Source organism: Phyllobates terribilis, unplaced genomic scaffold (genome assembly GCF_046119375.1).
Source record: "Phyllobates terribilis strain yellow unplaced genomic scaffold, ASM4611937v1 Scaffold_12__6_contigs__length_324123572, whole genome shotgun sequence".
NCBI lineage: Eukaryota > Metazoa > Chordata > Amphibia > Anura > Dendrobatidae > Phyllobates > Phyllobates terribilis.
Window position 1 is genome coordinate 107,530,172 of NW_027362772.1, and position 65,699 is coordinate 107,595,870.

Consider the following 65,699-nt stretch of genomic DNA (forward strand, 5'->3'; position numbering starts at 1 on the left):
TGTGTGCGATTGTGTGCGAGTGTGAGTGAGCTTGTAGGACTGTATGTGCGAGTGTTTGCGAGTGTGTGCGAGTATGTTTGAGTGTGTGTGAGTGTGTGTGAGTGTGTGTGCGAGTGTGTGTGAGTGTGTGTGCGAGAGTGTGCGAGTGTGTGCAAATGTGCGCGAGTGTGCACGAGTGAGTGGGTGTGAGTGTGTGCGAGTGTGTGCGTGCGTGTTTGTGCGAGTGTGTGTGCGAGTGTGTACGAGTGTGTATGAGTGTGTGTGCGTGTGTGTGCAAGTGTGTGCGAGTGCGTGCGAGTGAGTGTGAGTGTGTGCAAATGTGTGCGAGCGTGTGCGAGTGTGTGCGAGTGTGTGTGAGTGTGCACGAGTGTGAGTGAGTGTGTGTGAGTCTGTGTGAGTGTGTGCTTGCGAGTGTGTGCTAGTGTGCGTGAGTGTGTGAGTGTGTGTGAGTGTGCGCGAGTGTGTGCGTGTGAGTAAGTGAGTGTGTGTGTGAGTGTGTGCGAGTGTGTGTGTGAGTGTGTACGACTCTGTGTGCGAGTGTGTGCGTGTGTGTGCGAGTGTATATGAGTGTATGTGCGAGTGTGTGTGCGAGTGTGTGTGCGAGTGTGTTTGAGTGTGTGCAAGTGTGTGCGAGTATGTGTGTGAGTGCGTACGAGTGTGTGCGAGTGTGTGTGCGTGTGTGTGCGAGTGTGTGCGAGTGTGTGTGCGAGAGTGTGCGAGTGTGTGCGAGTGTGTGCAAATGTGCGCGAGTGTGCACGAGTGAGTGGGTGTGAGTGTGTGTGAGTGTGTGTGCGAGTGTGTGCGTGTGAGTGTGTGCGAGCATGTGCGAGTGTGTGTGAGTGTGTGTGAGTGTGTGTGCGAGTGTGTGCGAGTGTGTGTGCGAGTGTGTTTGAGTGTGTGCAAGTGTGTGCGAGTGTGTGTGCGTGTGTGTGCGAATGTGTGTGATTGTGTGTGAGTGTGAGTGAGCTTGTAGGACTGTATGTGCGAGTGTATGCGAGTGTGTGCGAGTATGTTCGAGTGTGTGAGTGTGTGTGAGTGTGTGCGAGTGTGTGTGCGAGTGTGTGCGAGTGTGTGTGCGAGAGTGTGCGAGTTTGTGCGAGTGTGTGCAAATGTGCGCGAGTGTGCACGAGTGAGTGGGTGTGAGTTTGTGCGAGTGTGTGTGCGAGAGTGTGCGAGTGTGTGCGAGTGTGTGCAAGTGTGTGCGAGTGTGTTTGCGAGTGTGTGTGCGAGTGTGTTTGAGTGTGTGCGAGTGTCTGTGCGTGTGTGTGCGAGTGTGTGCGAGTGTGTGTGCGAGAGTGTGCGAGTGTGTGCGAGTGTGTGTACGAGTGTGTGTGTGCGATTGTGTATAAGTGTGTGCGAGTGTGTGTGTGAGTGTGTGTGCGAGTGTGTGTGAATGTGTGCGATTGTGTGTAGGGCTGTATGTGCGAGTGTGTGCGAGGGTGCATGAGTGTGTGTGCGAGTGTGTGTGCGAGTGTGTGTGCGAGTGTGTTTGAGTGTGTGCAAGTGTGTGCGAGTGCGTATGAGTGTGTGCGAGTGTGTGTGCATGTGTGTGCGAGTGTGTGTGATTGTGTGCGAGTGTGAGTGAGTGTGTGTGCGAGAGTGTGCGAGTGTGTGCGAGTGTGTGCAAATGTGCGCGAGTGTGCACGAGTGAGTGGGTGTGAGTGTGTGCGAGTGTGTGCGTGCGTGTTTGTGCGAGTGTGTGTGCGAGTGTGTACGAGTGTGTATGAGTGTGTGTGCGTGTGTGTGCAAGTGTGTGCGAGTGCGTGCGAGTGAGTGTGAGTGTGTGCAAATGTGTGCGAGCGTGTGCGAGTGTGTGCGAGTGTGTGTGAGTGTGCACGAGTGTGAGTGAGTGTGTGTGAGTCTGTGTGAGTGTGTGCTTGCGAGTGTGTGCTAGTGTGCGTGAGTGTGTGAGTGTGTGTGAGTGTGCGCGAGTGTGTGCGTGTGAGTAAGTGAGTGTGTGTGTGAGTGTGTGCAAGTGTGTGTGTGAGTGTGTACGACTCTGTGTGCGAGTGTGTGCGTGTGTGTGCGAGTGTATATGAGTGTATGTGCGAGTGTGTGTGCGAGTGTGTGTGCGAGTGTGTTTGAGTGTGTGCAAGTGTGTGCGAGTATGTGTGTGAGTGCGTACGAGTGTGTGCGAGTGTGTGTGCGTGTGTGTGCGAGTGTGTGCGAGTGTGTGTGCGAGAGTGTGCGAGTGTGTGCGAGTGTGTGCAAAAGTGCGCGAGTGTGCACGAGTGAGTAGGTGTGAGTGTGTGTGAGTGTGTGTGCGTGTGAGTGTGTGCGAGCATGTGCGAGTGTGTGTGAGTGTGTGCGAGTGTGTGTGCGAGTGTGTGCGAGTGTGTGTGCGAGTGTGTTTGAGTGTGTGCAAGTGTGTGCGAGTGTGTGTGCGAGTGCGTATGAGTGTGTGCGAGTGTGTGTGCGTGTGTGTGCGAGTGTGTGTGATTGTGTGTGAGTGTGAGTGAGCTTGTAGGACTGTATGTGCGAGTGTATGCGAGTGTGTGCGAGTATGTTCGAGTGTGTGAGTGTGTGTGAGTGTGTGCGAGTGTGTGTGCGAGTGTGTGCGAGTGTGTGTGCGAGAGTGTGCGAGTGTGTGCGAGTGTGTGCAAATGTGCGCGAGTGTGCACGAGTGAGTGGGTGTGAGTTTGTGCGAGTGTGTGTGCGAGAGTGTGCGAGTGTGTGCGAGTGTGTGCAAGTGTGTGCGAGTGTGTGTGAGTGTGTTTGAGTGTGTGAGTATGTGCGAGTGTGTGTGCGAGTGTGTGCGAGTGTGTGTGAGTGTGTTTGAGTGTGTGAGTGTGTGTGAGTATGTGCGAGTGTGTGTGCGAGTGTGTGCGAGTGTGTGTGCGAGTGTGAGCGAGTGTGTGCAAATGTGCGCGAGTGTGCACGAGTGAGTGGGTGTGTGTGTATGAGTGTGTGTGTGCGATTGTGTATAAGTGGGTGCGAGTGTGTGTGTGAGTGTGTGTGCGAGTGTGTGTGAATGTGTGCGATTGTGTGTAGGGCTGTATGTGCGAGTGTGTGCGAGGGTGTATGAGTGTGTGTGCGAGTGTGTGTGCGAGTGTGTTTGAGTGTGTGCAAGTGTGTGCGAGTGTGTGTGCGAGTGCGTATGAGTGTGTGCGAGTGATTGTGCGTGTGTGTGCGAGTGTATGTGATTGTGTGCGAGTGTGAGTGAGCTTGTAGGACTGTATGTTCGAGTGTTTGCGAGTGTGTGCGAGTATGTTTGAGTGTGTGAGTGTGTGTGAGTGTGTGCGAGTGTGTGTCCGAGTGTGTGCGAGTGTGTGTGAGTGAGTGGGTACGAGTGTGTGTGAATGCGTGCAATTGTGTGTAGGGCTGTATGTGCGAGTGTGTATGAGTGTGTGTGCGAGTGTGTGCAAGTGTGTGCGAGTGTGTGTGCTAGTGTGTGCCAGTGTGTGCATACGAGTGTGTGCAAGTGAGTGCGAGTGTGTGCGTGTGAGTGTGTGCGAGTGTGTGCAAGTGTGTGTGAGTGTGTGCGAGTGTGTGTGCGCGAGTGTGTGTGAGTGTGTGCGAGTGTGTGCGAGTGTGTGTACGAGTGTGTGTGTGCGATTGTGTATAAGTGTGTGCGAGTGTGTGTGCGAGTGTGTGTGCGAGTGTGTGTGCAAGTGTGTGCGAGTATGTGTGTGAGTGCGTACGAGTGTGTGCGAGTGTGTGTGCGTGTGTGTGCGAGTGTGTGTGCGTGTGAATGTGTGCGAGTGTGTGCGAGTGTGTGTGTGCGAGTGTGTGTGAGTGTGTGCGAGTGTGTTCGAGTGTGTGCGAGTGTGTGTACGAGTGTGTGTGTGCGATTGTGTATAAGTGTGTGCGATTGTGTGTGTGAGTGTGTTTGAGTGTGTGCAAGTGTGTGCGAGTATGTGTGTGAGTGCGTACGAGTGTATGCGAGTGTGTGTGCGAGTGTGAGTGAGCTTGTAGGACTGTATGTGCGATTGTTTGTGAGTGTGTGCGAGTGTGTTCGAGTGTGTGAGTGTGTGTGAGTGTGTGTGAGTGTGTGTGCGAGTGTGTGCGAGTGTGTGTGCGAGAGTGTGTGAGTGTGTGCGAGTGTGTGCAAATGTGCGCGAGTGTGCACGAGTGAGTGGGTGTGTGTGTGTGTGAGTGTGTGTGCGAGTGTGTGCGTTTGAGTGTGTGCGAGTGTGTGTGAGTGTATGTGTGTGTGCGTGTGAATGTGTTCGAGTGTGTGCGAGTGTGTGCGAGTGTGTGTGCAAGTGTGTTTGAGTGTGTGCAAGTGTGTGCAAGTGTGTGTGCGAGTGCGTATGAGTGTGTGCGAGTGTGTGCGAGTGTGTGTGCGTGTGTGTGCGAGTGTGTGTGATTGTGTGCGAGTGTGAGTGAGCTTGTAGGACTGTATGTGCGAGTGTTTGCGAGTGTGTGCGAGTATGTTCGAGTGTGTGTGAGTGTGTGCGAGTGTGTGTGCGAGTGTGTGCGAGTGTGTGTGCGAGAGTGTGCGAGTGTGTGCGAGTGTGTGCAAATGTGCGCGAGTGTGCACGAGTGAGTGGGTGTGAGTGTGTGCGAGTGTGTGTGCGAGTGTGTGCGTGTGAGTGTGTGCGAGCGTGTGTGAGTGTGTGTGCAAGTGTGTTTGCGTGTGAATGTGTGCGAGTGTGTGCAAGTGTGTGTGAGTGTGTGCGAGTGTGTGTGTGCGAGCGTGTGTGAGTGTGTGCGAGTGTGTGTACGAGTGTGTGTGTGCGATTGTGTATAAGTGTGTGCGAGTGTGTGTGTGAGTGTGTGTGCGAGTGTGTGTGAATGTGTGCGATTGTGTGTAGGGCTGTATGTGCGAGTGTGTGCGAGGGTGCATGAGTGTGTGTGTGCGAGTGTGTGTGCGAGTGTGTGTGTGAGTGTGTTTGAGTGTGTGCAAGTGTGTGCGAGTGCGTATGAGTGTGTGCGAGTGTGTGTGCGTGTGTGTGCGAGTGTGTGTGATTGTGTGCGAGTGTGAGTGAGCTTGTAGGACTGTATGTGCGAGTGTTTGCGAGTGTGTGCGAGTATGTTTGAGTGTGTGTGAGTGTGTGTGAGTGTGTGTGCGAGTGTGTGAGTGTGTGTGCGAGAGTGTGCGAGTGTGTGCGAGTGTGTGCAAATGTGCGCGAGTGTGCACGAGTGAGTGGGTGTGAGTGTGTGCGAGTGTGTGCGTGCGTGTTTGTGCGAGTGTGTGTGCGAGTGTGTACGAGTGTGTATGAGTGTGTGTGCGTGTGTGTGCAAGTGTGTGCGAGTGCGTGCGAGTGAGTGTGAGTGTGTGCAAATGTGTGCGAGCGTGTGCGAGTGTGTGCGAGTGTGTGTGAGTGTGCACGAGTGTGAGTGAGTGTGTGTGAGTCTGTGTGAGTGTGTGCTTGCGAGTGTGTGCTAGTGTGCGTGAGTGTGTGAGTGTGTGTGAGTGTGCGCGAGTGTGTGCGTGTGAGTAAGTGAGTGTGTGTGTGAGTGTGTGCGAGTGTGTGTGTGAGTGTGTACGACTCTGTGTGCGAGTGTGTGCGTCTGTGTGCGAGTGTATATGAGTGTATGTGCGAGTGTGTGTGCGAGTGTGTGTGCGAGTGTGTTTGAGTGTGTGCAAGTGTGTGCGAGTATGTGTGTGAGTGCGTACGAGTGTGTGCGAGTGTGTGTGCGTGTGTGTGCGAGTGTGTGCGAGTGTGTGTGCGAGAGTGTGCGAGTGTGTGCGAGTGTGTGCAAATGTGCGCGAGTGTGCACGAGTGAGTGGGTGTGAGTGTGTGTGAGTGTGTGTGCGAGTGTGTGCGTGTGAGTGTGTGCGAGCATGTGCGAGTGTGTGTGAGTGTGTGCGAGTGTGTGTGCGAGTGTGTGCGAGTGTGTGTGCGAGTGTGTTTGAGTGTGTGCAAGTGTGTGCGAGTGTGTGTGCGAGTGCGTATGAGTGTGTGCGAGTGTGTGTGCGTGTGTGTGCGAATGTGTGTGATTGTGTGTGAGTGTGAGTGAGCTTGTAGGACTGTATGTGCGAGTGTATGCGAGTGTGTGCGAGTATGTTCGAGTGTGTGAGTGTGTGTGAGTGTGTGCGAGTGTGTGTGCGAGTGTGTGCGAGTGTGTGTGCGAGAGTGTGCGAGTGTGTGCGAGTGTGTGCAAATGTGCGCGAGTGTGCACGAGTGAGTGGGTGTGAGTTTGTGCGAGTGTGTGTGCGAGAGTGTGCGAGTGTGTGCGAGTGTGTGCAAGTGTGTGCGAGTGTGTTTGCGAGTGTGTGTGCGAGTGTGTTTGAGTGTGTGCGAGTGTCTGTGCGAGTGTGTGCGAGTGTGTGTGCGAGAGTGTGCGAGTGTGTGCGAGTGTGTGTACGAGTGTGTGTGTGCGATTGTGTATAAGTGTGTGCGAGTGTGTGTGTGAGTGTGTGTGCGAGTGTTTGTGAATGTGTGCGATTGTGTGTAGGGCTGTATGTGCGAGTGTGTGCGAGGGTGCATGAGTGTGTGTGCGAGTGTGTGTGTGAGTGTGTGTGCGAGTGTGTTTGAGTGTGTGCAAGTGTGTGCGAGTGCGTATGAGTGTGTGCGAGTGTGTGCATGTGTGTGCGAGTGTGTGTGATTGTGTGCGAGTGTGAGTGAGTGTGTGTGCGAGAGTGTGCGAGTGTGTGCGAGTGTGTGCAAATGTGCGCGAGTGTGCACGAGTGAGTGGGTGTGAGTGTGTGCGAGTGTGTGCGTGTTTGTGCGAGTGTGTGTGCGAGTGTGTACGAGTGTGTATGAGTGTGTGTGCGTGTGTGTGCAAGTGTGTGCGAGTGCGTGCGAGTGAGTGTGAGTGTGTGCAAATGTGTGCGAGCGTGTGCGAGTGTGTGCGAGTGTGTGTGAGTGTGCACGAGTGTGAGTGAGTGTGTGTGAGTCTGTGTGAGTGTGTGCTTGCGAGTGTGTGCTAGTGTGCGTGAGTGTGTGAGTGTGTGTGAGTGTGCGCGAGTGTGTGCGTGTGAGTAAGTGAGTGTGTGTGTGAGTGTGTGCAAGTGTGTGTGTGAGTGTGTACGACTCTGTGTGCGAGTGTGTGCGTGTGTGTGCGATTGTATATGAGTGTATGTGCGAGTGTGTGTGCGAGTGTGTGTGCGAGTGTGTTTGAGTGTGTGCAAGTGTGTGCGAGTATGTGTGTGAGTGCGTACGAGTGTGTGCGAGTGTGTGTGCGTGTGTGTGCGAGTGTGTGCGAGTGTGTGTGCGAGAGTGTGCGAGTGTGTGCGAGTGTGTGCAAAAGTGCGCGAGTGTGCACGAGTGAGTAGGTGTGAGTGTGTGTGAGTGTGTGTGCGTGTGAGTGTGTGCGAGCATGTGCGAGTGTGTGTGAGTGTGTGCGAGTGTGTGTGCGAGTGTGTGCGAGTGTGTGTGCGAGTGTGTTTGAGTGTGTGCAAGTGTGTGCGAGTGTGTGTGCGAGTGCGTATGAGTGTGTGCGAGTGTGTGTGCGAGTGTGTGCAAGTGTGTGCGAGTATGTGTGTGAGTGCGTACGAGTGTGTGCGAGTTTGTGTGCGAGTGTGTTTGAGTGTGTGCAAGTGTGTGCGAGTGCGTATGAGTGTGTGCGAGTGTGTGTGCGTGTGTGTGCGAGTGTGTGCGATTGTGTGCGAGTGTGAGTGAGCTTGTAGGACTGTATGTGCGAGTGTTTGCGAGTGTGTGCGAGTATGTTTGAGTGTGTGTGAGTGTGTGTGAGTGTGTGTGCGAGTGTGTGTGAGTGTGTGTGCGAGAGTGTGCGAGTGTGTGCAAATGTGCGCGAGTGTGCACGAGTGAGTGGGTGTGAGTGTGTGCGAGTGTGTGCGTGCGTGTTTGTGCGAGTGTGTGTGCGAGTGTGTACGAGTGTGTATGAGTGTGTGTGCGTGTGTGTGCAAGTGTGTGCGAGTGCGTGCGAGTGAGTGTGAGTGTGTGCAAATGTGTGCGAGCGTGTGCGAGTGTGTGCGAGTGTGTGTGAGTGTGCACGAGTGTGAGTGAGTGTGTGTGAGTCTGTGTGAGTGTGTGCTTGCGAGTGTGTGCTAGTGTGCGTGAGTGTGTGAGTGTGTGTGAGTGTGCGCGAGTGTGTGCGTGTGAGTAAGTGAGTGTGTGTGTGAGTGTGTGCGAGTGTGTGTGTGAGTGTGTACGACTCTGTGTGCGAGTGTGTGCGTGTGTGTGCGAGTGTATATGAGTGTATGTGCGAGTGTGTGTGCGAGTGTGTGTGCGAGTGTGTTTGAGTGTGTGCAAGTGTGTGCGAGTATGTGTGTGAGTGCGTACGAGTGTGTGCGAGTGTGTGTGCGTGTGTGTGCGAGTGTGTGCGAGTGTGTGTGCGAGAGTGTGCGAGTGTGTGCGAGTGTGTGCAAATGTGCGCGAGTGTGCACGAGTGAGTGGGTGTGAGTGTGTGTGAGTGTGTGTGCGAGTGTGTGCGTGTGAGTGTGTGCGAGCATGTGCGAGTGTGTGTGAGTGTGTGTGAGTGTGTGTGCGAGTGTGTGCGAGTGTGTGTGCGAGTGTGTTTGAGTGTGTGCAAGTGTGTGCGAGTGTGTGTGCGTGTGTGTGCGAATGTGTGTGATTGTGTGTGAGTGTGAGTGAGCTTGTAGGACTGTATGTGCGAGTGTATGTGAGTGTGTGCGAGTATGTTCGAGTGTGTGAGTGTGTGTGAGTGTGTGCGAGTGTGTGTGCGAGTGTGTGCGAGTGTGTGTGCGAGAGTGTGCGAGTTTGTGCGAGTGTGTGCAAATGTGCGCGAGTGTGCACGAGTGAGTGGGTGTGAGTTTGTGCGAGTGTGTGTGCGAGAGTGTGCGAGTGTGTGCGAGTGTGTGCAAGTGTGTGCGAGTGTGTTTGCGAGTGTGTGTGCGAGTGTGTTTGAGTGTGTGCGAGTGTCTGTGCGTGTGTGTGCGAGTGTGTGCGAGTGTGTGTGCGAGAGTGTGCGAGTGTGTGCGAGTGTGTGTACGAGTGTGTGTGTGCGATTGTGTATAAGTGTGTGCGAGTGTGTGTGTGAGTGTGTGTGCGAGTGTGTGTGAATGTGTGCGATTGTGTGTAGGGCTGTATGTGCGAGTGTGTGCGAGGGTGCATGAGTGTGTGTGCGAGTGTGTGTGCGAGTGTGTGTGCGAGTGTGTTTGAGTGTGTGCAAGTGTGTGCGAGTGCGTATGAGTGTGTGCGAGTGTGTGTGCATGTGTGTGCGAGTGTGTGTGATTGTGTGCGAGTGTGAGTGAGTGTGTGTGCGAGAGTGTGCGAGTGTGTGCGAGTGTGTGCAAATGTGCGCGAGTGTGCACGAGTGAGTGGGTGTGAGTGTGTGCGAGTGTGTGCGTGCGTGTTTGTGCGAGTGTGTGTGCGAGTGTGTACGAGTGTGTATGAGTGTGTGTGCGTGTGTGTGCAAGTGTGTGCGAGTGCGTGCGAGTGAGTGTGAGTGTGTGCAAATGTGTGCGAGCGTGTGCGAGTGTGTGCGAGTGTGTGTGAGTGTGCACGAGTGTGAGTGAGTGTGTGTGAGTCTGTGTGAGTGTGTGCTTGCGAGTGTGTGCTAGTGTGCGTGAGTGTGTGAGTGTGTGTGAGTGTGCGCGAGTGTGTGCGTGTGAGTAAGTGAGTGTGTGTGTGAGTGTGTGCAAGTGTGTGTGTGAGTGTGTACGACTCTGTGTGCGAGTGTGTGCGTGTGTGTGCGAGTGTATATGAGTGTATGTGCGAGTGTGTGTGCGAGTGTGTGTGCGAGTGTGTTTGAGTGTGTGCAAGTGTGTGCGAGTATGTGTGTGAGTGCGTACGAGTGTGTGCGAGTGTGTGTGCGTGTGTGTGCGAGTGTGTGCGAGTGTGTGTGCGAGAGTGTGCGAGTGTGTGCGAGTGTGTGCAAAAGTGCGCGAGTGTGCACGAGTGAGTAGGTGTGAGTGTGTGTGAGTGTGTGTGCGTGTGAGTGTGTGCGAGCATGTGCGAGTGTGTGTGAGTGTGTGCGAGTGTGTGTGCGAGTGTGTGCGAGTGTGTGTGCGAGTGTGTTTGAGTGTGTGCAAGTGTGTGCGAGTGTGTGTGCGAGTGCGTATGAGTGTGTGCGAGTGTGTGTGCGTGTGTGTGCGAGTGTGTGTGATTGTGTGTGAGTGTGAGTGAGCTTGTAGGACTGTATGTGCGAGTGTATGCGAGTGTGTGCGAGTATGTTCGAGTGTGTGAGTGTGTGTGAGTGTGTGCGAGTGTGTGTGCGAGTGTGTGCGAGTGTGTGTGCGAGAGTGTGCGAGTGTGTGCGAGTGTGTGCAAATGTGCGCGAGTGTGCACGAGTGAGTGGGTGTGAGTTTGTGCGAGTGTGTGTGCGAGAGTGTGCGAGTGTGTGCGAGTGTGTGCAAGTGTGTGCGAGTGTGTGTGAGTGTGTTTGAGTGTGTGAGTATGTGCGAGTGTGTGTGCGAGTGTGTGCGAGTGTGTGTGAGTGTGTTTGAGTGTGTGAGTGTGTGTGAGTATGTGCGAGTGTGTGTGCGAGTGTGTGCGAGTGTGTGTGCGAGTGTGAGCGAGTGTGTGCAAATGTGCGCGAGTGTGCACGAGTGAGTGGGTGTGTGTGTATGAGTGTGTGTGTGCGATTGTGTATAAGTGGGTGCGAGTGTGTGTGTGAGTGTGTGTGCGAGTGTGTGTGAATGTGTGCGATTGTGTGTAGGGCTGTATGTGCGAGTGTGTGCGAGGGTGTATGAGTGTGTGTGCGAGTGTGTGTGCGAGTGTGTTTGAGTGTGTGCAAGTGTGTGCGAGTGTGTGTGCGAGTGCGTATGAGTGTGTGCGAGTGATTGTGCGTGTGTGTGCGAGTGTATGTGATTGTGTGCGAGTGTGAGTGAGCTTGTAGGACTGTATGTTCGAGTGTTTGCGAGTGTGTGCGAGTATGTTTGAGTGTGTGAGTGTGTGTGAGTGTGTGCGAGTGTGTGTCCGAGTGTGTGCGAGTGTGTGTGAGTGAGTGGGTACGAGTGTGTGTGAATGCGTGCAATTGTGTGTAGGGCTGTATGTGCGAGTGTGTATGAGTGTGTGTGCGAGTGTGTGCAAGTGTGTGCGAGTGTGTGTGCTAGTGTGTGCCAGTGTGTGCATACGAGTGTGTGCAAGTGAGTGCGAGTGTGTGCGTGTGAGTGTGTGCGAGTGTGTGCAAGTGTGTGTGAGTGTGTGCGAGTGTGTGTGCGCGAGTGTGTGTGAGTGTGTGCGAGTGTGTGCGAGTGTGTGTACGAGTGTGTGTGTGCGATTGTGTATAAGTGTGTGCGAGTGTGTGTGCGAGTGTGTGTGCGAGTGTGTGTGCAAGTGTGTGCGAGTATGTGTGTGAGTGCGTACGAGTGTGTGCGAGTGTGTGTGCGTGTGTGTGCGAGTGTGTGTGCGTGTGAATGTGTGCGAGTGTGTGCGAGTGTGTGTGTGCGAGTGTGTGTGAGTGTGTGCGAGTGTGTTCGAGTGTGTGCGAGTGTGTGTACGAGTGTGTGTGTGCGATTGTGTATAAGTGTGTGCGATTGTGTGTGTGAGTGTGTTTGAGTGTGTGCAAGTGTGTGCGAGTATGTGTGTGAGTGCGTACGAGTGTATGCGAGTGTGTGTGCGAGTGTGAGTGAGCTTGTAGGACTGTATGTGCGATTGTTTGTGAGTGTGTGCGAGTGTGTTCGAGTGTGTGAGTGTGTGTGAGTGTGTGTGAGTGTGTGTGCGAGTGTGTGCGAGTGTGTGTGCGAGAGTGTGTGAGTGTGTGCGAGTGTGTGCAAATGTGCGCGAGTGTGCACGAGTGAGTGGGTGTGTGTGTGTGTGAGTGTGTGTGCGAGTGTGTGCGTTTGAGTGTGTGCGAGTGTGTGTGAGTGTATGTGTGTGTGCGTGTGAATGTGTTCGAGTGTGTGCGAGTGTGTGCGAGTGTGTGTGCAAGTGTGTTTGAGTGTGTGCAAGTGTGTGCAAGTGTGTGTGCGAGTGCGTATGAGTGTGTGCGAGTGTGTGCGAGTGTGTGTGCGTGTGTGTGCGAGTGTGTGTGATTGTGTGCGAGTGTGAGTGAGCTTGTAGGACTGTATGTGCGAGTGTTTGCGAGTGTGTGCGAGTATGTTCGAGTGTGTGTGAGTGTGTGCGAGTGTGTGTGCGAGTGTGTGCGAGTGTGTGTGCGAGAGTGTGCGAGTGTGTGCGAGTGTGTGCAAATGTGCGCGAGTGTGCACGAGTGAGTGGGTGTGAGTGTGTGCGAGTGTGTGTGCGAGTGTGTGCGTGTGAGTGTGTGCGAGCGTGTGTGAGTGTGTGTGCAAGTGTGTTTGCGTGTGAATGTGTGCGAGTGTGTGCAAGTGTGTGTGAGTGTGTGCGAGTGTGTGTGTGCGAGCGTGTGTGAGTGTGTGCGAGTGTGTGTACGAGTGTGTGTGTGCGATTGTGTATAAGTGTGTGCGAGTGTGTGTGTGAGTGTGTGTGCGAGTGTGTGTGAATGTGTGCGATTGTGTGTAGGGCTGTATGTGCGAGTGTGTGCGAGGGTGCATGAGTGTGTGTGTGCGAGTGTGTGTGCGAGTGTGTGTGTGAGTGTGTTTGAGTGTGTGCAAGTGTGTGCGAGTGCGTATGAGTGTGTGCGAGTGTGTGTGCGTGTGTGTGCGAGTGTGTGTGATTGTGTGCGAGTGTGAGTGAGCTTGTAGGACTGTATGTGCGAGTGTTTGCGAGTGTGTGCGAGTATGTTTGAGTGTGTGTGAGTGTGTGTGAGTGTGTGTGCGAGTGTGTGAGTGTGTGTGCGAGAGTGTGCGAGTGTGTGCGAGTGTGTGCAAATGTGCGCGAGTGTGCACGAGTGAGTGGGTGTGAGTGTGTGCGAGTGTGTGCGTGCGTGTTTGTGCGAGTGTGTGTGCGAGTGTGTACGAGTGTGTATGAGTGTGTGTGCGTGTGTGTGCAAGTGTGTGCGAGTGCGTGCGAGTGAGTGTGAGTGTGTGCAAATGTGTGCGAGCGTGTGCGAGTGTGTGCGAGTGTGTGTGAGTGTGCACGAGTGTGAGTGAGTGTGTGTGAGTCTGTGTGAGTGTGTGCTTGCGAGTGTGTGCTAGTGTGCGTGAGTGTGTGAGTGTGTGTGAGTGTGCGCGAGTGTGTGCGTGTGAGTAAGTGAGTGTGTGTGTGAGTGTGTGCGAGTGTGTGTGTGAGTGTGTACGACTCTGTGTGCGAGTGTGTGCGTCTGTGTGCGAGTGTATATGAGTGTATGTGCGAGTGTGTGTGCGAGTGTGTGTGCGAGTGTGTTTGAGTGTGTGCAAGTGTGTGCGAGTATGTGTGTGAGTGCGTACGAGTGTGTGCGAGTGTGTGTGCGTGTGTGTGCGAGTGTGTGCGAGTGTGTGTGCGAGAGTGTGCGAGTGTGTGCGAGTGTGTGCAAATGTGCGCGAGTGTGCACGAGTGAGTGGGTGTGAGTGTGTGTGAGTGTGTGTGCGAGTGTGTGCGTGTGAGTGTGTGCGAGCATGTGCGAGTGTGTGTGAGTGTGTGCGAGTGTGTGTGCGAGTGTGTGCGAGTGTGTGTGCGAGTGTGTTTGAGTGTGTGCAAGTGTGTGCGAGTGTGTGTGCGAGTGCGTATGAGTGTGTGCGAGTGTGTGTGCGTGTGTGTGCGAATGTGTGTGATTGTGTGTGAGTGTGAGTGAGCTTGTAGGACTGTATGTGCGAGTGTATGCGAGTGTGTGCGAGTATGTTCGAGTGTGTGAGTGTGTGTGAGTGTGTGCGAGTGTGTGTGCGAGTGTGTGCGAGTGTGTGTGCGAGAGTGTGCGAGTGTGTGCGAGTGTGTGCAAATGTGCGCGAGTGTGCACGAGTGAGTGGGTGTGAGTTTGTGCGAGTGTGTGTGCGAGAGTGTGCGAGTGTGTGCGAGTGTGTGCAAGTGTGTGCGAGTGTGTTTGCGAGTGTGTGTGCGAGTGTGTTTGAGTGTGTGCGAGTGTCTGTGCGAGTGTGTGCGAGTGTGTGTGCGAGAGTGTGCGAGTGTGTGCGAGTGTGTGTACGAGTGTGTGTGTGCGATTGTGTATAAGTGTGTGCGAGTGTGTGTGTGAGTGTGTGTGCGAGTGTTTGTGAATGTGTGCGATTGTGTGTAGGGCTGTATGTGCGAGTGTGTGCGAGGGTGCATGAGTGTGTGTGCGAGTGTGTGTGTGAGTGTGTGTGCGAGTGTGTTTGAGTGTGTGCAAGTGTGTGCGAGTGCGTATGAGTGTGTGCGAGTGTGTGCATGTGTGTGCGAGTGTGTGTGATTGTGTGCGAGTGTGAGTGAGTGTGTGTGCGAGAGTGTGCGAGTGTGTGCGAGTGTGTGCAAATGTGCGCGAGTGTGCACGAGTGAGTGGGTGTGAGTGTGTGCGAGTGTGTGCGTGTTTGTGCGAGTGTGTGTGCGAGTGTGTACGAGTGTGTATGAGTGTGTGTGCGTGTGTGTGCAAGTGTGTGCGAGTGCGTGCGAGTGAGTGTGAGTGTGTGCAAATGTGTGCGAGCGTGTGCGAGTGTGTGCGAGTGTGTGTGAGTGTGCACGAGTGTGAGTGAGTGTGTGTGAGTCTGTGTGAGTGTGTGCTTGCGAGTGTGTGCTAGTGTGCGTGAGTGTGTGAGTGTGTGTGAGTGTGCGCGAGTGTGTGCGTGTGAGTAAGTGAGTGTGTGTGTGAGTGTGTGCAAGTGTGTGTGTGAGTGTGTACGACTCTGTGTGCGAGTGTGTGCGTGTGTGTGCGATTGTATATGAGTGTATGTGCGAGTGTGTGTGCGAGTGTGTGTGCGAGTGTGTTTGAGTGTGTGCAAGTGTGTGCGAGTATGTGTGTGAGTGCGTACGAGTGTGTGCGAGTGTGTGTGCGTGTGTGTGCGAGTGTGTGCGAGTGTGTGTGCGAGAGTGTGCGAGTGTGTGCGAGTGTGTGCAAAAGTGCGCGAGTGTGCACGAGTGAGTAGGTGTGAGTGTGTGTGAGTGTGTGTGCGTGTGAGTGTGTGCGAGCATGTGCGAGTGTGTGTGAGTGTGTGCGAGTGTGTGTGCGAGTGTGTGCGAGTGTGTGTGCGAGTGTGTTTGAGTGTGTGCAAGTGTGTGCGAGTGTGTGTGCGAGTGCGTATGAGTGTGTGCGAGTGTGTGTGCGTGTGTGTGCGAGTGTGTGTGATTGTGTGTGAGTGTGAGTGAGCTTGTAGGACTGTATGTGCGAGTGTATGCGAGTGTGTGCGAGTATGTTCGAGTGTGTGTGCGAGTGTGTGCGAGTGTGTGTGCGAGAGTGTGCGAGTGTGTGCGAGTGTGTGCAAATGTGCGCGAGTGTGCACGAGTGAGTGGGTGTGAGTTTGTGCGAGTGTGTGTGCGAGAGTGTGCGAGTGTGTGCGAGTGTGTGCAAGTGTGTGCGAGTGTGTGTGAGTGTGTTTGAGTGTGTGAGTATGTGCGAGTGTGTGTGCGAGTGTGTGCGAGTGTGTGTGAGTGTGTTTGAGTGTGTGAGTGTGTGTGAGTATGTGCGAGTGTGTGTGCGAGTGTGTGCGAGTGTGTGTGCGAGTGTGAGCAAGTGTGTGCAAATGTGCCCGAGTGTGAGTGAGTGTGCACGAGTGAGTGGGTGTGAGTGTGTGCGAGTGTGTGCGTGTGAGTGTGTGCGAGCGTGTGCTTGTGTGTGTGAGTGTGTGCGAGTGTGTGTGCGAGTGTGTGCGAGTGTGTGCGCAAGTGTGTGTGCAAGTGTGTTTGAGTGTGTGCAAGTGTGTGCGAGTGTGTGTGCGAGTGCGTATGAGTGTGTGCGAGTGTGTGTGCATGTGTGTGCGAGTGTGTGTGATTGTGTGCGAGTGTGAGTGAGCTTGTAGGACTGTATGTGCGAGTGTTTGTGAGTGTGTGCGAGTGTGTGCAAGTGTGTGTGAGTGTGTGCGAGTGTGTGTGCGCGAGTGTGTGTGAGTGTGTGCGAGTGTGTGCGAGTGTGTGCGAGTGTGTGTACGAGTGTGTGTGTGCGATTGTGTATAAGTGTGTGCGAGTGTGTGTGTGAGTATGTGTGTGAGTGTGTGTGTGCGAGTTTGCTCGATTGTGTGTGAGTGTGTGTGAGTGAGTGGGTACGAGTGTGTGTGAATGCGTGCAATTGTGTGTAGGGCTGTATGTGCGAGTGTGTATGAGTGTGTGTGCGAGTGTGTGCAAGTGTGTGCGAGTGTGTGTGCTAGTGTGTGCCAGTGTGTGCATACGAGTGTGTGCAAGTGAGTGCGAGTGTGTGCGTGTGAGTGTGTGCGAGTGTGTGCAAGTGTGTGTGAGTGTGTGCGAGTGTGTGTGCGCGAGTGTGTGTGAGTGTGTGCGAGTGTGTGTACGAGTGTGTGTGTGCGATTGTGTATAAGTGTGTGCGAGTGTGTGTGCGAGTGTGTGTGCGAGTGTGTGTGCAAGTGTGTGCGAGTATGTGTGTGAGTGCGTACGAGTGTGTGCGAGTGTGTGTGCGTGTGTGTGCGAGTGTGTGTGCGTGTGAATGTGTGCGAGTGTGTGCGAGTGTGTGTGTGCGAGTGTGTGTGAGTGTGTGCGAGTGTGTTCGAGTGTGTGCGAGTGTGTGTACGAGTGTGTGTGTGCGATTGTGTATAAGTGTGTGCGATTGTGTGTGTGAGTGTGTTTGAGTGTGTGCAAGTGTGTGCGAGTATGTGTGTGAGTGCGTACGAGTGTGTGCGAGTGTGTGTGCATGTGTGCGAGTGTGTGTGATTGTGTGCGAGTGTGAGTGAGCTTGTAGGACTGTATGTGCGATTGTTTGTGAGTGTGTGCGAGTATGTTCGAGTGTGTGAGTGTGTGTGAGTGTGTGCGAGTGTGTGTGCGAGTGTGTGCGAGTGTGTGTGCGAGAGTGTGTGAGTGTGTGCGAGTGTGTGCAAATGTGCGCGAGTGTGCACGAGTGAGTGGGTGTGTGTGTGTGAGTGTGTGTGCGAGTGTGTGCGTTTGAGTGTGTGCGAGTGTGTGTGAGTGTATGTGCGAGTGTGTGTGCGTGTGAATGTGTGCGAGTGTGTGCGAGTGTGTGCGAGTGTGTGAGAGTGTGTGTGCAAGTGTGTTTGAGTGTGTGCAAGTGTGTGCGAGTGTGTGTGCGAGTGCGTATGAGTGTGTGCGAGTGTGTGCGAGTATGTGTGCGTGTGTGTGCGAGTGTGTGTGATTGTGTGCGAGTGTGAGTGAGCTTGTAGGACTGTATGTGCGAGTGTTTGCGAGTGTGTGCGAGTATGTTCGAGTGTGTGTGAGTGTGTGCGAGTGTGTGTGCGAGTGTGTGCGAGTGTGTGTGCGAGAGTGTTCGAGTGTGTGCGAGTGTGTGCAAATGTGCGCGAGTGTGCACGAGTGAGTGGGTGTGAGTGTGTGCGAGTGTGTGTGCGAGTGTGTGCGTGTGAATGTGTGCGAGTGTGTGCAAGTGTGTGTGAGTGTGTGCGAGTGTGTGTGTGCGAGTGTGTGTGAGTGTGTGCGAGTGTGTGTACGAGTGTGTGTGTGCGATTGTGTATAAGTGTGTGCGAGTGTGTGTGTGAGTGTGTGTGCGAGTGTGTGTGAATGTGTGCGATTGTGTGTAGGGCTGTATGTGCGAGTGTGTGCGAGGGTGCATGAGTGTGTGTGCGAGTGTGTGTGCGAGTGTGTGTGCGATTGTGTTTGAGTGTGTGCAAGTGTGTGCGAGTGCGTATGAGTGTGTGCGAGTGTGTGTGCGTGTGTGTGCGAGTGTGTGCGAGTGTGAGTGAGCTTGTAGGACTGTATGTGCGAGTGTTTGCGAGTGTGTGCGAGTATGTTTGAGTGTGTGTGAGTGCGTGTGAGTGTGTGTGCGAGTGTGTGTGAGTGTGTGTGCGAGAGTGTGCGAGTGTGTGCGAGTGTGTGCAAATGTGTGCGAGTGTGCACGAGTGAGTGGGTGTGAGTGTGTGCGAGTGTGTGCGTGCGTGTTTGTGCGAGTGTGTACGAGTGTGTATGAGTGTGTGTGCGTGTGTGTGCAATAGTGTGCGAGTGCGTGCGAGTGAGTGTGTGTGTGTGCAAATGTGTGTGAGCGTGTGCGAGTGTGTGCGAGTGTGTGTGAGTGTGCACGAGTGTGAGTGAGTGTGTGTGAGTCTGTGTGAGTGTGTGCTTGCGAGTGTGTGCTAGTGTGCGTGAGTGTGTGAGTGTGTGTGAGTGTGCGCGAGTGTGTGCGTGTGAGTAAGTGAGTGTGTGTGTCAGTGTGTGCGAGTGTGTGTGTGAGTGTGTACGACTCTGTGTGCGAGTGTGTGCGTGTGTGTGCGAGTGTATATGAGTGTATGTGCGAGTGTGTGTGCGAGTGTGTGTGCGAGTGTGTTTGAGTGTGTGCAAGTGTGTGCGAGTATGTGTGTGAGTGCGTACGAGTGTGTGCGAGTGTGTGTGCGTGTGTGTGCGTGTGAGTGTGTGCGAGCATGTGCGAGTGTGTGTGAGTGTGTGCGAGTTTGTGTGCGAGTGTGTGCGAGTGTGTGTGCGAGTGTGTTTGAGTGTGTGCAAGTGTGTGCGAGTGTGTGTGCGAGTGCGTATGAGTGTGTGCGAGTGTGTGTGAGTGTGTGTGCGAGTGTGTGTGATTGTGTGTGAGTGTGAGTGAGCTTGTAGGACTGTATGTGCGAGTGTATGCGAGTGTGTGCGAGTATATTCGAGTGTGTGAGTGTGTGTGAGTGTGTGCGAGTGTGTGTGCGAGTGTGTGCGAGTGTGTGTGCGCGAGTGTGTGTGAGTGTGTGCGAGTGTGTGCGAGTGTGTGCGAGTGTGTGTACGAGTGTGTGTGTGCGATTGTGTATAAGTGTGTGCGAGTGTGTGTGTGAGTATGTGTGTGAGTGTGTGTGTGCGAGTTTGCTCGATTGTGTGTGAGTGTGTGTGAGTGAGTGGGTACGAGTGTGTGTGAATGCGTGCAATTGTGTGTAGGGCTGTATGTGCGAGTGTGTATGAGTGTGTGTGCGAGTGTGTGCAAGTGTGTGCGAGTGTGTGTGCTAGTGTGTGCCAGTGTGTGCATACGAGTGTGTGCAAGTGAGTGCGAGTGTGTGCGTGTGAGTGTGTGCGAGTGTGTGCAAGTGTGTGTGAGTGTGTGCGAGTGTGTGTGCGCGAGTGTGTGTGAGTGTGTGCGAGTGTGTGTACGAGTGTGTGTGTGCGATTGTGTATAAGTGTGTGCGAGTGTGTGTGCGAGTGTGTGTGCGAGTGTGTGTGCAAGTGTGTGCGAGTATGTGTGTGAGTGCGTACGAGTGTGTGCGAGTGTGTGTGCGTGTGTGTGCGAGTGTGTGTGCGTGTGAATGTGTGCGAGTGTGTGCGAGTGTGTGTGTGCGAGTGTGTGTGAGTGTGTGCGAGTGTGTTCGAGTGTGTGCGAGTGTGTGTACGAGTGTGTGTGTGCGATTGTGTATAAGTGTGTGCGATTGTGTGTGTGAGTGTGTTTGAGTGTGTGCAAGTGTGTGCGAGTATGTGTGTGAGTGCGTACGAGTGTGTGCGAGTGTGTGTGCATGTGTGCGAGTGTGTGTGATTGTGTGCGAGTGTGAGTGAGCTTGTAGGACTGTATGTGCGATTGTTTGTGAGTGTGTGCGAGTATGTTCGAGTGTGTGAGTGTGTGTGAGTGTGTGCGAGTGTGTGTGCGAGTGTGTGCGAGTGTGTGTGCGAGAGTGTGTGAGTGTGTGCGAGTGTGTGCAAATGTGCGCGAGTGTGCACGAGTGAGTGGGTGTGTGTGTGTGAGTGTGTGTGCGAGTGTGTGCGTTTGAGTGTGTGCGAGTGTGTGTGAGTGTATGTGCGAGTGTGTGTGCGTGTGAATGTGTGCGAGTGTGTGCGAGTGTGTGCGAGTGTGTGAGAGTGTGTGTGCAAGTGTGTTTGAGTGTGTGCAAGTGTGTGCGAGTGTGTGTGCGAGTGCGTATGAGTGTGTGCGAGTGTGTGCGAGTATGTGTGCGTGTGTGTGCGAGTGTGTGTGATTGTGTGCGAGTGTGAGTGAGCTTGTAGGACTGTATGTGCGAGTGTTTGCGAGTGTGTGCGAGTATGTTCGAGTGTGTGTGAGTGTGTGCGAGTGTGTGTGCGAGTGTGTGCGAGTGTGTGTGCGAGAGTGTTCGAGTGTGTGCGAGTGTGTGCAAATGTGCGCGAGTGTGCACGAGTGAGTGGGTGTGAGTGTGTGCGAGTGTGTGTGCGAGTGTGTGCGTGTGAATGTGTGCGAGTGTGTGCAAGTGTGTGTGAGTGTGTGCGAGTGTGTGTGTGCGAGTGTGTGTGAGTGTGTGCGAGTGTGTGTACGAGTGTGTGTGTGCGATTGTGTATAAGTGTGTGCGAGTGTGTGTGTGAGTGTGTGTGCGAGTGTGTGTGAATGTGTGCGATTGTGTGTAGGGCTGTATGTGCGAGTGTGTGCGAGGGTGCATGAGTGTGTGTGCGAGTGTGTGTGCGAGTGTGTGTGCGATTGTGTTTGAGTGTGTGCAAGTGTGTGCGAGTGCGTATGAGTGTGTGCGAGTGTGTGTGCGTGTGTGTGCGAGTGTGTGCGAGTGTGAGTGAGCTTGTAGGACTGTATGTGCGAGTGTTTGCGAGTGTGTGCGAGTATGTTTGAGTGTGTGTGAGTGCGTGTGAGTGTGTGTGCGAGTGTGTGTGAGTGTGTGTGCGAGAGTGTGCGAGTGTGTGCGAGTGTGTGCAAATGTGTGCGAGTGTGCACGAGTGAGTGGGTGTGAGTGTGTGCGAGTGTGTGCGTGCGTGTTTGTGCGAGTGTGTGTGCGAGTGTGTACGAGTGTGTATGAGTGTGTGTGCGTGTGTGTGCAAGAGTGTGCGAGTGCGTGCGAGTGAGTGTGAGTGTGTGCAAATGTGTGTGAGCGTGTGCGAGTGTGTGCGAGTGTGTGTGAGTGTGCACGAGTGTGAGTGAGTGTGTGTGAGTCTGTGTGAGTGTGTGCTTGCGAGTGTGTGCTAGTGTGCGTGAGTGTGTGAGTGTGTGTGAGTGTGCGCGAGTGTGTGCGTGTGAGTAAGTGAGTGTGTGTGTCAGTGTGTGCGAGTGTGTGTGTGAGTGTGTACGACTCTGTGTGCGAGTGTGTGCGTGTGTGTGCGAGTGTATATGAGTGTATGTGCGAGTGTGTGTGCGAGTGTGTGTGCGAGTGTGTTTGAGTGTGTGCAAGTGTGTGCGAGTATGTGTGTGAGTGCGTACGAGTGTGTGCGAGTGTGTGTGCGTGTGTGTGCGTGTGAGTGTGTGCGAGCATGTGCGAGTGTGTGTGAGTGTGTGCGAGTGTGTGTGCGAGTGTGTGCGAGTGTGTGTGCGAGTGTGTTTGAGTGTGTGCAAGTGTGTGCGAGTGTGTGTGCGAGTGTGTATGAGTGTGTGCGAGTGTGTGTGAGTGTGTGTGCGAGTGTGTGTGATTGTGTGTGAGTGTGAGTGAGCTTGTAGGACTGTATGTGCGAGTGTATGCGAGTGTGTGCGAGTATATTCGAGTGTGTGAGTGTGTGTGAGTGTGTGCGAGTGTGTGTGCGAGTGTGTGCGAGTGTGTGTGCGAGAGTGTGCGAGTGTGTGCGAGTGTGTGCAAATGTGCGCGAGTGTGCACGAGTGAGTGGGTGTGAGTTTGTGCGAGTGTGTGTGCGAGAGTGTGCGAGTGTGTGCGAGTGTGTGCAAGTGTGTGCGAGTGTGTTTGCGAGTGTGTGTGCGCGTGTGTTTGAGTGTGTGCGAGTGTGTGTGCGTATGTGTGCGAGTGTGTGCGAGTGTGTGTGCGAGAGTGTGCGAGTGTGTGCGAGTGTGTGCAAATGTGCGCGAGTGTGCACGAGTGAGTGGGTGTGAGTGTGTGTGAGTGTGTGTGCGAGTGTGTGCGTGTGAGTGTGTTCGAGTGTGTGCGAGTGTGTGTGCGTGTGTGTGCGTGTGAGTGTGTGCGAGCATGTGCGATTGTGTGTGAGTGTGTGCGAGTGTGTGTGCGAGTGTGTGCGAGTGTGTGTGCGAGTGTGTTTGAGTGTGTGCAAGTGTGTGCGAGTGTGTGTGCGAGTGCGTATGAGTGTGTGCGAGTGTGTGTGAGTGTGTGTGCGAGTGTGTGTGATTGTGTGTGAGTGTGAGTGAGCTTGTAGGACTGTATGTGCGAGTGTATGCGAGTGTGTGCGAGTATATTCGAGTGTGTGAGTGTGTGTGAGTGTGTGCGAGTGTGTGTGCGAGTGTGTGCGAGTGTGTGTGCGAGAGGGTGCGAGTGTGTGCGAGTGTGTGCAAATGTGCGCGAGTGTGCACGAGTGAGTGGGTGTGAGTTTGTGCGAGTGTGTGTGCGAGAGTGTGCGAGTGTGTGCGAGTGTGTGCAAGTGTGTGCGAGTGTGTTTGCGAGTGTGTGTGCGCGTGTGTTTGAGTGTGTGCGAGTGTGTGTGCGTATGTGTGCGAGTGTGTGCGAGTGTGTGTGCGAGAGTGTGCGAGTGTGTGCGAGTGTGTGCAAATGTGCGCGAGTGTGCACGAGTGAGTGGGTGTGAGTGTGTGTGAGTGTGTGTGCGAGTGTGTGCGTGTGAGTGTGTTCGAGTGTGTGCGAGTGTGTGTACGAGTGTGTGTGTGCGATTGTGTATAAGTGTGTGCGATTGTGTGTGTGAGTGTGTTTGAGTGTGTGCAAGTGTGTGCGAGTATGTGTGTGAGTGCGTACGAGTGTGTGCGAGTGTGTGTGCGTGTGTGCGAGTGTGTGTGATTGAGTGCGAGTGTGAGTGAGCTTGTAGTACTGTATGTGCGATTGTTTGTGAGTGTGTGCGAGTGTGTTCGAGTGTGTGTGAGTGTGTGCGAGTGTGTGTGCGAGTGTGTGCGAGTGTGTGTGCGAGAGTGTGTGAGTGTGTGCGAGTGTGTGCAAATGTGCGCGAGTGTGCACGAGTGAGTGGGTGTGTGGGTGAGTGTGTGTGCGAGTGTGTGCGTTTGAGTGTTTGCGAGTGTGTGTAAGTGTATGTGCGAGTGTGTGTGCGTGTGAATGTGTGCGAGTGTGTGCGAGTGTGTGCGAGTGTGTGCGAGTGTGTGTGCGAGTGTGTTTGAGTGTGTGCAAGTGTGTGCGAGTGTGTGTGCGAGTGCGTATGAGTGTGTGCGAGTGTGTGTGCAAGTGTGTGCGAGTGTGTGTGCGAGTGCATATGAGTGTGTGCGAGTGTGTGTGCGTGTGTGTGCAAGTGTGTGTGATTGTGTGCGAGTGTGAGTGAGCTTGTAGGACTGTATGTGCGAGTGTTTGCGAGTGTGTGCGAGTATGTTCGAGTGTGTGTGAGTGTGTGCGAGTGTGTGTGCGAGTGTGTGCGAGTGTGTGCGAGTGTGTGCGAGTGTGTTTGAGTGTGTGCAAGTGTGTGCGAGTGTGTGTGCGAGTGCGTATGAGTGTGTGCGAGTGTGTGTGCAAGTGTGTGCGAGTGTGTGTGCGAGTGCGTATGAGTGTGTGCGAGTGTGTGTGCGTGTGTGTGCGAGTGTGTGTGATTGTGTGCGAGTGTGAGTGAGCTTGTAGGACTGTATGTGCGAGTGTTTGCGAGTGTGTGCGAGTATGTTCGAGTGTGCGTGAGTGTGTGCGAGTGTGTGTGCGAGTGTGTGTGAGTGTGTGCGAGTGTGTGTACGAGTGTGTGTGTGCGATTGTGTATAAGTGTGTGCGAGTGTGTGTGTGAGTGTGTGTGCGAGTGTGTGTGAATGTGTGCGATTGTGTGTAGGGCTGTATGTGCGAGTGTGTGCGAGGGTGTATGAGTGTGTGTGCGAGTGTGTGTGCGAGTGTGTTTGAGTGTGTGCAAGTGTGTGCGAGTGTGTGTGCGAGTGCGTATGAGTGTGTGCGAGTGTGTGTGCAAGTGTGTGCGAGTGTGTGTGCGAGTGCATATGAGTGTGTGCGAGTGTGTGTGCGTGTGTGTGCAAGTGTGTGTGATTGTGTGCGAGTGTGAGTGAGCTTGTAGGACTGTATGTGCGAGTGTTTGCGAGTGTGTGCGAGTATGTTCGAGTGTGTGTGAGTGTGTGCGAGTGTGTGTGCGAGTGTGTGCGAGTGTGTGCGAGTGTGTGCGAGTGTGTTTGAGTGTGTGCAAGTGTGTGCGAGTGTGTGTGCGAGTGCGTATGAGTGTGTGCGAGTGTGTGTGCAAGTGTGTGCGAGTGTGTGTGCGAGTGCGTATGAGTGTGTGCGAGTGTGTGTGCGTGTGTGTGCGAGTGTGTGTGATTGTGTGCGAGTGTGAGTGAGCTTGTAGGACTGTATGTGCGAGTGTTTGCGAGTGTGTGCGAGTATGTTCGAGTGTGCGTGAGTGTGTGCGAGTGTGTGTGCGAGTGTGTGCGAGTGTGTGTGCGAGAGTGTGCGAGTGTGTGCGAGTGTGTGCAAATGTGCGCGAGTGTGCACGAGTGAGTGGGTGTGAGTGTGTGCGAGTGTGTGTGCGAGTGTGTGCGTGTGAGTGTGTGCGAGCATGTGTGAGTGTGTGCAAGTGTGTGTGCGTGTGAATGTGTGCGAGTGTGTGCAAGTGTGTGTGAGTGTGTGCGAGTGTGTGTGTGCGAGTGTGTGTGAGTGTGTGCGAGTGTGTGTACGAGTGTGTGTGTGCGATTGTGTATAAGTGTGTGCGAGTGTGTGTGTGAGTGTGTGTGCGAGTGTGTGTGAATGTGTGCGATTGTGTGTAGGGCTGTATGTGCGAGTGTGTGCGAGTGCGTATGAGTGTGTGCGAGTGTGTGTGCAAGTGTGTGCGAGTGTGTGTGCGAGTGCATATGAGTGTGTGCGAGTGTGTGTGCGTGTGTGTGCAAGTGTGTGTGATTGTGTGCGAGTGTGAGTGAGCTTGTAGGACTGTATGTGCGAGTGTTTGCGAGTGTGTGCGAGTATGTTCGAGTGTGTGTGAGTGTGTGCGAGTGTGTGTGCGAGTGTGTGCGAGTGTGTGCGAGTGTGTGCGAGTGTGTTTGAGTGTGTGCAAGTGTGTGCGAGTGTGTGTGCGAGTGCGTATGAGTGTGTGCGAGTGTGTGTGCAAGTGTGTGCGAGTTGTTTGCGAGTGCGTATGAGTGTGTGCGAGTGTGTGTGCGTGTGTGTGCGAGTGTGTGTGATTGTGTGCGAGTGTGAGTGAGCTTGTAGGACTGTATGTGCGAGTGTTTGCGAGTGTGTGCGAGTATGTTCGAGTGTGTGTGAGTGTGTGCGAGTGTGTGTGCGAGTGTGTGCGTGTGTGTGCGAGTGTATATGAGTGTATGTGCGAGTGTGTGTGCGAGTGTGTGTGCGAGTGTGTTTGAGTGTGTGCAAGTGTGTGCGAGTATGTGTGTGAGTGCGTACGAGTGTGTGCGAGTGTGTGTGCGTGTGTGTGCGTGTGTGTGCGAGTGTGTGTGCGAGAGTGTGCGAGTGTGTGCGAGTGTGTGCAAATGTGCGCGAGTGTGCACGAGTGAGTGGGTGTGAGTGTGTGCGAGTGTGTGTGCGAGTGTGTGCGTGTGAGTGTGTGCGAGCGTGTGTGAGTGTGTGCAAGTGTGTGTGCGTGTGAATGTGTGCGAGTGTGTGCAAGTGTGTGTGAGTGTGTGCGAGTGTGTGTGTGCGAGTGTGTGTGAGTGTGTGCGAGTGTGTGTACGAGTGTGTGTGTGCGATTGTGTATAAGTGTGTGCGAGTGTGTGTGTGAGTGTGTGTGCGAGTGTGTGTGAATGTGTGCGATTGTGTGTAGGGCTGTATTTGCGAGTGTGTGCGAGGGTGCATGAGTGTGTGTGCGAGTGTGTGTGCGAGTGTGTGTGCGAGTGTATGTGATTGTGTGCGAGTGTGAGTGAGCTTGTAGGACTGTATGTGCGAGTGTTTGCGAGTGTGTGCGAGTGTGTGTGCGAGAGTGTGCGAGTGTGTGTGAGTGTGTGTGCAAGTGTGTGCGAGTGTGTGTGCGAGTGCGTATGAGTGTGTGCGAGTGTGTGTGCGTGTGTTTGCGAGTGTATGTGATTGTGTGCGAGTGTGAGTGAGCTTGTAGGACTGTATGTGCGAGTGTTTGCGAGTGTGTGCGAGTATGTTTGAGTGTGTGTGAGTGTGTGTGAGTGTGTGTGCGAGTGTGTGCGAGTGTGTGTGCGAGAGTGTGCGAGTGTGTGCGAGTGTGTGCAAATGTGCGCGAGTGTGCACGAGTGAGTGGGTGTGAGTGTGTGCGAGTGTGTGCGTGCGTGTTTGTGCGAGTGTGTGTGCGAGTGTGTACGAGTGTGTATTAGTGTGTGTGCGTGTGTGTGCAAGTGTGTGCGAGTGCGTGCGAGTGAGTGTGAGTGTGTGCAAATGTGTGCGAGCGTGTGCGAGTGTGTGCAAGTGTGTGTGAGTGTGCACGAGTGTGAGTGAGTGTGTGTGAGTCTGTGTGAGTGTGTGCTTGCGAGTGTGTGCTAGTGTGCGTGAGTGTGTGAGTGTGTGTGAGTGTGCGCGAGTGTGTGCGTGTGAGTAAGTGAGTGTGTGTGTGCGTGTGTGCGAGTGTGTGTGTGAGTGTGTACGACTCTGTGTGCGAGTGTGTGCGTGTGTGTGCGAGTGTATATGAGTGTATGTGCGAGTGTGTGTGCGAGTGTGTGTGCGAGTGTGTTTGAGTGTGTGCAAGTGTGTGCGAGTATGTGTGTGAGAGCGTACGAGTGTGTGCGAGTGTGTGTGCGTGTGTGTGCGAGTGTGTGCGAGTGTGTGTGCGAGAGTGTGCGAGTGTGTGCGAGTGTGTGCAAATGTGCGCGAGTGTGCACGAGTGAGTGGGTGTGAGTGTGTGTGAGTGTGTGTGCGAGTGTGTGCGTGTGAGTGTGTGCGAGCATGTGCGAGTGTGTGTGCGAGTGTGTGCGAGTGTGTGCGATTGTGTGTGTGAGTGTGTTTCAGTGTGTGCAAGTGTGTGCGAGTATGTGTGTGAGTGCGTACGAGTGTGTGCGAGTGTGTGTGCGTGTGTGTGCGAGTGTGTGTGATTGTGTGCGAGTGTGAGTGAGCTTGTAGGACTGTATGTGCGATTGTTTGTGAGTGTGTGCGAGTGTGTTCGAGTGTGTGAGTGTGTGTGAGTGTGTGCGAGTGCGTGTGCAAGTGTGTGCGAGTGTGTGTGCGAGAGTGTGTGAGTGTGTGCGAGTGTGTGCAAATGTGCGCGAGTGTGCACGAGTGAGTGTGTGTGTGTGTGTGAGTGTGTGTGCGAGTGTGTGCGTTTGAGTGTGTGTGAGTGTGTGAGTGTTTGTGCGAGTGTGTGTGCGTGTGAATGTGTGCGAGTGTGTGCGAGTGTGTGTGTGCGAGTGTGTATAAGTGTGTGTGAGTGTGTGTGCGAGTGTGTGTGCGAGTGTGTGTGCGAGTGTGTTTGAGTGTGTGCAAGTGTGTGCGAGTATGTGTTTGAGTGCGTACGAGTGTGTGCGAGTGTGTGTGCGTGTGTGTGCGAGTGTGTGTGATTGTGTGCGAGTGTGAGTGAGCTTGTAGGACTGTATGTGCGATTGTGAGTGTGTGCGAGTGTGTTTGAGTGTGTGAGTGTGTGTGAGTGTGTGCGAGTGTGTGTGCGAGTGTGTGCGAGTGTGTGTGCGAGAGTGTGCGAGTGTGTGCACATGTGCGTGAGTGTGCACGAGTGAGTGGGTGTGTGTGTGTGCGAGTGTGTGTGCGAGTGTGTGCGTTTGAGTGTGTGCGAGCATGTGCGAGTGTGTGCGAGTGTGTGCAAATGTGCTCGAGTTTGCACGAGTGAGTGTGTGTGTGTGTGCGAGTGTGTGTGCGAGTGTGTGCGTTTGAGTGTGTGCGAGCGTGTGCGAGGTTGTGTGAGTGTATGTGCGAGTGTGTGTGCATGTGAATGTGTGCGAGTGTGTGCGAGTGTGTGCGAGTGTGTGTGTGCGAGTGTGTGTGAGTGTGTGCGAGTGTGTGCGAGTGTGTGCGGGAGTGTGTGTGCGATTGTGTGTAAGTGTGTGCGATTGTGTGTGTGGGTGGGTTTGAGTGTGTGCAAGTGTGTGCGAGTATGTGTGTGAGTGCGTACGAGTGTGTGTGAGTGTGTGTGCGTGTGTGTGTGAATGTGTGCGATTGTGTGTAGGGCTGTATTTGCGAGTGTGTGCGAGGGTGCATGAGTGTGTGTGCGAGTGTGTGTGCGAGTGTGTGTGCGAGTGTATGTGATTGTGTGCGAGTGTGAGTGAGCTTGTAGGACTGTATGTGCGAGTGTTTGCGAGTGTGTGCGAGTGTGTGTGCGAGAGTGTGCGATTGTGTGTGAGTGTGTGTGCAAGTGTGTGCGAGTGTGTGTGCGAGTGCGTATGAGTGTGTGCGAGTGTGTGTGCGTGTGTTTGCGAGTGTATGTGATTGTGTGCGAGTGTGAGTGAGCTTGTAGGACTGTATGTGCGAGTGTTTGCGAGTGTGTGCGAGTATGTTTGAGTGTGTGTGAGTGTGTGTGAGTGTGTGTGCGAGTGTGTGCGAGTGTGTGTGCGAGAGTGTGCGAGTGTGTGCGAGTGTGTGCAAATGTGCGCGAGTGTGCACGAGTGAGTGGGTGTGAGTGTGTGCGAGTGTGTGCGTGCGTGTTTGTGCGAGTGTGTGTGCGAGTGTGTACGAGTGTGTATTAGTGTGTGTGCGTGTGTGTGCAAGTGTGTGCGAGTGCGTGCGAGTGAGTGTGAGTGTGTGCAAATGTGTGCGAGCGTGTGCGAGTGTGTGCAAGTGTGTGTGAGTGTGCACGAGTGTGAGTGAGTGTGTGTGAGTCTGTGTGAGTGTGTGCTTGCGAGTGTGTGCTAGTGTGCGTGAGTGTGTGAGTGTGTGTGAGTGTGCGCGAGTGTGTGCGTGTGAGTAAGTGAGTGTGTGTGTGAGTGTGTACGACTCTGTGTGCGAGTGTGTGCGTGTGTGTGCGAGTGTATATGAGTGTATGTGCGAGTGTGTGTGCGAGTGTGTGTGCGAGTGTGTTTGAGTGTGTGCAAGTGTGTGCGAGTATGTGTGTGAGAGCGTACGAGTGTGTGCGAGTGTGTGTGCGTGTGTGTGCGAGTGTGTGCGAGTGTGTGTGCGAGAGTGTGCGAGTGTGTGCGAGTGTGTGCAAATGTGCGCGAGTGTGCACGAGTGAGTGGGTGTGAGTGTGTGTGAGTGTGTGTGCGAGTGTGTGCGTGTGAGTGTGTGCGAGCATGTGCGAGTGTGTGTGCGAGTGTGTGCGAGTGTGTGCGATTGTGTGTGTGAGTGTGTTTCAGTGTGTGCAAGTGTGTGCGAGTATGTGTGTGAGTGCGTACGAGTGTGTGCGAGTGTGTGTGCGTGTGTGTGCGAGTGTGTGTGATTGTGTGCGAGTGTGAGTGAGCTTGTAGGACTGTATGTGCGATTGTTTGTGAGTGTGTGCGAGTGTGTTCGAGTGTGTGAGTGTGTGTGAGTGTGTGCGAGTGCGTGTGCAAGTGTGTGCGAGTGTGTGTGCGAGAGTGTGTGAGTGTGTGCGAGTGTGTGCAAATGTGCGCGAGTGTGCACGAGTGAGTGTGTGTGTGTGTGTGAGTGTGTGTGCGAGTGTGTGCGTTTGAGTGTGTGTGAGTGTGTGTGAGTGTTTGTGCGAGTGTGTGTGCGTGTGAATGTGTGCGAGTGTGTGCGAGTGTGTGTGTGCGAGTGTGTATAAGTGTGTGTGAGTGTGTGTGCGAGTGTGTGTGCGAGTGTGTTTGAGTGTGTGCAAGTGTGTGCGAGTATGTGTTTGAGTGCGTACGAGTGTGTGCGAGTGTGTGTGCGTGTGTGTGCGAGTGTGTGTGATTGTGTGCGAGTGTGAGTGAGCTTGTAGGACTGTATGTGCGATTGTGAGTGTGTGCGAGTGTGTTTGAGTGTGTGAGTGTGTGTGAGTGTGTGCGAGTGTGTGTGCGAGTGTGTGCAAGTGTGTGTGCGAGAGTGTGCGAGTGTGTGCACATGTGCGTGAGTGTGCACGAGTGAGTGGGTGTGTGTGTGTGCGAGTGTGTGTGCGAGTGTGTGCGTTTGAGTGTGTGCGAGCATGTGCGAGTGTGTGCGAGTGTGTGCAAATGTGCTCGAGTGTGCACGAGTGAGTGTGTGTGTGTGTGCGAGTGTGTGTGCGAGTGTGTGCGTTTGAGTGTGTGCGAGCGTGTGCGAGGTTGTGTGAGTGTATGTGCGAGTGTGTGTGCATGTGAATGTGTGCGAGTGTGTGCGAGTGTGTGCGAGTGTGTGTGTGCGAGTGTGTGTGAGTGTGTGCGAGTGTGTGCGAGTGTGTGCGGGAGTGTGTGTGCGATTGTGTGTAAGTGTGTGCGATTGTGTGTGTGGGTGGGTTTGAGTGTGTGCAAGTGTGTGCGAGTATGTGTGTGAGTGCGTACGAGTGTGTGTGAGTGTGTGTGCGTGTGTGTGCGAGTGTGTGTGATTGTGTGCGAGTGTGAGTGAGCTTGTAGGACTGTATGTGCGATTGTTTGTGAGTGTGTGCGAGTGTGTTCGAGTGTGTGAGTGTGTGTGAGTGTGTGCGAGTGTGTGTGCGAGTGTGTGCGAGTGTGTGTGCGAGAGTGTGTGCGTGTGTGCGAGTGTGTGCAAATGTGCGCGAGTGTGCACGAGTGAGTGGGTGTGTGTGTGTGTGTGAGTGTGTGTGCGAGTGTGTGCGTTTGAGTGTGTGCGAGTGTGTGTGAGTGTGTGCGAGTGTGTGTGCGAGTGTGTGCGAGTGTGTGTGCGAGAGTGTGTGCGTGTGTGCGAGTGTGTGCAAATGTGCGCGAGTGTGCACGAGTGAGTGGGTGTGTGTGTGTGTGCGTGTGTGTGCGAGTGTGTGTGATTGTGTGCGAGTGTGAGTGAGCTTGTAGGACTGTATGTGCGAGTGTTTGCGAGTGTGTGCGAGTATGTTTGAGTGTGTGTGAGTGTGTGTGAGTGTGTGTGCGAGTGTGTGTGAGTGTGTGTGCGAGAGTGTGCGAGTGTGTGCGAGTGTGTGCAAATGTGCGTGAGTGTGCACGAGTGAGTGGGTGTGAGTGTGTGCGAGTGTGTGCGTGCGTGTTTGTGCGAGTGTGTGTGTGAGTGTGTACGAGTGTGTATGAGTGTGTGTGCGTGTGTGTGCAAGTGTGAGCGAGTGCGTGCGAGTGAGTGTGAGTGTGTGCAAATGTGTGCGAGCGTGTGCGAGTGTGTGCGAGTGTGTGTGAGTGTGCATGAGTGTGAGTGAGTGTGTGTGAGTCTGTGTGAGTGTGTGCTTGCGAGTGTGTGCTACTGTGCGTGAGTGTGTGAGTGTGTGTGAGTGTGCGCGAGTGTGTGCGTGTGAGTAAGTGAGTGTGTGTGTGAGTGTGTGCGAGTGTGTGTGTGAGTGTGTACGACTCTGTGTGCGAGTGTGTGCGTGTGTGTGCGAGTGTATATGAGTGTATGTGCGAGTGTGTGTGCGAGTGTGTGTGCGAGTGTGTTTGAGTGTGTGCAAGTGTGTGCGAGTATGTGTGTGAGTGCGTACGAGTGTGTGCGAGTGTGTTTGCGAGTGTATATGAGTGTATGTGCGAGTGTGTGTGCGAGTGTGTGTGCGAGTGTGTTTGAGTGTGTGCAAGTGTGTGCGAGTATGTGTGTGAGTGCGTACGAGTGTGTGCGAGTGTGTTTGCGTGTGTGTGCGAGTGTGTGCGAGTGTGTGTGCGAGAGTGTGCGAGTGTGTGCGAGTGTGTGCAAATGTGCGCGAGTGTGCACGAGTGAGTGGGTGTGAGTGTGTGTGAGTGTGTGTGCGAGTGTGTGCTTGTGAGTGTGTGCGAGCATGTGCGAGTGTGTGTGAGTGTGTGCGAGTGTGTGTGCGAGTGTGTGCGAGTGTGTGTGCGAGTGTGTTTGAGTGTGTGCAAGTGTGTGCGAGTGTGTGTGCGAGTGTGTGCGAGTGTGTGTGCGAGAGTGTGCGAGTGTGTGCGAGTGTGTGCAAATGTGCGCGAGTGTGCACGAGTGAGTGGGTGTGAGTTTGTGCGAGTGTGTGTGCGAGAGTGTGCGAGTGTGTGCGAGTGTGTGCAAGTGTGTGCGAGTGTGTTTGCGAGTGTGTGTGCGAGTGTGTTTGAGTGTGTGCGAGTGTCTGTGCGTGTGTGTGCGAGTGTGTGCGAGTGTGTGTGCGAGAGTGTGCGAGTGTGTGCGAGTGTGTGTACGAGTGTGTGTGTGCGATTGTGTATAAGTGTGTGCGAGTGTGTGTGTGAGTGTGTGTGCGATTGTGTGTGAATGTGTGCGATTGTGTGTAGGGCTGTATGTGCGAGTGTGTGCGAGGGTGCATGAGTGTGTGTGCGAGTGTGTGTGCGAGTGTGTGTGCGAGTGTGTTTGAGTGTGTGCAAGTGTGTGCGAGTGCGTATGAGTGTGTGCGAGTGTGTGTGCATGTGTGTGCGAGTGTGTGTGATTGTGTGCGAGTGTGAGTGAGTGTGTGTGCGAGAGTGTGCGAGTGTGTGCGAGTGTGTGCAAATGTGCGCGAGTGTGCACGAGTGAGTGGGTGTGAGTGTGTGCGAGTGTGTGCGTGCGTGTTTGTGCGAGTGTGTGTGCGAGTGTGTACGAGTGTGTATGAGTGTGTGTGCGTGTGTGTGCAAGTGTGTGCGAGTGCGTGCAAGTGAGTGTGAGTGTGTGCAAATGTGTGCGAGCGTGTGCGAGTGTGTGCGAGTGTGTGTGAGTGTGCACGAGTGTGAGTGAGTGTGTGTGAGTCTGTGTGAGTGTGTGCTTGCGAGTGTGTGCTAGTGTGCGTGAGTGTGTGAGTGTGTGTGAGTGTGCGCGAGTGTGTGCGTGTGAGTAAGTGAGTGTGTGTGTGAGTGTGTGCAAGTGTGTGTGTGAGTGTGTACGACTCTGTGTGCGAGTGTGTGCGTGTGTGTGCGAGTGTATATGAGTGTATGTGCGAGTGTGTGTGCGAGTGTGTGTGCGAGTGTGTTTGAGTGTGTGCAAGTGTGTGCGAGTATGTGTGTGAGTGCGTACGAGTGTGTGCGAGTGTGTGTGCGAGTGTGTTTGAGTGTGTGCAAGTGTGTGCGAGTGCGTATGAGTGTGTGCGAGTGTGTGTGCGTGTGTGTGCGAGTGTGTGTGATTGTGTGCGAGTGTGAGTGAGCTTGTAGGACTGTATGTGCGAGTGTTTGCGAGTGTGTGCGAGTATGTTTGAGTGTGTGTGAGTGTGTGTGAGTGTGTGTGCGAGTGTGTGTGAGTGTGTGTGCGAGAGTGTGCGAGTGTGTGCGAGTGTGTGCAAATGTGCGCGAGTGTGCACGAGTGAGTGGGTGTGAGTGTGTGCGAGTGTGTGCGTGCGTGTTTGTGCGAGTGTGTGTGCGAGTGTGTACGAGTGTGTATGAGTGTGTGTGCGTGTGTGTGCAAGTGTGTGCGAGTGCGTGCGAGTGAGTGTGAGTGTGTGCAAATGTGTGCGAGCGTGTGCGAGTGTGTGCGAGTGTGTGTGAGTGTGCACGAGTGTGAGTGAGTGTGTGTGAGTCTGTGTGAGTGTGTGCTTGCGAGTGTGTGCTAGTGTGCGTGAGTGTGTGAGTGTGTGTGAGTGTGCGCGAGTGTGTGCGTGTGAGTAAGTGAGTGTGTGTGTGTGAGTGTGTGCGAGTGTGTGTGTGAGTGTGTACGACTCTGTGTGCGAGTGTGTGCGTGTGTGTGCGAGTGTATATGAGTGTATGTGCGAGTGTGTGTGCGAGTGTGTGTGCGAGTGTGTTTGAGTGTGTGCAAGTGTGTGCGAGTATGTGTGTGAGTGCGTACGAGTGTGTGCGAGTGTGTGTGCGTGTGTGTGCGAGTGTGTGCGAGTGTGTGTGCGAGAGTGTGCGAGTGTGTGCGAGTGTGTGCAAATGTGCGCGAGTGTGCACGAGTGAGTGGGTGTGAGTGTGTGTGAGTGTGTGTGCGAGTGTGTGCGTGTGAGTGTGTGCGAGCATGTGCGAGTGTGTGTGAGTGTGTGCGAGTGTGTGCGAGTGTGTGCGAGTGTGTGTGCGAGTGTGTTTGAGTGTGTGCAAGTGTGTGCGAGTGTGTGTGCGAGTGCGTATGAGTGTGTGCGAGTGTGTGTGCGTGTGTGTGCGAATGTGTGTGATTGTGTGTGAGTGTGAGTGAGCTTGTAGGACTGTATGTGCGAGTGTATGCGAGTGTGTGCGAGTATGTTCGAGTGTGTGAGTGTGTGTGAGTGTGTGCGAGTGTGTGTGCGAGTGTGTGCGAGTGTGTGTGCGAGAGTGTGCGAGTGTGTGCGAGTGTGTGCAAATGTGCGCGAGTGTGCACGAGTGAGTGGGTGTGAGTTTGTGCGAGTGTGTGCGAGAGTGTGCGAGTGTGTGCGAGTGTGTGCAAGTGTGTGCGAGTGTGTTTGCGAGTGTGTGTGCGAGTGTGTTTGAGTGTGTGCGAGTGTCTGTGCGTGTGTGTGCGAGTGTGTGCGAGTGTGTGTGCGAGAGTGTGCGAGTGTGTGCGAGTGTGTGTACGAGTGTGTGTGTGCGATTGTGTATAAGTGTGTGCGAGTGTGTGTGTGAGTGTGTGTGCGAGTGTGTGTGAATGTGTGCGATTGTGTGTAGGGCTGTATGTGCGAGTGTGTGCGAGGGTGCATGAGTGTGTGTGCGAGTGTGTGTGCGAGTGTGTGTGCGAGTGTGTTTGAGTGTGTGCAAGTGTGTGCGAGTGCGTATGAGTGTGTGCGAGTGTGTGTGCATGTGTGTGCGAGTGTGTGTGATTGTGTGCGAGTGTGAGTGAGTGTGTGTGCGAGAGTGTGCGAGTGTGTGCGAGTGTGTGCAAATGTGCGCGAGTGTGCACGAGTGAGTGGGTGTGAGTGTGTGCGAGTGTGTGCGTGCGTGTTTGTGCGAGTGTGTGTGCGAGTGTGTACGAGTGTGTATGAGTGTGTGTGCGTGTGTGTGCAAGTGTGTGCGAGTGCGTGCGAGTGAGTGTGAGTGTGTGCAAATGTGTGCGAGCGTGTGCGAGTGTGTGCGAGTGTGTGTGAGTGTGCACAAGTGTGAGTGAGTGTGTGTGAGTCTGTGTGAGTGTGTGCTTGCGAGTGTGTGCTAGTGTGCGTGAGTGTGTGAGTGTGTGTGAGTGTGCGCGAGTGTGTGCGTGTGAGTAAGTGAGTGTGTGTGTGAGTGTGTGCAAGTGTGTGTGTGAGTGTGTACGACTCTGTGTGCGAGTGTGTGCGTGTGTGTGCGAGTGTATATGAGTGTATGTGCGAGTGTGTGTGCGAGTGTGTGTGCGAGTGTTTTTTTTGTGTGTGCAAGTGTGTGCGAGTATGTGTGTGAGTGCGTACGAGTGTGTGCGAGTGTGTGTGCGTGTGTGTGCGAGTGTGTGCGAGTGTGTGTGCGAGAGTGTGCGAGTGTGTGCGAGTGTGTGCAAAAGTGCGCGAGTGTGCACGAGTGAGTAGGTGTGAGTGTGTGCGAGTGTGTGCGTGCGTGTTTGTGCGAGTGTGTGTGCGAGTGTGTACGAGTGTGTATGAGTGTGTGTGCGTGTGTGTGCAAGTGTGTGCGAGTGTGTGCGAGTGAGTGTGAGTGTGTGCAAATGTGTGTGAGCGTGTGCGAGTGTGTGCGAGTGTGTGTGAGTGTGCACGAGTGTGAGTGAGTGTGTGTGAGTCTGTGTGAGTGTGTGCTTGCGAGTGTGTGTGATTGTGTGCGAGTGTGAGTGAGCTTGTAGGACTGTATGTGCGAGTGTTTGCGAGTGTGTGCGAGTATGTTTGAGTGTGTGTGAGTGTGTGTGAGTGTGTGTGCGAGTGTGTGTGAGTGTGTGTGCGAGAGTGTGCGAGTGTGTGCGAGTGTGTGCAAATGTGTGCGAGTGTGCACGAGTGAGTGGGTGTGAGTGTGTGCGAGTGTGTGCGTGCGTGTTTGTGCGAGTGTGTGTGCGAGTGTGTACGAGTGTGTATGAGTGTGTGTGCGTGTGTGTGCAAGTGTGTGCGAGTGCGTGCGAGTGAGTGTGAGTGTGTGCAAATGTGTGTGAGCGTGTGCGAGTGTGTGCGAGTGTGTGTGAGTGTGCACGAGTGTGAGTGAGTGTGTGTGAGTCTGTGTGAGTGTGTGCTTGCGAGTGTGTGCTAGTGTGCGTGAGTGTGTGAGTGTGTGTGAGTGTGCGCGAGTGTGTGCGTGTGAGTAAGTGAGTGTGTGTGTCAGTGTGTGCGAGTGTGTGTGTGAGTGTGTACGACTCTGTGTGCGAGTGTGTGCGTGTGTGTGCGAGTGTATATGAGTGTATGTGCGAGTGTGTGTGCGAGTGTGTGTGCGAGTGTGTTTGAGTGTGTGCAAGTGTGTGCGAGTATGTGTGTGAGTGCGTACGAGTGTGTGCGAGTGTGTGTGCGTGTGTGTGCGTGTGAGTGTGTGCGAGCATGTGCGAGTGTGTGTGAGTGTGTGCGAGTGTGTGTGCGAGTGTGTGCGAGTGTGTGTGCGAGTGTGTTTGAGTGTGTGCAAGTGTGTGCGAGTGTGTGTGCGAGTGCGTATGAGTGTGTGCGAGTGTGTGTGAGTGTGTGTGCGAGTGTGTGTGATTGTGTGTGAGTGTGAGTGAGCTTGTAGGACTGTATGTGCGAGTGTATGCGAGTGTGTGCGAGTATATTCGAGTGTGTGAGTGTGTGTGAGTGTGTGCGAGTGTGTGTGCGAGTGTGTGCGAGTGTGTGTGCGAGAGTGTGCGAGTGTGTGCGAGTGTGTGCAAATGTGCGCGAGTGTGCACGAGTGAGTGGGTGTGAGTTTGTGCGAGTGTGTGTGCGAGAGTGTGCGAGTGTGTGCGAGTGTGTGCAAGTGTGTGCGAGTGTGTTTGCGAGTGTGTGTGCGCGTGTGTTTGAGTGTGTGCGAGTGTGTGTGCGTATGTGTGCGAGTGTGTGCGAGTGTGTGTGCGAGAGTGTGCGAGTGTGTGCGAGTGTGTGCAAATGTGCGCGAGTGTGCACGAGTGAGTGGGTGTGAGTGTGTGTGAGTGTGTGTGCGAGTGTGTGCGTGTGAGTGTGTTCGAGTGTGTGCGAGTGTGTGTACGAGTGTGTGTGTGCGATTGTGTATAAGTGTGTGCGATTGTGTGTGTGTGTGTTTGAGTGTGTGCAAGTGTGTGCGAGTATGTGTGTGAGTGCATACGAGTGTGTGCGAGTGTGTGTGCGTGTGTGCGAGTGTGTGTGATTGAGTGCGAGTGTGAGTGAGCTTGTAGTACTGTATGTGCGATTGTTTGTGAGTGTGTGCGAGTGTGTTCGAGTGTGTGAGTGTGTGTGAGTGTGTGCGAGTGTGTGTGCGAGTGTGTGCGAGTGTGTGTGCGAGAGTGTGTGAGTGTGTGCGAGTGTGTGCAAATGTGCGCGAGTGTGCACGAGTGAGTGGGTGTGTGTGTGAGTGTGTGTGCGAGTGTGTGCGTTTGAGTGTTTGCGAGTGTGTGTAAGTGTATGTGCGAGTGTGTGTGCGTGTGAATGTGTGCGATTGTGTGCGAGTGTGTGCGAGTGTGTGCGAGTGTGTGTGCGAGTGTGTTTGAGTGTGTGCAAGTGTGTGCGAGTGTGTGTGCGAGTGCGTATGAGTGTGTGCGAGTGTGTGTGCAAGTGTGTGCGAGTGTGTGTGCGAGTGCATATGAGTGTGTGCGAGTGTGTGTGCGTGTGTGTGCAAGTGTGTGTGATTGTGTGCGAGTGTGAGTGAGCTTGTAGGACTGTATGTGCGAGTGTTTGCGAGTGTGTGCGAGTATGTTCGAGTGTGTGTGAGTGTGTGCGAGTGTGTGTGCGAGTGTGTGCGAGTGTGTGTGCGAGAGTGTGTGAGTGTGTGCGAGTATGTGCAAATGTGCGCGAGTGTGCACGAGTGAGTGGGTGTGAGTGTGTGCGAGTGTGTGTGCGAGTGTGTGCGTGTGAGTGTGTGCGAGCGTGTGTGAGTGTGTGCAAGTGTGTGTGCGTGTGAATGTGTGCGAGTGTGTGCAAGTGTGTGTGAGTGTGTGCGAGTGTGTGTGTGCGAGTGTGTGTGAGTGTGTGCGAGTGTGTGTACGAGTGTGTGTGTGCGATTGTGTATAAGTGTGTGCGAGTGTGTGTGTGAGTGTGTGTGCGAGTGTGTGTGAATGTGTGCGATTGTGTGTAGGGCTGTATTTGCGAGTGTGTGCGAGGGTGCATGAGTGTGTGTGCGAGTGTGTGTGCGAGTGTGTGTGTGAGTGTATGTGATTGTGTGCGAGTGTGAGTGAGCTTGTAGGACTGTATGTGCGAGTTTTTGCGAGTGTGTGCGAGTGTGTGTGCGAGAGTGTGCGAGTGTGTGTGAGTGTGTGTGCAAGTGTGTGCGAGTGTGTGTGCGAGTGCGTATGAGTGTGTGCGAGTGTGTGTGCGTGTGTTTGCGAGTGTATGTGATTGTGTGCGAGTGTGAGTGAGCTTGTAGGACTGTATGTGCGAGTGTTTGCGAGTGTGTGCGAGTATGTTTGAGTGTGTGTGAGTGTGTGTGAGTGTGTGTGCGAGTGTGTGCGAGTGTGTGTGCGAGAGTGTGCGAGTGTGTGCGAGTGTGTGCAAATGTGCGGGAGTGTGCACGAGTGAGTGGGTGTGATTGTGTGCGAGTGTGTGCGTGCGTGTTTGTGCGAGTGTGTGTGCGAGTGTGTACGAGTGTGTATTAGTGTGTGTGCGTGTGTGTGCAAGTGTGTGCGAGTGCGTGCGAGTGAGTGTGAGTGTGTGCAAATGTGTGCGAGCGTGTGCGAGTGTGTGCGAGTGTGTGTGAGTGTGCACGAGTGTGAGTGAGTGTGTGTGAGTCTGTGTGAGTGTGTGCTTGCGAGTGTGTGCTAGTGTGCGTGAGTGTGTGAGTGTGTGTGAGTGTGCGCGAGTGTGTGCGTGTGAGTAAGTGAGTGTGTGTGTGAGTGTGTGCGAGTGTGTGTGTGAGTGTGTACGACTCTGTGTGCGAGTGTGTGCGTGTGTGTGCGAGTGTATATGAGTGTATGTGCGAGTGTGTGTGCGAGTGTGTGTGCGAGTGTGTTTGAGTGTGTGCAAGTGTGTGCGAGTATGTGTGTGAGAGCGTACGAGTGTGTGCGAGTGTGTGTGCGTGTGTGTGCGAGTGTGTGCGAGTGTGTGTGCGAGAGTGTGCGAGTGTGTGCAAATGTGCGCGAGTGTGCACGAGTGAGTGGGTGTGAGTGTGTGTGAGTGTGTGTGCGAGTGTGTGCGTGTGAGTGTGTGCGAGCATGTGCGAGTGTGTGTGCGAGTGTGTGCGAGTGTGTGCGATTGTGTGTGTGAGTGTGTTTCAGTGTGTGCAAGTGTGTGCGAGTATGTGTGTGAGTGCGTACGAGTGTGTGCGAGTGTGTGTGCGTGTTTGTGCGAGTGTGTGTGATTGTGTGCGAGTGTGAGTGAGCTTGTAGGACTGTATGTGCGATTGTTTGTGAGTGTGTGCGAGTGTGTTCGAGTGTGTGAGTGTGTGTGAGTGTGTGCGAGTGCGTGTGCAAGTGTGTGCGAGTGTGTGTGCGAGAGTGTGTGAGTGTGTGCGAGTGTGTGCAAATGTGCGCGAGTGTGCATGAGTGAGTGTGTGTGTGCGATTGTGTATAAGTGTGTGCGAGTGTGTGTGTGAGTGTGTGTGCGAGTGTGTGTGAATGTGTGCGATTGTGTGTAGGGCTGTATTTGCGAGTGTGTGCGAGGGTGCATGAGTGTGTGTGCGAGTGTGTGTGCGAGTGTGTGTGCGAGTGTATGTGATTGTGTGCGAGTGTGAGTGAGCTTGTAGGACTGTATGTGCGAGTGTTTGCGAGTGTGTGCGAGTGTGTGTGCGAGAGTGTGCGAGTGTGTGTGAGTGTGTGTGCAAGTGTGTGCGAGTGTGTGTGCGAGTGCGTATGAGTGTGTGCGAGTGTGTGTGCGTGTGTTTGCGAGTGTATGTGATTGTGTGCGAGTGTGAGTGAGCTTGTAGGACTGTATGTGCGAGTGTTTGCGAGTGTGTGCGAGTATGTTTGAGTGTGTGTGAGTGTGTGTGAGTGTGTGTGCGAGTGTGTGCGAGTGTGTGTGCGAGAGTGTGCGAGTGTGTGCGAGTGTGTGCAAATGTGCACGAGTGTGCACGAGTGAGTGGGTGTGAGTGTGTGCGAGTGTGTGCGTGCGTGTTTGTGCGAGTGTGTGTGCGAGTGTGTACGAGTGTGTATTAGTGTGTGTGCGTGTGTGTGCAAGTGTGTGCGAGTGCGTGCGAGTGAGTGTGAGTGTGTGCAAATGTGTGCGAGCGTGTGCGAGTGTGTGCGAGTGTGTGTGAGTGTGCACGAGTGTGAGTGAGTGTGTGTGAGTCTGTGTGAGTGTGTGCTTGCGAGTGTGTGCTAGTGTGCGTGAGTGTGTGAGTGTGTGTGAGTGTGCGCGAGTGTGTGCGTGTGAGTAAGTGAGTGTGTGTGTGAGTGTGTGCGAGTGTGTGTGTGAGTGTGTACGACTCTGTGTGCGAGTGTGTGCGTGTGTGTGCGAGTGTATATGAGTGTATCTGCGAGTGTGTGTGCGAGTGTGTGTGCGAGTGTGTTTGAGTGTGTGCAAGTGTGTGCGAGTATGTGTGTGAGAGCGTACGAGTGTGTGCGAGTGTGTGTGCGTGTGTGTGCGAGTGTGTGCGAGTGTGTGTGCGAGAGTGTGCGAGTGTGTGCGAGTGTGTGCAAATGTGCGCGAGTGTGCACGAGTGAGTGGGTGTGAGTGTGTGTGAGTGTGTGTGCGAGTGTGTGCGTGTGAGTGTGTGCGAGCATGTGCGAGTGTGTGTGCGAGTGTGTGCGATTGTGTGTGTGAGTGTGTTTCAGTCTGTGCAAGTGTGTGCGAGTATGTGTGGGAGTGCGTACGAGTGTGTGCGAGTGTGTGTGCGTGTGTGCGAGTGTGTGTGATTGTGTGCGAGTGTGAGTGAGCTTGTAGGACTGTATGTGCGATTGTTTGTGAGTGTGTGCGAGTGTGTTCGAGTGTGTGAGTGTGTGTGAGTGTGTGCGAGTGCGTGTGCAAGTGTGTGCGAGTGTGTGTGCGAGAGTGTGTGAGTGTGTGCGAGTGTGTGCAAATGTGCGCGAGTGTGCATGAGTGAGTGTGTGTGTGTGTGAGTGTGTGTGCGAGTGTGTGTGCGTGTGAATGTGTGCGAGTGTGTGCGAGTGTGGGTGTGCGAGTGTGTATAAGTGTGTGTGAGTGTGTGTGCGAGTGTGTGTGCGAGTGTGTGTGCGAGTGTGTTTGAGTGTGTGCAAGTGTGTGCGAGTATGTGTTTGAGTGCGTACGAGTGTGTGCGAGTGTGTGTGCGTGTGTGTGCGAGTGTGTGTGATTGTGTGCGAGTGTGAGTGAGCTTGTAGGACTGTATGTGCGATTGTGAGTGTGTGCGAGTGTGTTTGAGTGTGTGAGTGTGTGTGAGTGTGTGCGAGTGTGTGTGCGAGTGTGTGCGAGTGTGTGTGCGAGAGTGTGCAAGTGTGTGCAAATGTGCGTGAGTGTGCACGAGTGAGTGGGTGTGTGTGTGTGCGAGTGTGTGTGCGAGTGTGTGCGTTTGAGTGTGTGCGAGCATGTGCGAGTGTGTGCGAGTGTGTGCAAATGTGCTCGAGTGTGCACGAGTGAGTGTGTGTGTGTGTGCGAGTGTGTGTGCGAGTGTGTGCGTTTGAGTGTGTGCGAGCGTGTGCGAGTGTGTGTGAGTGTATGTGCGAGTGTGTGTGCATGTGAATGTGTGCGAGTGTGTGCGAGTGTGTGCGAGTGTGTGTGTGCGAGTGTGTGTGAGTGTGTGCGAGTGTGTGCGAGTGTGTGCGAGAGTGTGTGTGCGATTGTGTGTAAGTGTGTGCGATTGTGTGTGGGGGTGGGTTTGAGTGTGTGCAAGTGTGTGCGAGTATGTGTGTGAGTGCGTACGAGTGTGTGTGAGTGTGTGTGCGTGTGTGTGCGAGTGTGTGTGATTGTGTGCGAGTGTGAGTGAGCTTGTAGGACTGTATGTGCGATTGTTTGTGAGTGTGTGCGAGTGTGTTCGAGTGTGTGAGTGTGTGTGAGTGTGTGCGAGTGTGTGTGCGAGTGTGTGCGAGTGTGTGTGCGAGAGTGTGTGCGTGTGTGCGAGTGTGTGCAAATGTGCGCGAGTGTGCATGAGTGAGTGGGTGTGTGTGTGAGTGTGTGTGCGAGTGTGTGCGTTTGAGTGTGTGCGAGTGTGTGTGAGTGTATGTGCGAGTGTGTGTGCGTGTGAATGTGTGCGAGTGTGGTCGAGTGTGTGCGAGTGTGTGTGTGCGAGTGTGTGTGAGTGTGTGCGAGTGTGTGCGAGTGTGTGCGAGTGTGTGTACGAGTGTGTGTGTGCGATTGTGTATAAGTGTGTGCGAGTGTGTGTGTGAGAGTGTGTGTGAGTGTGTGTGTGCGAGTTTGCTCGATTGTGTGTGAGTGTGTGTGAGTGAGTGTGTACGAGTGTGTGCGAGTGTGTGCGAGTGTGTGTGTGAATGTGTGCGATTGTGTGTAGGGCTGTATGTGCGAGTGTGTGCGAGTGTGTATGAGTGTGTGTGCGAGTGTGTGCAAGTGTGTGCGAGTGTGTGCGAGTGTGTGCGTGCGAGTGTGTGCGACTGTGTGTGTGAGTGTGTGCAAGTGTGTACGAGTGTGTGTGCGAGTGTGTGCCAGTGTGTGCATACGAGTGTGTGCAAGTGAGTGCGAGTGTGTACGAGTGTGTGTGCGTGTGTGTGCAAGTGTGTGCGAGTGCGTGCGGGTGTGTGTGCGAGTGTGTGCGAGTGTGTGCGAGTGTGTGTGCGAGTGTGTGTGCGATTGTGTATGAGTGAGTGTGTGCGAGTGTGTGTCAAAGTGTGTACGAGTGTGTGCGAGTGTGTGCGAGTGTGTGTGCGAGAGTGTGTGAGTGTGTGCGAGTGTGTGCAAATGTGCGCGAGTGTGCACGAGTGAGTGGGTGTGTGTATGTGTGAGTGTGTGTGCGAGTGTGTGCGTTTGAGTGTGTGCGAGTGTGTGTGAGTGTATGTGCGAGTGTGTGTGCGTGTGAATGTGTGCGAATGTGTGCGAGTGTGTGTGCGAGTGTGTTTGAGTGTGTGCAAGTGTGTGCGAGTGTGTGTGCGAGTGCGTATGAGTGTGTGCGAGTGTGTGTGCGTGTGTGTGCGAGTGTGTGTGATTGTGTGCGAGTGTGAGTGAGCTTGTAGGACTGTATGTGCGAGTGTTTGCGAGTGTGTGCGAGTATGTTCGAGTGTGTGTGAGTGTGTGCGAGTGTGTGTGTGAGTGTGTGCGAGTGTGTGTGCGAGAGTGTGCGAGTGTGTGCGAGTGTGTGCAAATGTGCGCGAGTGTGCACGAGTGAGTGGGTGTGAGTGTGTGCGAGTGTGTGTGCGAGTGTGTGCGTGTGAGTGTGTGCGAGCGTGTGTGAGTGTGTGTGCGAGTGTGTGTGCGTGTGAATGTGTGCGAGTGTGTGCAAGTGTGTGTGAGTGTGTGCGAGTGTGTGTGAGTGTGTGCGAGTGTGTGTACGAGTGTGTGTGTGCGATTGTGTATAAGTGTGTGCGAGTGTGTGTGTGAGTGTGTGTGCGAGTGTGTGTGAATGTGTGCGATTGTGTGTAGGGCTGTATGTGCGAGTGTGTGCGAGGGTGTATGAGTGTGTGTGCGAGTGTGTGTGCGAGTGTGTTTGAGTGTGTGCAAGTGTGTGTGAGTGTGCACGAGTGTGAGTGAGTGTGTGTGAGTCTGTGTGAGTGTGTGCTTGCGAGTGTGTGTGATTGTGTGCGAGTGTGAGTGAGCTTGTAGGACTGTATGTGCGAGTGTTTGCGAGTGTGTGCGAGTATGTTTGAGTGTGTGTGAGTGTGTGTGAGTGTGTGTGCGAGTGTGTGTGAGTGTGTGTGCGAGAGTGTGCGAGTGTGTGCGAGTGTGTGCAAATGTGTGCGAGTGTGCACGAGTGAGTGGGTGTGAGTGTGTGCGAGTGTGTGCGTGCGTGTTTGTGCGAGTGTGTGTGCGAGTGTGTACGAGTGTGTATGAGTGTGTGTGCGTGTGTGTGCAAGTGTGTGCGAGTGCGTGCGAGTGAGTGTGAGTGTGTGCAAATGTGTGTGAGCGTGTGCGAGTGTGTGCGAGTGTGTGTGAGTGTGCACGAGTGTGAGTGAGTGTGTGTGAGTCTGTGTGAGTGTGTGCTTGCGAGTGTGTGCTAGTGTGCGTGAGTGTGTGAGTGTGTGTGAGTGTGCGCGAGTGTGTGCGTGTGAGTAAGTGAGTGTGTGTGTCAGTGTGTGCGAGTGTGTGTGTGAGTGTGTACGACTCTGTGTGCGAGTGTGTGCGTGTGTGTGCGAGTGTATATGAGTGTATGTGCGAGTGTGTGTGCGAGTGTGTGTGCGAGTGTGTTTGAGTGTGTGCAAGTGTGTGCGAGTATGTGTGTGAGTGCGTACGAGTGTGTGCGAGTGTGTGTGCGTGTGTGTGCGTGTGAGTGTGTGCGAGCATGTGCGAGTGTGTGTGAGTGTGTGCGAGTGTGTGTGCGAGTGTGTGCGAGTGTGTGTGCGAGTGTGTTTGAGTGTGTGCAAGTGTGTGCGAGTGTGTGTGCGAGTGCGTATGAGTGTGTGCGAGTGTGTGTGAGTGTGTGTGCGAGTGTGTGTGATTGTGTGTGAGTGTGAGTGAGCTTGTAGGACTGTATGTGCGAGTGTATGCGAGTGTGTGCGAGTATATTCGAGTGTGTGAGTGTGTGTGAGTGTGTGCGAGTGTGTGTGCGAGTGTGTGCGAGTGTGTGTGCGAGAGTGTGCGAGTGTGTGCGAGTGTGTGCAAATGTGCGCGAGTGTGCACGAGTGAGTGGGTGTGAGTTTGTGCGAGTGTGTGTGCGAGAGTGTGCGAGTGTGTGCGAGTGTGTGCAAGTGTGTGCGAGTGTGTTTGCGAGTGTGTGTGCGCGTGTGTTTGAGTGTGTGCGAGTGTGTGTGCGTATGTGTGCGAGTGTGTGCGAGTGTGTGTGCGAGAGTGTGCGAGTGTGTGCGAGTGTGTGCAAATGTGCGCGAGTGTGCACGAGTGAGTGGGTGTTAGTGTGTGTGAGTGTGTGTGCGAGTGTGTGCGTGTGAGTGTGTTCGAGTGTGTGCGAGTGTGTGTACGAGTGTGTGTGTGCGATTGTGTATAAGTGTGTGCGATTGTGTGTGTGTGTGTTTGAGTGTGTGCAAGTGTGTGCGAGTATGTGTGTGAGTGCATACGAGTGTGTGCGAGTGTGTGTGCGTGTGTGCGAGTGTGTGTGATTGAGTGCGAGTGTGAGTGAGCTTGTAGTACTGTATGTGCGATTGTTTGTGAGTGTGTGCGAGTGTGTTCGAGTGTGTGAGTGTGTGTGAGTGTGTGCGAGTGTGTGTGCGAGTGTGTGCGAGTGTGTGTGCGAGAGTGTGTGAGTGTGTGCGAGTGTGTGCAAATGTGCGCGAGTGTGCACGAGTGAGTGGGTGTGTGTGTGAGTGTGTGTGCGAGTGTGTGCGTTTGAGTGTTTGCGAGTGTGTGTAAGTGTATGTGCGAGTGTGTGTGCGTGTGAATGTGTGCGATTGTGTGCGAGTGTGTGCGAGTGTGTGCGAGTGTGTGTGCGAGTGTGTTTGAGTGTGTGCAAGTGTGTGCGAGTGTGTGTGCGAGTGCGTATGAGTGTGTGCGAGTGTGTGTGCAAGTGTGTGCGAGTGTGTGTGCGAGTGCATATGAGTGTGTGCGAGTGTGTGTGCGTGTGTGTGCAAGTGTGTGTGATTGTGTGCGAGTGTGAGTGAGCTTGTAGGACTGTATGTGCGAGTGTTTGCGAGTGTGTGCGAGTATGTTCGAGTGTGTGTGAGTGTGTGCGAGTGTGTGTGCGAGTGTGTGCGAGTGTGTGTGCGAGAGTGTGTGAGTGTGTGCGAGTGTGTGCAAATGTGCGCGAGTGTGCACGAGTGAGTGGGTGTGAGTGTGTGCGAGTGTGTGTGCGAGTGTGTGCGTGTGAGTGTGTGCGAGCGTGTGTGAGTGTGTGCAAGTGTGTGTGCGTGTGAATGTGTGCGAGTGTGTGCAAGTGTGTGTGAGTGTGTGCGAGTGTGTGTGTGCGAGTGTGTGTGAGTGTGTGCGAGTGTGTGTACGAGTGTGTGTGTGCGATTGTGTGTGAGTGTGTGTGCGAGTGTGTGTGAATGTGTGCGATTGTGTGTAGGGCTGTATTTGCGAGTGTGTGCGAGGGTGCATGAGTGTGTGTGCGAGTGTGTGTGCGAGTGTGTGTGTGAGTGTATGTGATTGTGTGCGAGTGTGAGTGAGCTTGTAGGACTGTATGTGCGAGTGTTTGCGAGTGTGTGCGAGTGTGTGTGCGAGAGTGTGCGAGTGTGTGTGAGTGTGTGTGCAAGTGTGTGCGAGTGTGTGTGCGAGTGCGTATGAGTGTGTGCGAGTGTGTGCGTGTGTTTGCGAGTGTATGTGATTGTGTGCGAGTGTGAGTGAGCTTGTAGGACTGTATGTGCGAGTGTTTGCGAGTGTGTGCGAGTATGTTTGAGTGTGTGTGAGTGTGTGTGAGTGTGTGTGCGAGTGTGTGCGAGTGTGTGTGCGAGAGTGTGCGAGTGTGTGCGAGTGTGTGCAAATGTGCGGGAGTGTGCACGAGTGAGTGGGTGTGATTGTGTGCGAGTGTGTGCGTGCGTGTTTGTGCGAGTGTGTGTGCGAGTGTGTACGAGTGTGTATTAGTGTGTGTGCGTGTGTGTGCAAGTGTGTGCGAGTGCGTGCGAGTGAGTGTGAGTGTGTGCAAATGTGTGCGAGCGTGTGCGAGTGTGTGCGAGTGTGTGTGAGTGTGCACGAGTGTGAGTGAGTGTGTGTGAGTCTGTGTGAGTGTGTGCTTGCGAGTGTGTGCTAGTGTGCGTGAGTGTGTGAGTGTGTGTGAGTGTGCGCGAGTGTGTGCGTGTGAGTAAGTGAGTGTGTGTGTGAGTGTGTGCGAGTGTGTGTGTGAGTGTGTACGACTCTGTGTGCGAGTGTGTGCGTGTGTGTGCGAGTGTATATGAGTGTATGTGCGAGTGTGTGTGCGAGTGTGTGTGCGAGTGTGTTTGAGTGTGTGCAAGTGTGTGCGAGTATGTGTGTGAGAGCGTACGAGTGTGTGCGAGTGTGTGTGCGTGTGTGTGCGAGTGTGTGCGAGTGTGTGTGCGAGAGTGTGCGAGTGTGTGCAAATGTGCGCGAGTGTGCACGAGTGAGTGGGTGTGAGTGTGTGTGAGTGTGTGTGCGAGTGTGTGCGTGTGAGTGTGTGCGAGCATGTGCGAGTGTGTGTGCGAGTGTGTGCGAGTGTGTGCGATTGTGTGTGTGAGTGTGTTTCAGTGTGTGCAAGTGTGTGCGAGTATGTGTGTGAGTGCGTACGAGTGTGTGCGAGTGTGTTCGAGTGTGTGAGTGTGTGTGAGTGTGTGCGAGTGTGTGTGCGAGTGTGTGCGAGTGTGTGTGCGAGAGTGTGTGAGTGTGTGCGAGTGTGTGCAAATGTGCGCGAGTGTGCACGAGTGAGTGGGTGTGTGTGTGAGTGTGTGTGCGAGTGTGTGCGTTTGAGTGTTTGCGAGTGTGTGTAAGTGTATGTGCGAGTGTGTGTGCGTGTGAATGTGTGCGATTGTGTGCGAGTGTGTGCGAGTGTGTGCGAGTGTGTGTGCGAGTGTGTTTGAGTGTGTGCAAGTGTGTGCGAGTGTGTGTGCGAGTGCGTATGAGTGTGTGCGAGTGTGTGTGCAAGTGTGTGCGAGTGTGTGTGCGAGTGCATATGAGTGTGTGCGAGTGTGTGTGCGTGTGTGTGCAAGTGTGTGTGATTGTGTGCGAGTGTGAGTGAGCTTGTAGGACTGTATGTGCGAGTGTTTGCGAGTGTGTGCGAGTATGTTCGAGTGTGTGTGAGTGTGTGCGAGTGTGTGTGCGAGTGTGTGCGAGTGTGTGTGCGAGAGTGTGTGAGTGTGTGCGAGTGTGTGCAAATGTGCGCGAGTGTGCACGAGTGAGTGGGTGTGAGTGTGTGCGAGTGTGTGTGCGAGTGTGTGCGTGTGAGTGTGTGCGAGCGTGTGTGAGTGTGTGCAAGTGTGTGTGCGTGTGAATGTGTGCGAGTGTGTGCAAGTGTGTGTGAGTGTGTGCGAGTGTGTGTGTGCGAGTGTGTGTGAGTGTGTGCGAGTGTGTGTACGAGTGTGTGTGTGCGATTGTGTGTGAGTGTGTGTGCGAGTGTGTGTGAATGTGTGCGATTGTGTGTAGGGCTGTATTTGCGAGTGTGTGCGAGGGTGCATGAGTGTGTGTGCGAGTGTGTGTGCGAGTGTGTGTGTGAGTGTATGTGATTGTGTGCGAGTGTGAGTGAGCTTGTAGGACTGTATGTGCGAGTGTTTGCGAGTGTGTGCGAGTGTGTGTGCGAGAGTGTGCGAGTGTGTGTGAGTGTGTGTGCAAGTGTGTGCGAGTGTGTGTGCGAGTGCGTATGAGTGTGTGCGAGTGTGTGCGTGTGTTTGCGAGTGTATGTGATTGTGTGCGAGTGTGAGTGAGCTTGTAGGACTGTATGTGCGAGTGTTTGCGAGTGTGTGCGAGTATGTTTGAGTGTGTGTGAGTGTGTGTGAGTGTGTGTGCGAGTGTGTGCGAGTGTGTGTGCGAGAGTGTGCGAGTGTGTGCGAGTGTGTGCAAATGTGCGGGAGTGTGCACGAGTGAGTGGGTGTGATTGTGTGCGAGTGTGTGCGTGCGTGTTTGTGCGAGTGTGTGTGCGAGTGTGTACGAGTGTGTATTAGTGTGTGTGCGTGTGTGTGCAAGTGTGTGCGAGTGCGTGCGAGTGAGTGTGAGTGTGTGCAAATGTGTGCGAGCGTGTGCGAGTGTGTGCGAGTGTGTGTGAGTGTGCACGAGTGTGAGTGAGTGTGTGTGAGTCTGTGTGAGTGTGTGCTTGCGAGTGTGTGCTAGTGTGCGTGAGTGTGTGAGTGTGTGTGAGTGTGCGCGAGTGTGTGCGTGTGAGTAAGTGAGTGTGTGTGTGAGTGTGTGCGAGTGTGTGTGTGAGTGTGTACGACTCTGTGTGCGAGTGTGTGCGTGTGTGTGCGAGTGTATATGAGTGTATGTGCGAGTGTGTGTGCGAGTGTGTGTGCGAGTGTGTTTGAGTGTGTGCAAGTGTGTGCGAGTATGTGTGTGAGAGCGTACGAGTGTGTGCGAGTGTGTGTGCGTGTGTGTGCGAGTGTGTGCGAGTGTGTGTGCGAGAGTGTGCGAGTGTGTGCAAATGTGCGCGAGTGTGCACGAGTGAGTGGGTGTGAGTGTGTGTGAGTGTGTGTGCGAGTGTGTGCGTGTGAGTGTGTGCGAGCATGTGCGAGTGTGTGTGCGAGTGTGTGCGAGTGTGTGCGATTGTGTGTGTGAGTGTGTTTCAGTGTGTGCAAGTGTGTGCGAGTATGTGTGTGAGTGCGTACGAGTGTGTGCGAGTGTGTGTGCGTGTTTGTGCGAGTGTGTGTGATTGTGTGCGAGTGTGAGTGAGCTTGTAGGACTGTATGTGCGATTGTTTGTGAGTGTGTGCGAGTGTGTTCGAGTGTGTGAGTGTGTGTGAGTGTGTGCGAGTGCGTGTGCAAGTGTGTGCGAGTGTGTGTGCGAGAGTGTGTGAGTGTGTGCGAGTGTGTGCAAATGTGCGCGAGTGTGCATGAGTGAGTGTGTGTGTGCGATTGTGTATAAGTGTGTGCGAGTGTGTGTGTGAGTGTGTGTGCGAGTGTGTGTGAATGTGTGCGATTGTGTGTAGGGCTGTATTTGCGAGTGTGTGCGAGGGTGCATGAGTGTGTGTGCGAGTGTGTGTGCGAGTGTGTGTGCGAGTGTATGTGATTGTGTGCGAGTGTGAGTGAGCTTGTAGGACTGTATGTGCGAGTGTTTGCGAGTGTGTGCGAGTGTGTGTGCGAGAGTGTGCGAGTGTGTGTGAGTGTGTGTGCAAGTGTGTGCGAGTGTGTGTGCGAGTGCGTATGAGTGTGTGCGAGTGTGTGTGCGTGTGTTTGCGAGTGTATGTGATTGTGTGCGAGTGTGAGTGAGCTTGTAGGACTGTATGTGCAAGTGTTTGCGAGTGTGTGCGAGTATGTTTGAGTGTGTGTGAGTGTGTGTGAGTGTGTGTGCGAGTGTGTGCGAGTGTGTGTGCGAGAGTGTGCGAGTGTGTGCGAGTGTGTGCAAATGTGCACGAGTGTGCACGAGTGAGTGGGTGTGAGTGTGTGCGAGTGTGTGCGTGCGTGTTTGTGCGAGTGTGTGTGCGAGTGTGTACGAGTGTGTATTAGTGTGTGTGCGTGTGTGTGCAAGTGTGTGCGAGTGCGTGCGAGTGAGTGTGAGTGTGTGCAAATGTGTGCGAGCGTGTGCGAGTGTGTGCGAGTGTGTGTGAGTGTGCACGAGTGTGAGTGAGTGTGTGTGAGTCTGTGTGAGTGTGTGCTTGCGAGTGTGTGCTAGTGTGCGTGAGTGTGTGAGTGTGTGTGAGTGTGCGCGAGTGTGTGCGTGTGAGTAAGTGAGTGTGTGTGTGAGTGTGTGCGAGTGTGTGTGTGAGTGTGTACGACTCTGTGTGCGAGTGTGTGCGTGTGTGTGCGAGTGTATATGAGTGTATCTGCGAGTGTGTGTGCGAGTGTGTGTGCGAGTGTGTTTGAGTGTGTGCAAGTGTGTGCGAGTATGTGTGTGAGAGCGTACGAGTGTGTGCGAGTGTGTGTGCGTGTGTGTGCGAGTGTGTGCGAGTGTGTGTGCGAGAGTGTGCGAGTGTGTGCGAGTGTGTGCAAATGTGCGCGAGTGTGCACGAGTGAGTGGGTGTGAGTGTGTGTGAGTGTGTGTGCGAGTGTGTGCGTGTGAGTGTGTGCGAGCATGTGCGAGTGTGTGTGCGAGTGTGTGCGATTGTGTGTGTGAGTGTGTTTCAGTCTGTGCAAGTGTGTGCGAGTATGTGTGGGAGTGCGTACGAGTGTGTGCGAGTGTGTGTGCGTGTGTGCGAGTGTGTGTGATTGTGTGCGAGTGTGAGTGAGCTTGTAGAACTGTATGTGCGATTGTTTGTGAGTGTGTGCGAGTGTGTTCGAGTGTGTGAGTGTGTGTGAGTGTGTGCGAGTGCGTGTGCAAGTGTGTGCGAGTGTGTGTGTGAGAGTGTGTGAGTGTGTGCGAGTGTGTGCAAATGTGCGCGAGTGTGCATGAGTGAGTGTGTGTGTGTGTGAGTGTGTGTGCGAGTGTGTGTGCGTGTGAATGTGTGCGAGTGTGTGCGAGTGTGGGTGTGCGAGTGTGTATAAGTGTGTGTGAGTGTGTGTGCGAGTGTGTGTGCGAGTGTGTGTGCGAGTGTGTTTGAGTGTGTGCAAGTGTGTGCGAGTATGTGTTTGAGTGCGTACGAGTGTGTGCGAGTGTGTGTGCGTGTGTGTGCGAGTGTGTGTGATTGTGTGCGAGTGTGAGTGAGCTTGTAGGACTGTATGTGCGATTGTGAGTGTGTGCGAGTGTGTTTGAGTGTGTGAGTGTGTGTGAGTGTGTGCGAGTGTGTGTGCGAGTGTGTGCGAGTGTGTGTGCGAGAGTGTGCGAGTGTGTGCAAATGTGCGTGAGTGTGCACGAGTGAGTGTGTGTGTGTGCGAGTGTGTGTGCGAGTGTGTGCGTTTGAGTGTGTTCGAGCATGTGCGAGTGTGTGCGAGTGTGTGCAAATGTGCTCGAGTGTGCACGAGTGAGTGTGTGTGTGTGTGCGAGTGTGTGTGCGAGTGTGTGCGTTTGAGTGTGTGCGAGCGTGTGCGAGTGTGTGTGAGTGTATGTGCGAGTGTGTGTGCATGTGAATGTGTGCGAGTGTGTGCGAGTGTGTGCGAGTGTGTGTGTGCGAGTGTGTGTGAGTGTGTGCGAGTGTGTGCGAGTGTGTGCGAGAGTGTGTGTGCGATTGTGTGTAAGTGTGTGCGATTGTGTGTGGGGGTGGGTTTGAGTGTGTGCAAGTGTGTGCGAGTATGTGTGTGAGTGCGTACGAGTGTGTGTGAGTGTGTGTGCGTGTGTGTGCGAGTGTGTGTGATTGTGTGCGAGTGTGAGTGAGCTTGTAGGACTGTATGTGCGATTGTTTGTGAGTGTGTGCGAGTGTGTTCGAGTGTGTGAGTGTGTGTGAGTGTGTGCGAGTGTGTGTGCGAGTGTGTGCGAGTGTGTGTGCGAGAGTGTGTGCGTGTGTGCGAGTGTGTGCAAATGTGCGCGAGTGTGCACGAGTGAGTGGGTGTGTGTGTGAGTGTGTGTGCGAGTGTGTGCGTTTGAGTGTGTGCGAGTGTGTGTGAGTGTATGTGCGAGTGTGTGTGCGTGTGAATGTGTGCGAGTGTGGTCGAGTGTGTGCGAGTGTGTGTGTGCGAGTGTGTGTGAGTGTGTGCGAGTGTGTGCGAGTGTGTGCGAGTGTGTGTACGAGTGTGTGTGTGCGATTGTGTATAAGTGTGTGCGAGTGTGTGTGTGAGAGTGTGTGTGAGTGTGTGTGTGCGAGTTTGCTCGATTGTGTGTGAGTGTGTGTGAGTGAGTGTGTACGAGTGTGTGCGAGTGTGTGCGAGTGTGTGTGTGAATGTGTGCGATTGTGTGTAGGGCTGTATGTGCGAGTGTGTGCGAGTGTGTATGAGTGTGTGTGCGAGTGTGTGCAAGTGTGTGCGAGTGTGTGCGAGTGTGTGCGTGCGAGTGTGTGCGACTGTGTGTGTGAGTGTGTGCAAGTGTGTACGAGTGTGTGTGTCCGAGTGTGTGCCAGTGTGTGCATACGAGTGTGTGCAAGTGAGTGCGAGTGTGTACGAGTGTGTGTGCGTGTGTGTGCAAGTGTGTGCGAGTGCGTGCGGGTGTGTGTGCGAGTGTGTGCGAGTGTGTGCGAGTGTGTGTGCGAGTGTGTGTGCGATTGTGTATGAGTGAGTGTGTGCGAGTGTGTGTCAAAGTGTGTACGAGTGTGTGCGAGTGTGTGCGAGTGTGTGTGCGAGAGTGTGTGAGTGTGTGCGAGTGTGTGCAAATGTGCGCGAGTGTGCACGAGTGAGTGGGTGTGTGTATGTGTGAGTGTGTGTGCGAGTGTGTGCGTTTGAGTGTGTGCGAGTGTGTGTGAGTGTATGTGCGAGTGTGTGTGCGTGTGAATGTGTGCGAATGTGTGCGAGTGTGTGTGCGAGTGTGTTTGAGTGTGTGCAAGTGTGTGCGAGTGTGTGTGCGAGTGCGTATGAGTGTGTGCGAGTGTGTGTGCGTGTGTGTGCGAGTGTGTGTGATTGTGTGCGAGTGTGAGTGAGCTTGTAGGACTGTATGTGCGAGTGTTTGCGAGTGTGTGCGAGTATGTTCGAGTGTGTGTGAGTGTGTGCGAGTGTGTGTGCGAGTGTGTGCGAGTGTGTGTGCGAGAGTGTGCGAGTGTGTGCGAGTGTGTGCAAATGTGCGCGAGTGTGCACGAGTGAGTGGGTGTGAGTGTGTGCGAGTGTGTGTGCGAGTGTGTGCGTGTGAGTGTGTGCGAGCGTGTGTGAGTGTGTGTGCGAGTGTGTGTGCGTGTGAATGTGTGCGAGTGTGTGCAAGTGTGTGTGAGTGTGTGCGAGTGTGTGTGAGTGTGTGCGAGTGTGTGTACGAGTGTGTGTGTGCGATTGTGTATAAGTGTGTGCGAGTGTGTGTGTGAGTGTGTGTGCGAGTGTGTGTGAATGTGTGCGATTGTGTGTAGGGCTGTATGTGCGAGTGTGTGCGAGGGTGTATGAGTGTGTGTGCGAGTGTGTGTGCGAGTGTGTTTGAGTGTGTGCAAGTGTGTGCGAGTGTGTGTGCGAGTGCGTATGAGTGTGTGCGAGTGTGTGTGCGTGTGTGTGCGAGTGTGTGATTGTGTGCGAGTGTGAGTGAGCTTGTAGGACTGTATGTGCGAGTGTTTGCGAGTGTGTGCTCGTATGTTTGAGTGTGTGTGAGTGTGTGCGAGTGTGTGTGCGAGTGTGTGCGAGTGTGTGTGCGAGAGTGTGCGAGTGTGTGCGAGTGTGTGTGCGAGAGTGTGCGAATGTGTGCGAGTGTGTGCAAATGTGCGCGAGTGTGCACGAGTGAGTGGGTGTGAGTGTGTGCGAGTGTGTGCGTGCGTGTTTGTGCTAGTGTGTGTGCGAGTGTGTACGAGTGTGTATGAGTGTGTGTGCGTGTGTGTGCAAGTGTGTGCGAGTGCGTGCGAGTGAGTGTGAGTGTGTGCAAATGTGTGCGAGCGTGTGCGAGCGTGTGTGAGTGTGTGTGAGTGTGCACGAGTGTGAGTGAGTGTGTGTGAGTCTGTGTGAGTGTGTGCTTGCGAGTGTGTGCTAGTGTGTGTGAGTGTGTGAGTGTGTGTGAGTGTGCGCGAGTGTGTGCGTGTGAGTAAGTGAGTGTGTGTGTGAGTGTGTGTGAGTGTGTGTGTGAGTGTGTACGACTCTGTGTGCGAGTGTGTGTGTGCGAGTGTGTGTGAGTGTGTTTGAGTGTGTGCAAGTGTGTGCGAGTATGTGTGTGAGTGCGTACGAGTGTGTGCGAGTGTGTGTGCATGTGTGCGAGTGTGTTTGATTGTGTGCGAGTGTGAGTGAGCTTGTAGGACTGTATGTGCGATTGTTTGTGAGTGTGTGCGAGTGTGTTCGAGTGTGTGAGTGTGTGTGAGTGTGTTCGAGTGTGTGTGCAAGTGTGTGCGAGTGTGTGTGCGAGAGTGTGTGAGTGTGTGCGAGTGTGTGCAAATGTGCGCGAGTGTGCACGAGTGAGTGGGTGTGTGTGTGTGTGAGTGTGTGTGCGAGTGTGTGCGTTTGAGTGTGTGCGAGTGTGTGTGAGTGTATGTGCGAGTGTGTGTGCGTGTGAATGTGTGCGAGTGTGTGCGAGTGTGTGCGAGTGTGTGTGCGAGTGTGTTTGAGTGTGTGCAAGTGTGTGCGAGTGTGTGTGCGAGTGCGTATGAGTGTGTGCGAGTGTGTGCGAGTGTGTGTGCGTGTGTGTGCGAGTGTGTGTGATTGTGTGCGAGTGTGAGTGAGCTTGTAGGACTGTATGTGCGAGTGTTTGCGAGTGTGTGCGAGTATGTTCGAGTGTGTGTGAGTGTGTGCGAGTGTGTGTGCGAGTGTTTGCGAGTGTGTGTGCGAGAGTGTGCGAGTGTGTGCGAGTGTGTGCAAATGTGCGCGAGTGTGCACGAGTGAGTGGGTGTGAGTGTGTGCGAGTGTGTGTGCGAGTGTGTGCGTGTGAGTGTGTGCGAGCGTGTGTGAGTGTGTGTGCAAGTGTGTGTGCGTGTGAATGTGTGCGAGTTTACTCGATTGTGTGTGAGTGTGTGTGAGTGTGTGTGAGTGAGTGTGTACGAGTGTGTGCGAGTGTGTGTGTGAATGTGTGCGATTGTGTGTAGGGCTGTATGTGCGAGTGTGTGCGAGTGTGTATGAGTGTGTGCGAGTGTGTGCAAGTGTGTGTGAGTGTGTGCAAGTGTGTGTGCGTGCGAGTGTGTGCGTGCGAGTGTGTGCGACTGTGTGTGTGAGTGTGTGCAATTGTGTACGAGTGTGTGTGCGAGTGTGTGCCAGTGTGTGCATACGAGTGTGTGCAAGTGAGTGCGAGTGTGTACGAGTGTGTGTGCGTGTGTGTGCAAGTGTGTGCGAGTGCGTGCGGGTGTGTGTGCGAGTGTGTGCGAGTGTGTGTGTGCGATTGTGTATGAGTGAGTGTGTGCGAGTGTGTGTCAAAGTGTGTACGAGTGTGTGCGAGTGTGTGCGAGTGTGTGTGCGAGAGTGTGTGAGTGTGTGTGAGTGTGTGCAAATGTGCGCGAGTGTGCACGAGTGAGTGGGTGTGTGTGTGTGTGAGTGTGTGTGTGAGTGTGTGCGTTTGAGTGTGTGCGAGTGTGTGTGAGTGTATGTGCGAGTGTGTGTGCATGTGAATGTGTGCGAGTGTGTGCGAGTGTGTGCGAGTGTGTGTGTGCGAGTGTGTGTGAGTGTGTGCGAGTGTGTGCGAGTGTGTGCGAGTGTGTGTACGAGTGTGTTTGTGCGATTGTGTATAAGTGTGTGCGAGTGTGTGTGTGAGTGTGTGTGCGAGTGTGTGTGTGCGAGTTTGCTCGATTGTGTGTGAGTGAGTGTGTATGAGTGTGTGCGAGTGTGTGCGAGTGTGTGTGAATGTGTGCGATTGTGTGTAGGGCTGTATGTGCGAGTGTGTGCGAGTGTGTATGAGTGTGTGTGCGAGTGTGTGCAAGTGTGTGCGAGTGTGTGCGAGTGTGTGTGCGTGCGAGTGTGTGCGTGCGAGTGTGTGCGACTGTGTGTGTGAGTGTGTGCAAGTGTGTACGAGTGTGTGTGCGAGTGTGTGCCAGTGTGTGCAAATGTGCGCGAGTGTGCACGAGTGAGTGGGTGTGAGTGTGTGCGAGTGTGTGTGCGAGTGTGTGCGTGTGAGTGTGTGCGAGCGTGTGTGAGTGTATGTGCGAGTGTGTGTGCGTGTGAATGTGTGCGAGTGTGTGCGAGTGTGTGTGCGAGTGTGTGCGAGTGTGTGTGCGAGAGTGTGCGAGTGTGTGCGAGTGTGTGTGCGAGAGTGTGCGAATGTGTGCGAGTGTGTGCAAATGTGCGCGAGTGTGCACGAGTGAGTGGGTGTGAGTGTGTGCGAGTGTGTGCGTGCGTGTTTGTGCTAGTGTGTGTGCGAGTGTGTACGAGTGTGTATGAGTGTGTGTGCGTGTGTGTGCAAGTGTGTGCGAGTGCGTGCGAGTGAGTGTGAGTGTGTGCAAATGTGTGCGAGCGTGTGCGAGCGTGTGTGAGTGTGTGTGAGTGTGCACGAGTGTGAGTGAGTGTGTGTGAGTCTGTGTGAGTGTGTGCTTGCGAGTGTGTGCTAGTGTGTGTGAGTGTGTGAGTGTGTGTGAGTGTGCGCGAGTGTGTGCGTGTGAGTAAGTGAGTGTGTGTGTGAGTGTGTGTGAGTGTGTGTGTGAGTGTGTACGACTCTGTGTGCGAGTGTGTGTGTGCGAGTGTGTGTGAGTGTGTTTGAGTGTGTGCAAGTGTGTGCGAGTATGTGTGTGAGTGCGTACGAGTGTGTGCGAGTGTGTGTGCATGTGTGCGAGTGTGTTTGATTGTGTGCGAGTGTGAGTGAGCTTGTAGGACTGTATGTGCGATTGTTTGTGAGTGTGTGCGAGTGTGTTCGAGTGTGTGAGTGTGTGTGAGTGTGTTCGAGTGTGTGTGCAAGTGTGTGCGAGTGTGTGTGCGAGAGTGTGTGAGTGTGTGCGAGTGTGTGCAAATGTGCGCGAGTGTGCACGAGTGAGTGGGTGTGTGTGTGTGTGAGTGTGTGTGCGAGTGTGTGCATTTGAGTGTGTGCGAGTGTGTGTGAGTGTATGTGCGAGTGTGTGTGCGTGTGAATGTGTGCGAGTGTGTGCGAGTGTGTGCGAGTGTGTGTGCGAGTGTGTTTGAGTGTGTGCAAGTGTGTGCGAGTGTGTGTGCGAGTGCGTATGAGTGTGTGCGAGTGTGTGCGAGTGTGTGTGCGTGTGTGTGCGAGTGTGTGTGATTGTGTGCGAGTGTGAGTGAGCTTGTAGGACTGTATGTGCGAGTGTTTGCGAGTGTGTGCGAGTATGTTCGAGTGTGTGTGAGTGTGTGCGAGTGTGTGTGCGAGTGTTTGCGAGTGTGTGTGCGAGAGTGTGCGAGTGTGTGCGAGTGTGTGCAAATGTGCGCGAGTGTGCACGAGTGAGTGGGTGTGAGTGTGTGCGAGTGTGTGTGCGAGTGTGTGCGTGTGAGTGTGTGCGAGCGTGTGTGAGTGTGTGTGCAAGTGTGTGTGCGTGTGAATGTGTGCGAGTTTACTCGATTGTGTGTGAGTGTGTGTGAGTGTGTGTGAGTGAGTGTGTACGAGTGTGTGCGAGTGTGTGTGTGAATGTGTGCGATTGTGTGTAGGGCTGTATGTGCGAGTGTGTGCGAGTGTGTATGAGTGTGTGCGAGTGTGTGCAAGTGTGTGTGAGTGTGTGCAAGTGTGTGTGCGTGCGAGTGTGTGCGTGCGAGTGTGTGCGACTGTGTGTGTGAGTGTGTGCAATTGTGTACGAGTGTGTGTGCGAGTGTGTGCCAGTGTGTGCATACGAGTGTGTGCAAGTGAGTGCGAGTGTGTACGAGTGTGTGTGCGTGTGTGTGCAAGTGTGTGCGAGTGCGTGCGGGTGTGTGTGCGAGTGTGTGCGAGTGTGTGTGTGCGATTGTGTATAAGTGAGTGTGTGCGAGTGTGTGTCAAAGTGTGTACGAGTGTGTGCGAGTGTGTGCGAGTGTGTGTGCGAGAGTGTGTGAGTGTGTGTGAGTGTGTGCAAATGTGCGCGAGTGTGCACGAGTGAGTGGGTGTGTGTGTGTGTGAGTGTGTGTGTGAGTGTGTGCGTTTGAGTGTGTGCGAGTGTGTGTGAGTGTATGTGCGAGTGTGTGTGCATGTGAATGTGTGCGAGTGTGTGCGAGTGTGTGCGAGTGTGTGTGAGTGTGTGCGAGTGTGTGCGAGTGTGTGCGAGTGTGTGTACGAGTGTGTGTGTGCGATTGTGTATAAGTGTGTGCGAGTGTGTGTGTGAGTGTGTGTGCGAGTGTGTGTGTGCGAGTTTGCTCGATTGTGTGTGAGTGAGTGTGTATGAGTGTGTGCGAGTGTGTGCGAGTGTGTGTGAATGTGTGCGATTGTGTGTAGGGCTGTATGTGCGAGTGTGTGCGAGTGTGTATGAGTGTGTGTGCGAGTGTGTGCAAGTGTGTGCGAGTGTGTGCGAGTGTGTGTGCGTGCGAGTGTGTGCGTGCGAGTGTGTGCGACTGTGTGTGTGAGTGTGTGCAAGTGTGTACGAGTGTGTGTGCGAGTGTGTGCCAGTGTGTGCAAATGTGCGCGAGTGTGCACGAGTGAGTGGGTGTGAGTGTGTGCGAGTGTGTGTGCGAGTGTGTGCGTGTGAGTGTGTGCGAGCGTGTGTGAGTGTATGTGCGAGTGTGTGTGCGTGTGAATGTGTGCGAGTGTGTGCGAGTGTGTGTGCGAGTGTGTGCGAGTGTGTGTGCGAGAGTGTGCGAGTGTGTGCGAGTGTGTGTGCGAGAGTGTGCGAATGTGTGCGAGTGTGTGCAAATGTGCGCGAGTGTGCACGAGTGAGTGGGTGTGAGTGTGTGCGAGTGTGTGCGTGCGTGTTTGTGCTAGTGTGTGTGCGAGTGTGTACGAGTGTGTATGAGTGTGTGTGCGTGTGTGTGCAAGTGTGTGCGAGTGCGTGCGAGTGAGTGTGAGTGTGTGCAAATGTGTGCGAGCGTGTGCGAGCGTGTGTGAGTGTGTGTGAGTGTGCACGAGTGTGAGTGAGTGTGTGTGAGTCTGTGTGAGTGTGTGCTTGCGAGTGTGTGCTAGTGTGTGTGAGTGTGTGAGTGTGTGTGAGTGTGCGCGAGTGTGTGCGTGTGAGTAAGTGAGTGTGTGTGTGAGTGTGTGTGAGTGTGTGTGTGAGTGTGTACGACTCTGTGTGCGAGTGTGTGTGTGCGAGTGTGTGTGAGTGTGTTTGAGTGTGTGCAAGTGTGTGCGAGTATGTGTGTGAGTGCGTACGAGTGTGTGCGAGTGTGTGTGCATGTGTGCGAGTGTGTTTGATTGTGTGCGAGTGTGAGTGAGCTTGTAGGACTGTATGTGCGATTGTTTGTGAGTGTGTGCGAGTGTGTTCGAGTGTGTGAGTGTGTGTGAGTGTGTTCGAGTGTGTGTGCAAGTGTGTGCGAGTGTGTGTGCGAGAGTGTGTGAGTGTGTGCGAGTGTGTGCAAATGTGCGCGAGTGTGCACGAGTGAGTGGGTGTGTGTGTGTGTGAGTGTGTGTGCGAGTGTGTGCATTTGAGTGTGTGCGAGTGTGTGTGAGTGTATGTGCGAGTGTGTGTGCGTGTGAATGTGTGCGAGTGTGTGCGAGTGTGTGCGAGTGTGTGTGCGAGTGTGTTTGAGTGTGTGCAAGTGTGTGCGAGTGTGTGTGCGAGTGCGTATGAGTGTGTGCGAGTGTGTGCGAGTGTGTGTGCGTGTGTGTGCGAGTGTGTGTGATTGTGTGCGAGTGTGAGTGAGCTTGTAGGACTGTATGTGCGAGTGTTTGCGAGTGTGTGCGAGTATGTTCGAGTGTGTGTGAGTGTGTGCGAGTGTGTGTGCGAGTGTTTGCGAGTGTGTGTGCGAGAGTGTGCGAGTGTGTGCGAGTGTGTGCAAATGTGCGCGAGTGTGCACGAGTGAGTGGGTGTGAGTGTGTGCGAGTGTGTGTGCGAGTGTGTGCGTGTGAGTGTGTGCGAGCATGTGTGAGTGTGTGTGCAAGTGTGTGTGCGTGTGAATGTGTGCGAGTTTACTCGATTGTGTGTGAGTGTGTGTGAGTGTGTGTGAGTGAGTGTGTACGAGTGTGTGCGAGTGTGTGTGTGAATGTGTGCGATTGTGTGTAGGGCTGTATGTGCGAGTGTGTGCGAGTGTGTATGAGTGTGTGCGAGTGTGTGCAAGTGTGTGCGAGTGTGTGCAAGTGTGTGTGCGTGCGAGTGTGTGCGTGCGAGTGTGTGCGACTGTGTGTGTGAGTGTGTGCAATTGTGTACGAGTGTGTGTGCGAGTGTGTGCCAGTGTGTGCATACGAGTGTGTGCAAGTGAGTGCGAGTGTGTACGAGTGTGTGTGCGTGTGTGTGCAAGTGTGTGCGAGTGCGTGCGGGTGTGTGTGCGAGTGTGTGCGAGTGTGTGTGTGCGAATGTGTATGAGTGAGTGTGTGCGAGTGTGTGTCAAAGTGTGTACGAGTGTGTGCGAGTGTGTGCGAGTGTGTGTGCGAGAGTGTGTGAGTGTGTGTGAGTGTGTGCAAATGTGCGCGAGTGTGCACGAGTGAGTGGGTGTGTGTGTGTGTGAGTGTGTGTGTGAGTGTGTGCGTTTGAGTGTGTGCGAGTGTGTGTGAGTGTATGTGCGAGTGTGTGTGCATGTGAATGTGTGCAAGTGTGTGCGAGTGTGTGCGAGTGTGTGCGAGTGTGTGTGAGTGTGTGCGAGTGTGTGCGAGTGTGTGCGAGTGTGTGTACGAGTGTGTGTGTGCGATTGTGTATAAGTGTGTGCGAGTGTGTGTGTGAGTGTGTGTGCGAGTGTGTGTGTGCGAGTTTGCTCGATTGTGTGTTAGTGAGTGTGTATGAGTGTGTGCGAGTGTGTGCGAGTGTGTGTGAATGTGTGCGATTGTGTGTAGGGCTGTATGTGCGAGTGTGTGCGAGTGTGTATGAGTGTGTGTGCGAGTGTGTGCAAGTGTGTGCGAGTGTGTGCGAGTGTGTGTGCGTGCGAGTGTGTGCGTGCGAGTGTGTGCGACTGTGTGTGTGAGTGTGTGCAAGTGTGTACGAGTGTGTGTGCGAGTGTGTGCCAGTGTGTGCAAATGTGCGCGAGTGTGCACGAGTGAGTGGGTGTGAGTGTGTGCGAGTGTGTGTGCGAGTGTGTGCGTGTGAGTGTGTGCGAGCGTGTGTGAGTGTATGTGCGAGTGTGTGTGCGTGTGAATGTGTGCGAGTGTGTGCGAGTGTGTGTGTGCGAGTGTGTATAAGTGTGTGTGAGTGTGTGTGCGAGTGTGTGTGCGAGTGTGTGTGCGAGTGTGTGCAAGTGTGTGCAAGTGTGTGCGAGTATGTGTGTGAGTGCGTACGAGTGTGTGCGAGTGTGTGTGATTGTGTGCGAGTGTGAGTGAGCTTGTAGGACTGTATGTGCGATTGTTTGTGAGTGTGTGCGAGTGTGTTTGAGTGTGTGAGTGTGTGTGAGTGTGTGCGAGTGTGTGTGCGAGTGTGTGCGAGTGTGTGTGCGAGAGTGTGCGAGTGTGTGCAAATGTGCGCGAGTGTGCACGAGTGAGTGGGTGTGTGTGTGTGCGAGTGTGTGCGAGTGTGTGCGTTTGAGTGTGTGCGAGCATGTGCGAGTGTGTGCGAGTGTGTGCAAATGTGCGCGAGTGTGCACGAGTGAGTGTGTGTGTGTGTGCGAGTGTGTGTGCGAGTGTGTGCGTTTCAGTGTGTGCGAGCGTGTGCGAGTGTGTGTGAGTGTATGTGCGAGTGTGTGTGCATGTGAATGTGTGCGAGTGTGTGCGAGTGTGTGTGTGCGAGTGTGTGTGAGTGTGTGCGAGTGTGTGCGAGTGTGTGCGAGAGTGTGTGTTTGAGTGTGTGCAAGTGTGTGCGAGTGTGTGTGCGAGTGCGTATGAGTGTGTGCGAGTGTGTGCGAGTGTGTGTGCGTGTGTGTGCGAGTGTGTGTGATTGTGTGCGAGTGTGAGTGAGCTTGTAGGACTGTATGTGCGAGTGTTTGCGAGTGTGTGCGAGTATGTTCGAGTGTGTGTGAGTGTGTGCGAGTGTGTGTGCGAGTGTTTGCGAGTGTGTGTGCGAGAGTGTGCGAGTGTGTGCGAGTGTGTGCAAATGTGCGCGAGTGTGCACGAGTGAGTGGGTGTGAGTGTGTGCGAGTGTGTGTGCGAGTGTGTGCGTGTGAGTGTGTGCGAGCGTGTGTGAGTGTGTGTGCAAGTGTGTGTGCGTGTGAATGTGTGCGAGTTTACTCGATTGTGTGTGAGTGTGTGTGAGTGTGTGTGAGTGAGTGTGTACGAGTGTGTGCGAGTGTGTGTGTGAATGTGTGCGATTGTGTGTAGGGCTGTATGTGCGAGTGTGTGCGAGTGTGTATGAGTGTGTGCGAGTGTGTGCAAGTGTGTGCCAGTGTGTGCAAGTGTGTGTGCGTGCGAGTGTGTGCGTGCGAGTGTGTGCGACTGTGTGTGTGAGTGTGTGCAATTGTGTACGAGTGTGTGTGCGAGTGTGTGCCAGTGTGTGCATACGAGTGTGTGCAAGTGAGTGCGAGTGTGTACGAGTGTGTGTGCGTGTGTGTGCAAGTGTGTGCGAGTGCGTGCGGGTGTGTGTGCGAGTGTGTGCGAGTGTGTGTGTGCGATTGTGTATGAGTGAGTGTGTGCGAGTGTGTGTCAAAGTGTGTACGAGTGTGTGCGAGTGTGTGCGAGTGTGTGTGCGAGAGTGTGTGAGTGTGTGTGAGTGTGTGCAAATGTGCGCGAGTGTGCACGAGTGAGTGGGTGTGTGTGTGTGTGAGTGTGTGTGCGAGTGTGTGCGTTTGAGTGTGTGCGAGTGTGTGTGAGTGTATGTGCGAGTGTGTGTGCATGTGAATGTGTGCGAGTGTGTGCGAGTGTGTGCGAGTGTGTGTGTGCGAGTGTGTGTGAGTGTGTGCGAGTGTGTGCGAGTGTGTGCGAGTGTGTGTACGAGTGTGTGTGTGCGATTGTGTATAAGTGTGTGCGAGTGTGTGTGTGAGTGTGTGTGCGAGTGTGTGTGTGCGAGTTTGCTCGATTGTGTGTGAGTGAGTGTGTATGAGTGTGTGCGAGTGTGTGCGAGTGTGTGTGAATGTGTGCGATTGTGTGTAGGGCTGTATGTGCGAGTGTGTGCGAGTGTGTATGAGTGTGTGTGTGAGTGTGTGCAAGTGTGTACGAGTGTGTGTGCGAGTGTGTGCCAGTGTGTGCAAATGTGCGCGAGTGTGCACGAGTGAGTGGGTGTGAGTGTGTGCGAGTGTGTGTGCGAGTGTGTGCGTGTGAGTGTGTGCGAGCGTGTGTGAGTGTATGTGCGAGTGTGTGTGCGTGTGAATGTGTGCGAGTGTGTGCGAGTGTGTGTGTGCGAGTGTGTATAAGTGTGTGTGAGTGTGTGTGCGAGTGTGTGTGCGAGTGTGTGTGCGAGTGTGTTTGAGTGTGTGCAAGTGTGTGCGAGTATGTGTGTGAGTGCGTACGAGTGTGTGCGAGTGTGTGTGATTGTGTGCGAGTGTGAGTGAGCTTGTAGGACTGTATGTGCGATTGTTTGTGAGTGTGTGCGAGTGTGTTTGAGTGTGTGAGTGTGTGTGAGTGTGTGCGAGTGTGTGTGCGAGTGTGTGCGAGTGTGTGTGCGAGAGTGTGCGAGTGTGTGCAAATGTGCGCGAGTGTGCACGAGTGAGTGGGTGTGTGTGTGTGCGAGTGTGTGCGAGTGTGTGCGTTTGAGTGTGTGCGAGCATGTGCGAGTGTGTGCGAGTGTGTGCAAATGTGCGCGAGTGTGCACGAGTGAGTGTGTGTGTGTGTGCGAGTGTGTGTGCGAGTGTGTGCGTTTCAGTGTGTGCGAGCGTGTGCGAGTGTGTGTGAGTGTATGTGCGAGTGTGTGTGCATGTGAATGTGTGCGAGTGTGTGCGAGTGTGTGTGTGCGAGTGTGTGTGAGTGTGTGCGAGTGTGTGCGAGTGTGTGCGAGAGTGTGTGTGCGATTGTGTGTAAGTGTGTGCGATTGTGTGTGTGAGTGGGTTTGAGTGTGTGCAAGTGTGTGCGAGTATGTGTGTGAGTGCGTACGAGTGTGTGTGAGTGTGTGTGCGTGTGTGTGCGAGTGTGTGTGATTGTGTGCGAGTGTGAGTGAGCTTGTAGGACTGTATGTGCGATTGTTTGTGAGTGTGTGCGAGTGTGTTCGAGTGTGTGAGTGTGTGTGAGTGTGTGCGAGTGTGTGTGCGAGTGTGTGCGAGTGTGTGTGCGAGAGTGTGTGCGTGTGTGCGAGTGTGTGCAAATGTGCGCGAGTGTGCACGAGTGAGTGGGTGTGTGTGTGTGTGAGTGTGTGTGCGAGTGTGTGCAAGTGTGTGCGAGTGTGTGCGAGTGTGTGTGAGTGCGAGTGTGTGCGTGCGAGTGTGTGCGACTGTGTGTGTGAGTGTGTGCAAGTGTGTACGAGTGTGTGTGCGAGTGTGTGCCAGTGTGTGCAAATGTGCGCGAGTGTGCACGAGTGAGTGGGTGTGAGTGTGTGCGAGTGTGTGTGCGAGTGTGTGCGTGTGAGTGTGTGCGAGCGTGTGTGAGTGTATGTGCGAGTGTGTGTGCGTGTGAATGTGTGCGAGTGTGTGCGAGTGTGTGTGTGCAAGTGTGTATAAGTGTGTGTGAGTGTGTGTGCGAGTGTGTGTGCGAGTGTGTGTGCGAGTGTGTTTGAGTGTGTGCAAGTGTGTGCGAGTATGTGTGTGAGTGCGTACGAGTGTGTGCGAGTGTGTGTGATTGTGTGCGAGTGTGAGTGAGCTTGTAGGACTGTATGTGCGATTGTTTGTGAGTGTGTGCGAGTGTGTTTGAGTGTGTGAGTGTGTGTGAGTGTGTGCGAGTGTGTGTGCGAGTCTGTGCGAGTGTGTGTGTGAGAGTGTGCGAGTGTGTGCAAATGTGCGCGAGTGTGCACGAGTGAGTGGGTGTGTGTGTGTGCGAGTGTGTGCGAGTGTGTGCGTTTGAGTGTGTGCGAGCATGTGCGAGTGTGTGCGAGTGTGTGCGTTTGAGTGTGTGCGAGCGTGTGCGAGTGTGTGTGAGTGTATGTGCGAGTGTGTGTGCATGTGAATGTGTGCGAGTGTGTGCGAGTGTGTGTGTGCGAGTGTGTGTGAGTGTGTGCGAGTGTGTGCGAGTGTGTGCGAGAGTGTGTGTGCGATTGTGTGTAAGTGTGTGCGATTGTGTGTGTGAGTGGGTTTGAGTGTGTGCAAGTGTGTGCGAGTATGTGTGTGAGTGCGTACGAGTGTGTGTGAGTGTGTGTGCGTGTGTGTGCGAGTGTGTGTGATTGTGTGCGAGTGTGAGTGAGCTTGTAGGACTGTATGTGCGATTGTTTGTGAGTGTGTGCGAGTGTGTTCGAGTGTGTGAGTGTGTGTGAGTGTGTGCGAGTGTGTGTGCGAGTGTGTGCGAGTGTGTGTGCGAGAGTGTGTGCGTGTGTGCGAGTGTGTGCAAATGTGCGCGAGTGTGCACGAGTGAGTGGGTGTGTGTGTGTGTGAGTGTGTGTGCGAGTGTGTGCGTTTGAGTGTGTGCGAGTGTGTGTGAGTGTATGTGCGAGTGTGTGTGCGTGTGAATGTGTGCGAGTATGTGCGAGTGTCTGCGAGTGTGTGTGTGCGAGTGTGTGTGAGTGTGTGCGAGTGTGTGCGAGTGTGTGCGAGTGTGTGTACGAGTGTGTGTGTGCGATTGTGTATAAGTGTGTGCGAGTGTGTGTGTGAGTGTGTGTGTGAGTGTGTGTGTGCGAGTTTGCTCGATTGTGTGTGAGTGTGTGTGAGTGAGTGTGTATGAGTGTGTGCAAGTGTGTGCGAGTGTGTGCGAGTGTGTGTGCGTGCGAGTGTGTGCGTGCGAGTGTGTGCGACTGTGTGTGTGAGTGTGTGCAAGTGTGTACGAGTGTGTGTGCGAGTGTGTGCCAGTGTGTGCATACGAGTGTGTGCAAGTGAGTGCGAGTGTGTACGAGTGTGTGTGCGTGTGTGTGCAAGTGTGTGCGAGTGCGTGCGGGTGTGTGTGCGAGTGTGTGCGAGTGTGTGTGAGTGTGTGTGCGATTGTGTATGAGTGAGTGTGTGCGAGTGTGTGTCAAAGTGTGTACGAGTGTGTGCGAGTGTGTGCGAGTGTGTGTGCGAGAGTGTGTGAGTGTGTGCGAGTGTGTGCAAATGTGCGCGAGTGTGCACGAGTGAGTGGGTGTGTGTGTGTGTGAGTGTGTGTGCGAGTGTGTGCGTTTGAGTGTGTGCGAGTTTGTGTTAGTGTATGTGCGAGTGTGTGTGCGTGTGAATGTGTGCGAATGTGTGCGAGTGTGTGTGCGAGTGTGTTTGAGTGTGTGCAAGTGTGTGCGAGTGTGTGTGCGAGTGCGTATGAGTGTGTGCGAGTGTGTGTGCGTGTGTGTGCGAGTGTGTGTGATTGTGTGCGAGTGTGAGTGAGCTTGTAGGACTGTATGTGCGAGTGTTTGCGAGTTTGTGCGAGTATGTTCGAGTGTGTGTGAGTGTGTGCGAGTGTGTGCGAGTGTGTGCGAGTGTGTGTGCGAGAGTGTGCGAGTGTGTGCGAGTGTGTGCAAATGTGCGCGAGTGTGCACGAGTGAGTGGGTGTGAGTGTGTGCGAGTGTGTGTGCGAGTGTGTGCGTGTGAGTGTGTGCGAGCGTGTGTGAGTGTGTGTGCGAGTGTGTGTGCGTGTGAATGTGTGCGAGTGTGTGCAAGTGTGTGTGAGTGTGTGCGAGTGTGTGTGTGCGAGTGTGTGTGAGTGTGTGCGAGTGTGTGTACGAGTGTGTGT